This window comes from Carya illinoinensis, chromosome 1 (genome assembly GCF_018687715.1).
Source record: "Carya illinoinensis cultivar Pawnee chromosome 1, C.illinoinensisPawnee_v1, whole genome shotgun sequence".
NCBI lineage: Eukaryota > Viridiplantae > Streptophyta > Magnoliopsida > Fagales > Juglandaceae > Carya > Carya illinoinensis.
This window is the reverse complement of record NC_056752.1, coordinates 38699847-38771935: the sequence shown is the minus strand read 5'-3', so window position 1 is coordinate 38771935 and position 72089 is coordinate 38699847. Positions and strand designations below refer to the sequence as shown.

General features: G+C 34.9%; 5 protein-coding genes and 1 pseudogene across 8 annotated transcripts in view; 5 read left to right on the top strand and 1 right to left on the bottom strand.

Annotated features, from left to right (window-relative positions):
* LOC122318005 (universal stress protein PHOS32) overlaps positions 1-700 on the bottom strand; it is a 2183-nt gene extending 1483 nt beyond the window's left edge. The window contains exon 1 of the mRNA XM_043135127.1: positions 424-700. Coding sequence (XP_042991061.1) covers positions 424-601 — 178 coding nt within the window. The 5' untranslated portion in view covers positions 602-700. The remainder of the gene's footprint in view (positions 1-423) is intronic.
* A 6791-nt stretch (positions 701-7491) lies between these two features.
* Positions 7492-10009, top strand: LOC122302620 (probable N-acetyltransferase HLS1). Its single transcript, XM_043113960.1, has 3 exons — positions 7492-7779; positions 7973-8106; positions 8663-10009. Exons 1-3 carry the CDS (start codon positions 7588-7590, stop codon positions 9579-9581), a joined length of 1245 nt encoding a protein of 414 aa, XP_042969894.1. The 5' UTR covers positions 7492-7587; the 3' UTR covers positions 9582-10009.
* Positions 10010-22811: 12802 nt separating this feature from the next.
* On the top strand, positions 22812-24917 carry LOC122317997 (protein TAPETUM DETERMINANT 1-like). Its single transcript, XM_043135116.1, has 3 exons — positions 22812-23216; positions 23340-23453; positions 23624-24917. Exons 1-3 carry the CDS (start codon positions 23138-23140, stop codon positions 23923-23925), a joined length of 495 nt encoding a protein of 164 aa, XP_042991050.1. The 5' UTR covers positions 22812-23137; the 3' UTR covers positions 23926-24917.
* Positions 24918-39289: 14372 nt separating this feature from the next.
* LOC122303861 lies at positions 39290-39830 on the top strand (annotated as a pseudogene).
* Positions 39831-45877: 6047 nt separating this feature from the next.
* Positions 45878-49734, top strand: LOC122317991. The gene is made up of 13 exons (XM_043135105.1): positions 45878-45997; positions 46076-46221; positions 46352-46400; positions 46499-46645; positions 47211-47347; positions 47445-47514; positions 47719-47809; positions 48183-48252; positions 48369-48464; positions 48794-48893; positions 48989-49075; positions 49173-49264; positions 49367-49734. The coding sequence occupies exons 1-13, from the start codon at positions 45949-45951 to the stop codon at positions 49490-49492; spliced, it is 1260 nt and encodes a 419-aa protein (XP_042991039.1). The 5' UTR covers positions 45878-45948; the 3' UTR covers positions 49493-49734.
* Positions 49735-56107: 6373 nt separating this feature from the next.
* Positions 56108-62311, top strand: LOC122317968 (ATP-citrate synthase beta chain protein 1). Of its 4 annotated transcripts, none has more exons than XM_043135069.1 (17): positions 56108-56264; positions 57078-57196; positions 57334-57436; positions 57988-58053; positions 58142-58265; positions 58353-58487; positions 59013-59073; positions 59178-59254; positions 59548-59703; positions 59828-59956; positions 60109-60241; positions 60323-60450; positions 60595-60700; positions 60820-60896; positions 60991-61061; positions 61197-61481; positions 61989-62311. In XM_043135069.1, exons 2-17 carry the CDS (start codon positions 57097-57099, stop codon positions 62062-62064), a joined length of 1827 nt encoding a protein of 608 aa, XP_042991003.1. In that variant the 5' UTR covers positions 56108-56264; positions 57078-57096; the 3' UTR covers positions 62065-62311. The 4 variants fall into 4 exon arrangements, with proteins under 4 accessions (XP_042991003.1, XP_042991010.1, XP_042991020.1 ...); XM_043135076.1 differs by having other exon boundaries at positions 56114-56264; positions 57075-57196; XM_043135086.1 differs by lacking the exon at positions 56108-56264 and adding an exon at positions 56302-56694.
* Positions 62312-72089: the final 9778 nt, after the last annotated feature.

The following is a 72089-nucleotide window of genomic DNA, read 5'->3' as shown; positions in this document are numbered from 1 at the left end:
TCAAGCATTTCTAAGAACAAAAATAGAACAGAATTTCTAAGAACAAAAATAGAACAGAACTGTTACTGCACCACCTTTATGCAAATCTTAACTCGTGTGGATTTAGCGCATTTACTTCATAACAACCACTAAGTAATGACCCAGGATCTCACCATAAACTAAACTAAATCCTGAGATCATAAGGCCCAAGGCAGCCCACATTAACGAATAAGAAAAGATCAAATTAATTATAACCAACAAACACAAGCCCTTCATTGCTTCTGTATCACGAAAATTAACGAGGAGTTCCTCATCCTTCTACTTTTCAACAATTCTATAAATCCGAGTTCTTACTTTACCGACTGGAAAAAAATAAAAGAGAATATAAAAAGGAAATTTCTTAGGAAACAAACAGAGAGAGAGAGAGAGAAAGAGGATAAATACGGGAACCCGTGGCTGCCCAGAGCTGTATCTCGCCATCCTCGTAGTTCCCTTCGGGGCGTACGTTGACGAGGATAAGGTGATCCCCGTCCCGTACGACGTTGTCCACAGCCCATTTCAGCGCTTTCTTGCTGCAAGGAGAAAAGTCCACCGCCACCCCAACTCTCCGATCACACTCCATCCTCGATCTCAACCAGTGCTTGTCCGAAAGACACAACCCGCAACTTAAGAGAATAAGAAGCCGAGAAAGCAGCAGTGGCGGGCGTTAGTTTAGTTATAGGCTGTAGCTTTAGGAGACTGGTTCAAGCTATTTTAAACCGTTCGATTATATTAAAATATTGAGACAATAATAATGCGTCAATTATTTAATCTAATTAAAATATTATTATTTTTTCTTTTTTAAACTTATGTCAACGACCACCTGTCGTTAAAATTATGTATAAAAACGAAAAATATAATTATAAGTATAATTATGTATTAATTTATGTATTAATATGATATGATTGATTAAAAAATAAATTTTATTAAAAATAATATTAATTTAAATTTTAAGTATGAATGAATCAATATTGATATACAGATTAGTATACGAATGTGCTTGTATATAACAAAATTCTTATAGAAATCCAATAATGTGATTTATTTAAAAAAATAAAATAACTATAAATACAAATTGAAAAAAAAAATTAAAGTTTTAATTTTTAAAAATTCTATATATAGTCACTTTTTCTGATTTTTGTATACTAGACTAATATGATTAGCAGCATTATTTTTTAATATAAATTAATTATTTTGACAAATTACATCAATAAAATGTATAAAAATATATAAAAATAATTATATGTAATAGAACTCTTTAATTTTTTTTAAACTCATTTTTATTGTGAACATGGTTTATTAGTATTATTATTATTATTATTTTTCAAAGAAAGTTATGAGCCATAAATTTGAGATGGCCTAATAGCGTACTCTTATTTATAATATATTTTAAATTATATTTAATAAAAAAAAGTCTTTGATAATATTTATTATTTTCTTAGAAGACAAAATACTTTCAACTTTTAAACTAGAAAAGACTCTATTATTTCCTTACAAAATACTTGCTAAAAGTAAAGTCAACATCAAAGCTGAAAGGCAAAGAGGATTGTTTATTTATTTAAGTTAAGTTAATTATTTGAGGCATCTCTATTATGCCACCTAGCGGTAACGCTGGGCGTGCCATCTCTTGAAAAAAAAAAATTATATTATTTTAATATATTTAAATATTTTAAAAAAATAAAAAATACATCAATATACTTAAAATTATTATCTTAATTACTAAATAAAAAATATGATCAGTGGTATACTGTAGCAGTCAACTACAGACAGCATACAAGCTTTACTCTTATTATTTGTTTTTATTTATAATAGATTTTGTTTGATAGGAAAATAATAGATATTTTACAAAGGATGAATGAAAATCATTGGGATTATCAAATAGTAAACTGTTCTGGCAACATCATACTTTAATTTAATATATATTCTGAAAGAAAAGAAAAGAAAATAAGTACTTTTTTTTTAATTTGTAGTATTGCTACATCTATAATATATATATACATAAATAATTTTATAAATTGATATAATTTTATTTAATCTGTTATATTTATTTTATAATTAAAATAAATTTATAATACGATATCATGTCATCTGATATTAATTTATAAAATTATTTTTTCATAAGCTCTTTTTTCCAAGAAAAACAGGCTGTAGCCATCAAATCAATGGTTGGCTAAGTGGACTTTAGCATTTGTTCTCTGTATAGTAAGATTTACGATTTGGACCCTTTGATTTATTTATGGTGAAACCACGTGATTGATTTTTAAAATGGTGAGGGAATACTAATGCACTGGCTTCCCTTGATTTATGCTAAAAAAATGAGAAAAATAAAATTAGTCAAGGATGAATCGTGAATGAATAATATATTTGATCATTTTCCCCACCCATTTGCTTTTTCTTAATGTTCTTAGCTTCCAGAAAAAGACGACGTTGTTTGTCCTTACTTGACAAATTTGAAGTTCAGACTTTGAGCGGGTCATGATCATCAGTTCACTCACAAGAAGAATGGCTTTAAAATCAGATAAAAAAACAAATTGTACTTTTTTTTTATAACTTTTTAATAAATTAATCAACGTGAGAGGTTAGGATAGTAAATTAAGTATGCCTTTAGATATTGAGGTAAGTTGAATTGAGCTGAATTCTTTATAAATAATAATGAGTTGAGTAGATAGAGTGACTTATATAGAGTTCATTTAAAGTGAATTCAAATGTATTTAGATATTAAAATGACTTTAATAATATTTATAAAAAATTAAAAAATGTTGTAAGTTCCACGTATAATTATAGAGATTTTGAGTTATATGAGTTTAGTAATTTCAGAATTAAGTATTTAAATATTAAACTGAATTGAGTTGATCTCAAATGAATCTTGTAACTAAACATGACCTTAAGATGATATGAATGGAGAGTTGAATAAAGAAGTATGGTTATAATATAATTTTTTTTTTTAAAATTTAAAAAAATTGAAATGTTTATTATATTTTATTTAAAAATTTTAAAAAAATTATAATAATTATATAAAATTAACCGAAATGAGTTAAAATAATTTTTTAATCCAAATAAGAACTTAATTATATTCTGACTGCTTAGGGTCAGTAGGATTTTTTGACGGTCTGAATCCTAGAGCATCTTTAATGACTATTTAATATTTTCTTTTCTTTTTTTATGTTGAGAAATACTATTTCTACACAAAAAGTATTTCTGAAGAATGTGTCCCCATTTTTTTTTTTTTTACTTAGTGATTAATGAAAAACTTTTTAAATAATGTTGTGATTTTTTTTTAAATGATTATGATGATTAAAAAATGTATAAAAAAAGAAAAAGAAATTAAAAAAATGAAGAAATGCATGGTTCGAAATCTTTTTGGGGATATCCTTCTTTGACTATAAAATGACTCTTTTATGTTTTCAGACACTATTTTGTTATATATATATATATATATATATATATATTATCTTTGTAATTAATCAGAGGGCACAATGTAGTGGTACCAGGTCAATAGAATAAAGTGAATGGTATAATTAAGACGGCATAATAGCATTACTCTTGAAGAAATAATGCCAAATTCCCATCTGATCTGGCTATTCTTCTGATGGACTATATAAAAACCACCTCTTATTTTCAATTCACGCCTCCATTTAATAAGTTTTATCTTTTCTAAGAAAACTCATCCATATTGGTTAAAAGAATGGCAACAGATTCGGATCAGAAGGTCCTAATTACCATCAACAGGAATACATCTAACCTAATCAGACAGGGTTGGACTTAGAAGTCTAGGGCAAAATCTTAACTTGGGCCCTAGGCCCAATAATAGATATTAGCCCAAAGGCCCAAACATACATTATACGCCTCATCATGTAGAAAATGACCCAAACTATGGGCTTGACCGTTCTATTTTCTCCCATTCAATGCCGAGTCAAAGAGATATAAAAGGACAAAAATTCTTGGGCACGGGGTCCGTTACAGGGCCCATGTGTATGTAGTAAAACTCTTTTGCACCAAATTACACGTGTCAGATGCTATGATCCTAGTCCTATAGTTTGATAAATGTATTAGGATGTTTTTTTTTATTTGATTCTAGCTTATCAATACACGATGAGTTTGTTTCCTAATTGAGAGAGCAGACAGAAAAGCTCATCTTACTTGCTGATGTTTTTTTCTCGATGTTGTAGCCAATAATATATGCATGGGTGCATAACCCACGGCTAGCTTGGCTTGATGCGACGGTGGTGTGATGCTTGAATTTTACGTGCCATGTATCGAGCTGTCCACTTTACATGTTCATAGAAACATATGCAGTTCATCAACATGGGGCTGCATGCCCATTTTACGCACGCATGAATATGTATAAAAGAATCTTGTTGCCATGAATAGCTAGCTAGGTAACCATAACATGTGAATTCATGTTACCATATGCTAGGTAACCATAGACGTTGTAGCTAATCCCAGTACTGAAGAGAAGATGAATTCACATGACATCTCTCTCTCTCTCTCTCTCTCTCTCTCTCTCTCTCTCTCTCTCTCTCTCTCTCTCTCTCTCTCTCTCTCATGCAAAGAAAAAGCAGTACTTTATTTTTCTCCTTTTCGGCAACTTGATGCAGAGAACAGTTTTTGAGTTTCAGGAGTCAGTTGTTGAAGTCCTCTATGGCATAAATACATGGGACCACCTGTGCGCAGCCAATACCGGTCAATGTGCCAAAGATCCTCACGGACCAAAACTCTTTTTATGACGGAAAGAAAAAGAAATTAAAGACTGATCCAGCACCATCATAATGCTGGAGAATGGTGTAAGATCTTCATTCCATAAGCTCAGTATAAGAAAAATGATCTTTTAACGATCAATTTATAGCAACAAAAAGACTATTAGCAATCAAAATTGATTGCTAATAGTCTTTTCGTTGCTATAAATTGATCGTTAAAAGATCATTTTTCTTGTAGTGGCTGGTGTCTACACACCCTATACTTCTAATGGATTTATACTAGTTCAAATTAAATCACTTAATTAATGAGTTATAATAGGACACAAATATGTCTAGAATTTCTGTAATAGCTAGAAAATCTATTTAAAGTATTGACAGAGACAAAGATTCTCATCTATTACATAATTGTGCATTTAGCCATTAAGAAACACTTCTAATGGGTTTATACTCAAATTAAATCACTTAATTGATGAGTTATATAGGACACAAATACTTTTAGCTACGGTTTCCATGATGGTTAAAAAATCCATTTAGAGTACGGACAAGGTCAAGAATTCTCACTTAAAACATAATTATGCCTCTAAGGGTCAAGTTAGAAAACATGATACCTCACCTACCATGTAATCAGATGATCCTTTTTATCAAATCACCCGAAGAGATGTTTTCTAACTTGTATTATTATATTCAATATCGTGGATCATATAAGATCGAAAGTCATAATATTAATGTTTCATTTTAAAAAATTTAACAAATGGACGATAATACTTAATTCCAGTTTAGTGGATGAGTTGATCATCTAATTGAGAATATTCATGATTTTGAGTACCCATAATTTTTGGCATAATCCTAGTTAATTAGTCTACAATGTTTGGACTACTGCATGTGCTCTATGATCTCCAAGTTCAACAAATACATGAAACTTGTTCGTCTTTTGGATACTACACTAGATTCATGAGTTTGTTCACGTCTCCTAGTATTGCTTCTTTTACCTCAATCGATTTTCATTATGTTTTTGACGTTTCATATGAATCAAACTTATAAACAAGTAAAGCACGCATCCTTAAATATAATAAATTAGACAGCTATAGTAATACTAATATTGCTACTATACCTCTAAATATTTAAATAACTCATAAAGTAGTGCCACGTGTATCAAAAAATAAAGTAGTGTCACGTAATTTATTAAAAATAAAAAAAAAAATTAGATTAATCTCATTCTCTGTGTTAGAGAAATCTTAATTACCAATATGATAAAAAAGATAAATTCTTCGCAAATATTGTACTGGTGATTCATTGGTAAGTGCAGAACATGCATGCATATATATATATATAAATAGAGAGAGAGAGAGAGAGAGAGAGAGAGAGAGAGAGAGAGAGAGAGAGAGAGAGAGAGAGAGAGAGAGAGAGAGAGAGAGAGAGAGAGAGAGAGAGAGAGAGAGTTGATAGGATGAATATATAAAGAATCTTGTAGAGGATGGAAGTGATTAAAAGGGTGTAGACTATGCAAATGATCGTATATATGAATCACATGGCGAGATTATGAATGTTGCAGTTCTCTGGTGCAACGCGTGAAGGTTAATGAGTGCTACGAATATTATGAGTACTTATAATTGTACTCCAAATGAGAAATTGCCAGCTTTTACCCTTAGTAGGTACGCGGTTAAACTCATGAACATTTTACTCCATTTGTACATCATGCAGAAATATGGTAAATAAATTATAACTCTATATATGGAATAAGATATTGCAGATCAGTCCTGCAGGCTAGCTGCTCATGTCAGAGATAAAATCCGGGTTATAAGTTTGGAGGAGACAGATATATATATTTTTTAGTCTAAAATATATAATTGAATTAAAAAACAAATTTTAAATCCCTTTTAATAAATTTATAAAAAAAATGAAAGAAAGAAAAAATAAATTTCAAATTTACATTCTTCCATGAATACCAGTAATTTTACATTTAGGTTTATTTATTTTTTATATGTTGCAATTAAGAGAAGAGGTTGAACTATAGAAACGATCTATATAGGAATTATAAAAATAAAAAATAATATATATATATGAAAAGAAAAATTTTATACACTATACTATTATTCCACTTGTATCTTACTAAGTAAGATGTGACATATTTATAACTATTGAATGATCATTTATTACATATTTATTTATCATTAAATGATGATAAATGCACCACATCATATATAGTGGGATGGTGGTGTACTGGTGTGTCGCATTACTCAAAAGTTTTTAAGCAATATAATTGCATAGCCAGCTATCCAATAGAAGTGAGGTTTTTGTTAAATATGTCTCACCCATATAATTACAAATTTTAAAAGAAAAATAACATAATGTGAATATTATATTCTAATTTAATTTCTTAAAGTAAAACAAGAGGTAAATAAAATGTAATTAACATAAAATTTAAGATGAGAACAAATCCTAATTTGATTATATATAATAAATATCTATTAAAAATTTATTGACAATTTGCAAGGCACCTGGCCTTAAGATTGGTCATCAAAAGGCATTTGCCAGTGCCAATTATAAATTGTGGATAAGAATAGGAACAAATTAAAAGTATAAAAAATTAAGGGAAACATACAAATTAGACAAGATTGATATATATATATATATATATATGATATTAATATAAATTTATATGATTTTTTTTTTTTTTAATTTGGGGTCAGAGCCTTGTGGGGCCAAGGGCTTCCCCTTGCCTCCCCCGGCCTAGTCCCTGGGGGCAGCCAGGTCCATTATTCAAAGAAGAGTTCATATCTATCTTCGAGTATATTTCCTTTTCGATGCAGTAGTACTACTACACCTGAGAATTGGTAACCAACTCGATCGCTTGCTTTAGCCCAGTAAGAACATGGTTGACAACATAGAGAAGAAAGTTCTTATAAGGGAATTCGATGAAGACAGAGATATTGAAGTGGTGGGGAAGCTTGAAAGGATTTGTGAGATGGGGTCTAAAACGGGGGTCTCCATTTTCACTAACACGATAGCTATAAGCTGTGACCCTTTATGTAGGATTAGGTTCTACCCCCTTCATGTCATTCTGGTGGGTAACGTCATTATCACTTTTTCCCCCCTTGTATCTTTCCAAATCATGCATTCATTACATCCTTTTATCTCCCCATCTGCTTGCAGATAAGATTTTATTACAGATGTCTATCCCTTACTACTTTTTATCTATTTGTCCTTCTCAAGACCTTATATGTGAATATAAGAATGTTATTGAAAGTGGCCTACAGGTAGCTGAGCTGCTTCAAAATGGGGAGCTTGTCGGCGTGGTTCGAGGATGCATTAAGGATGTCGGGACTGTTCATGGGGAAGCACATGTGAAGATGGGTTGCATTCTAGGCCTTCGAGTCTCTCCTACTCACCGGTAGGTACCCATGCATTTGATTTCCCTTTTGTCAAGTGATCAAGAAGTACTACACATGAAGGATCGATATTGCATATATAGTTAATGATGTGATGATTTGGATTTTTGGGGTGATTAATAATATACATTCATTCATTACATGATTGCCGGGATTGAACCCTTGAAAGTAATTGGGTAGAGAAATTAGGCAAATTTGTCAATTGATCTTGATGGATCCAGCTTACTATTTCTAGGACTATATGTCTGAATAGTAAGGCATAGCAAAAAAACTTGGTTGCTTACTTGGTTTTTGTACAATTGATAGAAATAATTAACATATGGATGGGATTTTATGTCAACAAGCTTGACAGAATTCACTTTATCCGATAGATCTATGTGGCGTTTGAGAATTAATTTAGTTAAAATATAGTAATTCCCAGCTTGTTGACTTTTAACGAGGCAATTAAGATGGATAATCTTAAGCATAAATAACTCGAAAGCAAAATGGGGTTCGCATTAGATATTTATGGTTATTAATAACTTTTTCATGTTGTGTGACTTTTGATGTCTAATGTAGACGGAAGGGAATCGGATTGAAACTTGTGAACTCAGTGGAACAATGGCTACTGAGAAATGGAGCAGAGTACACATTCTTAGCAACTGAAAAGAACAATACTGCCTCTAGGAACCTCTTCACTCTCAAATGCGATTATGTGAACCTTGGTTCGTTAGTCATATTTGTTCAGACAATTGGTTTACCTGCAAAGAATCTCTCCCAAGATATAAAGATAGAGAAGTTACCCATAGACCAGGCAATTTCCCTGTACGAAAAGAGGCTTAGAGACAAACAGGTCTATCCAACTGACATTGACACGATTTTGAAGGAAAAGCTAAGCCTCGGCACGTGGGTATGCTATTATGAAAAAGAGGGTTGGAATATCAGCAAGCTGGAAAGAACAAGTAGTGATCAAGAAACCAGCGCCTCATCATGTATAAAATCCACAAGCTCTTGGATGATTTTTAGCATGTGGAATACTCGTGAAGCTTACAAACTTCAGGTAGGAAAGCCCCATCCACTGTCGACGTTTCTTCATGCAACAAGACTGAGCCATGCAATTACAGAGAAAATCTGCCCTTGCCTAAGAAGGCCAATGAGTAGTAGTAGTAGTAGTGGTGGTCACTCGTTTCAAAGACCAGTTGGGTTTCTCTTTCTTTATGGGCTTCTAGGAGAAGGAGAGAAGCTCGGGGAGCTCATGAAATCGGCATGGAGCTTTGCATCAAATGTGGGTCAAAATGTGAAGGACTGTAAGGTGCTAATCATAACCGAGCTGGGGGTCACTGATCCTCTCATAAAGCATATTCCTCAGGAACCCTCTATGTCACGCATCCATGATCTCTGGTATGCGAAAAGATTGATTCACAACGAGGATATAGATGCATCAATTCTGGCCAAGGGACCAGTTGGGAATGTCTTTGTTGATCCAAGAGACTTTTAGCTAGCTAGCTAGGGTTAGTAGTAGTACTGATCTAGCTAGCTAGCCATATATATATATAGAACTTATGTGCCATGCTGATTGCACACAGCCCCAGGTCGATCAATACCGTTTCAATTAGGAGCTAGCATGTCCCTTAAAAAACCCCAAGTGTTCCACATTTTACATCAATGATTGGTGTCTGTTGTAGTTGTACGTATAAGATGAAGACCTCAATGAAGATCATAAGGGCAACAAGACCAACGATTGTTTTAGTGCCATGCACGATTAATCGAACAAACCCTAGAGATAACATTCATGAACATCATATAAGGAATTAATTATTACTATGATCTGATAGTTATCTGCATATATCTTGTATTTCTTGTAGTTGGACTTTGTACAAATTAACAATTAGTTAGTTGATCAGTTTAAAGTGGGCTTCATAGTTACTTCTCTTCATCTCTCTCTCTCTCTCTCTCTCTCTCTAGAATTATTCATAAGATGCATTTTGAATAGTGAGATGAAATGAGATGGTTTTAGATAAAAGTTAAATAAAATGTTGTTAGAATATTATTTTTTAATATTATTATTATTTTGAGATTTGAAAAAGTTAAATTGTTTATTATTTTTTATGTGAGAATTTGAAAAAATTGTAATGATGAAATGAAATACTTTTACTATCAAAACGGTTTTCAGCTTTGAGAATTTAAAGCATATAATAAGTTCATATAATTTTTTCCTATCCTTTATAAACTTTTAGAAGAAAGGTAGAAGTTGAATTGGGATCAGTATAAAGAAGATAACTTGAATTGAATTGAATTCAAGTTTATTTTATAATAAAAGAATATTATAATTAATATTTTATATTATATTAAATTGTGTTAATTTAAAATATTATCATGTTTTTTATAAAATGAAATAAGTTCTATAACATATATATATATATATATAGAGTGTTTATAAGTGCTACCCAAAGAATGCACGTATATAACAATGATCAATGATATAGGACTTATTTTAGAATAATACTACATGTAGTCGTTGAGTGCGCAAACATCGTGAAATCAAGTCTACAATAAAACTGCTTATTTGTGTTCAATTATTTTCTGCGAAAATGATTATAATTTCATAAAAAAAATGAGTCTACTTTCATCGTAAATAGTCATTATGTTACAAATAATTCGTCACAAATGCTCGTTTTCTTATAGTGCACTTTGAAAAAGAGTAGGCCGGTTTACCACTATTAAAAAATTAATTTGTTTTCATGCAGATCATGTATTTATTCACTTTTTTTAAAATGATTACACGACATTTGTGTATTCAAAACTACAACTATCAGTTCTCTGTATTTTATGTATATTTTTCTCTCCCACATTAGGACTAGAATTCTAGTAGATCTCGTGTTTGGACTCGTAGTATTAATGTAGTAACTCTATTTAAGAGCTACGATAAATTGTAGAGTATAGAACTTGCACTCTAAAAACTTTTTTGTTATCATGTTAAGACGTGTTTGCTCCAACACATGATTAATTCAAAACGAAACTTTTGGGATTTAAAATCTCCGAAATTTTCGATTTTTAGGGCTTAAACACGAATTTACTTATAAAACAATAATTCAGCATTTAATTATATGTGATAAATTTATTTAAATAATTATAAATATTTTAAGGATCACAGTCTTATCAGATCAGATATTTTCAATAAAATTATAAGGGTTTTCAACCTCAACCTTTGTGCTATTGAAGAGGAAAGTTGGTTTGGACTGTACTGAGTTAGGCCCAGAAATCTAGCCCTTATTGGCAAGTTAAATTGGAGACTCAAATCAAAATCTCAACAGGGTATGGCCCAAATCCTCATTTTATTAAAAGGAAATAGAAAAGATAAAAAAAAAGTGTATCACCCCGGCCCATACCAATTCCACAAGGAAGGTCATAATTAAGATAAATTCTAAATATAAGACTACACATCACTCACTATTCTTTTTATATTTATTTTTTTATTTTACCAAATATTTAGAATATGGATAAAAAGTTGAAGAATTCAATTAGTTTAAGAAAAATAAATTTTAAAAAATAAAAAATAAAAAAAAATGTGATGTGTACTGTGTGGAAATGATAAGTAGAAAAACTCTATAATTAAACATGGGTGAGAGATTTTTAGGTACTCTCAGGTCAATTGAATAAAGAGTATGGATATACACAATATTTATAATAATAATAATAATAATAATAATAATAATAATAAAAAAGTAAGAAAAAATATATTTACAAGTTTGTGATCTATTCACACACCAAATACACTATTAATATAAAATTTTACAACATCAGTTACCATAAGAAAGATGCATTTTAACTTTTTTATAACAATAATAAATCTCACAATCAATGACATGTTTTTGTACGAGCTTATAAGTTTGATTTATGATCATACGTAAGAGTAGGACTGTTCAACCAACCCGGCCCAAATATCATTATTTTCGACCCAATATCTTAAACTCATAGCTGAACGCATTTAAGATATGTTGGACACCATTATGAATGGTAAAAGAGTAAGGTTGTGTACTGTCACTTTTCTGTATTTTTTACATATTCTATGATATAATTGGTTGCATTAATTATTTTTTAATATGCAGTTAATTACATCACTGAAGTATATAAAAGAATACATAAAAGTAATTGTATATAGAATTTTTAATAGTAAAAATAGACGATCCTACTAAAATGCCATTTGTAGTTACACATTTGACATTAAATGATCTTTCAAATTGAACTTTGTTTTAGTGCAAAGCTCCACTCACATAGCTGGTTACAACCACAGAATCAGATCAACTAGCACTAAATCGTTTCCTGGTACAATTAAAGAAAAAGGCAATCTACAAAGCAGCGGACTTAAATTCATGCGATTCATACAATCTAAGATCCAATAAATGGAATTCATTGTTATGCAGTAAAGAAAGAATGACACAGCTGCATGCTTAAACCAAGAGGGTGATCATGAAGAACTAAGGGAGCAAATTAATATGACATGTTCAAAGACTTTCTATTCTGAATCTGTAAATGAAGAATGTGAAAAAGTATATATAATTAGAAGCCAAGTACGTACTCCTTCTAAGTAGGCCAAAAGACAAACCTATACTCATAATCAATATCTTTCTACACAAGAAGTTTGCACCCATTTCTATCAAAACATCAGAAAATGACAACATATGCTATAACTCCCAACACTTACCTAAAACACTTAACCAAAAGTGTTGTGAAAACGATGACGATGAATTGAGAGATAATAACGAACGAGAAAAATAATCACACACGACACAAGATGTACGTGGTTCGGCAAATTGCCTACGTCCACGGGAGCTGCAGAGGATTTTATTATTGAGGAATATCACACTACAAAATGGATCTTAACACTGTTCGTCTACAGTGTTTTTCGTGTCTACAGTACCCAGAGCTAAGAGTCAAAAATTATATATATAGTTCAAAAGGCGGAATCCCTAAAATCGTATGTTCGCTCGAGCGGCGTGTCAAGCACGCGTCGAGCGAACTTCCCTTCTGCGTCCTGCTCGAGCAGCCAATGCCTCCGCTCGAGCGAACTTCTCCCGCTCGAGCTCACTGTCGAGCTGACGTCGAGCGTTCGACTCTGCCTGACTTCGCTCGAGCGGCTAATGCCTCCGCTTGAGCGGTGTGGACCAGACTCCACAGTACTCAACAATTCTCCCACTTGGAGACTGGTACACTCGCTGTATCGCCGTCTTCCTCAAACATGATATCCTCCACCTCTGCAACTCACTGCTCCTGTCTTCATTCTAGAAGACCAACTGAAGTTGCGCACAACTTCAGTTTCTCAAGCGTAACACCCTTTGTCAACATATCAGCAGGGTTCTTGCTTCCACAAATCTTCTCAAGTAACAACTGTCTGTCATCTAACAATGACCGTATGAAGTGATACCTGATCTGAATGTGCTTGGTCCTGGAATGGAATGCTGGATTCTTGGCAAGGAATATGGCACTCTGACTGTCACTGTAGAGAGTGCCTTTCTGATTCTTCTTACCCAATTCTTCCAAGAAGCCTTGTAGCCATACCATCTCCTTTGCAGCCTCTGACACTGCAATATACTCAGCTTCTGTTGTAGATAAAGAAACTGTTTTCTGTAGATTAGAACCCCATGACACTGCAGTACCACCAAGTGTATAAATAAAGCCCGTGGTACTCTTTCTGCTGTCAATATCTCCAGCTAAATCAGCATCAACATAGCCCTGCACCTCCAATCTCTCTCCAGAGAAACATAAACAGGTTTCTGAAGAACCCTTTAGGTACCTCAAAATCCACTTCACTGCTTCCCAATGTTGCTTTCCTGGGTTACTCATGTATCTACTCACAACTCCCACTGCATGGGCAATATGCGGTCTTGTGCAAACCATAGCATACATAAGTGAACCAATGGCTGAGGCAGAAGGAACCTTACTCATGTAATCTCGTTCCTCCTCTGACTCTGGTGACTGATTCTTGCTGAGTCTGAAGTGACTTTCCAAGGGTGTGCCAACTGGTTTGGCCTTGTCCATATTGAACCTGCTGAGTACCTTTTTCACATACTCAGCCTGTGAGAGTCTCAACGTACCTCTGACTCTGTCTCTGACAATTCTCATGCCAAGGATTTGCTTTGCAGCTCCCAAATCCTTCATTGCAAAGTGCTCTGACATCTGCTTCTTCAGATTATTGATCTCATCAATACTAGCCCCTACAATAAGCATGTCATCCACATACAACAGCAAAATAATGTAAGAATTGTCAAAATGCCTGACATAGCAACAGTGATCTGCCTGACATCTAATATACCCTGCACTGTGCATGAAGTTGTCAAATTTCTTGTACCACTGTCTAGGAGCTTGCTTCAGGCCATACAAGCTCTTCTTCAGTCTGCAAACTGAACCTTCCTTTCCCTGTACCACAAACCCCTCAGGCTGGTGCATGTAGATGTCTTCTTCAAGGTCTCCATGAAGAAAAGCTGTCTTCACATCTAACTGCTCAAGAAATAGATCTTCAGTGGCAACCATAGCCAGTACCATCCTGATAGTTGTGATATTTACCACAGGAGAAAAGATCTCAGAGTAATCAATACCCTGCTTTTGCTGAAAGCCTTTTACAACAAGTCTAGCCTTGTACCTCTTACTGCCGTCATACTCAGTTTTCACCCGGTACACCCACTTGTTGTGTAATGCCTTCTTCCCTGATGGAAGTTCTGTCAACTCCCATGTCTGATTCCCTAGTAGGGAATCCATCTCGTCTTTCATGGCCAGCTCTCACTTGCTAGAATTCTCATCTTGCAAGGTTTCTTCATAACTCTGCGGTTCTCCACCATCTGTCAACAAAATGTAATTCAAAGTAGGTGAGAAACGTTGTGGAGGACGTATAGTCCTAACTGACCTGCGAACTGAAACTGTAGGAGTAGACGGTTCTGAAACTGCCTGCGGAATAATAGGAATGGGTGCACTAGACCCACTCTCCCCGTCACTCACATCTCTACATTACACTGTGACCTCTGGTAGGTCATCCAATCCTACAAACTCGGACTCCTGAGGAGCTACTGCAAAAGCTGTGCTCGACTTATCCTTGTACATCATTTTCTCATTGAAAATCACATTCCTGCTTCTTATGATTTTCCGACCCTGATCATCCCAGAAACGATAGCCAAATGCCTCGTCTCCATAGCCAATGAAATAGCATTTCTTTGACTTAGCCTCAAGCTTACTACGAGTATCAGAATCAACAAGCACATAAGAAAGACAACCAAAGGTTTTAAGGTGAGAAAACTTAACCTCTTTCTCGCTCCAAACCTCCTCAGGCAATCCACAATCCAGTGGAACTGATGGACCTCTGTTTATCAAATAAACGGCAGTGCTGACTGCATCTGCCCAGAAAGTGGGTGGTAGTCCAGCGTGCAACCTCATGCTTCTAGCACGCTCATTAATAGTCCTGTTCATATGCTCAGCAACTCCATTTTGCTGTGGTGTCCCAGGAATGGTCTTCTCCATTCTGATACCCAGAGCTGCACAATACTCCTTGAACCCGCCATCAACATACTCACCACCATTGTCAGACCTCAAACACTTCAGTTTCAAGCTTAGCTCTGTCTCAACCATGGCTTTCCAAATTTTGAAAACATTAAATACTTCAGATTTATGTTTCAAAAAATAAATCCATACCTTCCTACTATGGTCATTAATGAACGTAACATAGTAGCGAGAACCTCCAAGAGAAGCAACTGGGGAAGGACCCCACACATCTGTGTGCACAAGATCAAGTCTTCCTGTCTTTGGCGTCCTGCCACTTTTCTAGAAGCTGACCTTCTTTTGTTTCCCCATAACACAACTCTCACACATACCGAGATTAACTGTCTTCAGTTCTGGTAGCTTGCCTCTAGACAGAAGTTCCGTCATGCCCTTCTGACTCATATGGCCAAGCCTACAATGCCACAAATCTGCTGTGCTCTCTGCAACAATTGTAGCAATAGTGTCAATTAAACCAGTAATCATATGTAGTGTACCAGTTTTCTTATCCCGAGCTAGTACCAATGCCCCTTTTGTGACCTTCCAGGTGCTATCTGAGAACACCACTGAATGACCACACTCATCAAGCTGCCCAACAGAAATGAGGTTCTTCTTCAACTCAGGAATGTGCCTGACCTTTTGCAAGGTCCATTTGTTCTTGCCAGGGAGTGCAATGTCAATGTCTCACATCCCCACTACGTTCAAAGCGTCACCATCAGCCAAATATACCTTCCCAAAATCACCTGCAACATAATTCCGCATTAGTTCCCTGTGGGAAGATGTATGGAAGGAAGCCCCTGAATCCAGTATCCAGTCATCAACTGAACTGCAAGCAATAGTGCATCCTGTACTTCTTCAGTTACCACATTAGCACTATCATTCTCCATCTTCTTGGGGTTTTTGCAATTTTTCTTTATGTGGCCAGCTTTGCCACAATTCCAGCAAGTTGCCTGCTGACCAGGCCTCGACTTGCTCTTGCCCCTGTACTTTGATTTTGATCTTCCTCTGTTTGAGTTTCTGTCATGTGATCTCCCTCGAGAATCAACATTTAGGGCTGAACTCAAACCTGAGGTCTCGCCTGAATCTTTCCTGCGCACCTCCTCAGCCAAAATCAAATCACGAATATCATCATATTTCAGTTTAGTTTTACCAGCAGAATTACTAACAGCCATTCTCATGGCTTCCCAACTATTTGGCAATGAAGCCAATAGTATCAGTGCATGTATCTCATCATCAAATTCAATTTCAACAGACGACAATTGATTTGTGATAGTATTAAAATCATTCAGATGTTGTGCAACAGACGTACTATCTGTCATTTTCAAATTGAATAACTTTTTCATCAGATGTACCTTGTTATTCGCTGGCGGCTTTTCATACATACCTGACAAAGCCGCCATGAGATCCGCAGTCGTCTTCTCCTTGATGACATTGTGTGCAACGTATCTCGACAGGGTTAATCGAATAACTCCCAGAACCTGTCAATCCAACAGGTTCCAACTAGCATCATCCATCTTTTCCGGTTGCTGCCCCAATAGTGGAAGATGAAGTTTCTTCCCATAGAGGTAGTCCTCTATCTGCATCCTCCAGTATCCAAAATCCGTGTCATCAAACTTCTCGATCCCCGATACCTTCAATTCATCTCCAGCCATCGTTTCTCCTCAGACCCGAACCTTGGCTCTTGATACCAATTGTTGTGAAAATGATGACGATGAATTGAGAGATAATAACGAACGAGAAAAACAATCACACACGCACTCACACACGACACAAGATGTACGTGGTTCGGCAAATTGCCTACGTCTACGGGAGCTGCAGAGAATTTTATTATTGAGGAATATCACACTACAAGATGGATCTCAACACTGTTCGTCTACAATATTTTTCGTGTCTACAGTACCTAGACATAAGAGTCAAAAATTATATATATAGTTCAAACGGCAAAATCCCTAAAATCGTATGTTCGCTCGAGCGGCGTGTCGAGCGCGCGTCGAGCGAACTTCCCTTCCGCGTCCCGCTCGAGCTCACTGTCGAGCTGACGTCGAGTGTTCGACTCTGCCTGACTTCGCTCGAGCGGCCAATGCCTCCGCTCGAGCGGTGTGGACCAGACTCCACAGTACTCAACAAAAAGTACCTATAAACTCCTTTCCACTATGTTGATACCCACTTTCCAACCAAAAAAAAAATCAATATGATTCATTCACAATTTGAATGAGCATTTGAGATCAAGCAACACCACCTAAATCATCAAAAACTCCATTTTTCTCAGTCCCACAAACTTCACAGTAATAAAAAACTGCCCAATATTATCAAAACAGAGAGAATCAAACTCTCTTTGGTCGAAGGGAATATCACCAAATAGATCTCCAATGAGACCCAAGTGGCTAGGCAACTGCAGCGCAGCCAAATTAGCATCAGAAGGCCAAAAACTGCAGAAAAACAACCAAATCACCGTGAAGACGGCAATGGACTTGTACTTGAAACTAAACTTTTGGATATCACAAGAGAAGTGGAAAGTCGGTAGAATTTCATTATATATAATGAATACAAACCCCAATTCGTATTATTTCTACATGAAGAAAAAAATTATGTTCAAAATATAATTATTAAAAAAAACCACGTGAAGATATACCATATCTCAAAAATTGTACCAAAATCCATTAGGATTCAGTAAAACCAAGACATAATATTTTCTTTCCCAAACAGAAGACAGGCATACATCGGACCGGAGGTCGGTGGCCATAGAAGAACTCGACATATAAACAGGTGCAGTTAATAGTAATGTTGGGGAGAAGTAGACAATGTTGGGACGTCGAAGTACTTGGTGGTCGGAATTTTCACACTTTAAGGGCAAGCACGGAGCATGGCTCCGCATGCGCATCAGAGTCAACCAGGCACTGAAACCGGCTCATATTGCAGCTACGTTGGAGTCGTACGCACCAGTAATAGTCCCCAGGTGGCTATGAATGGGCCAGGATATGTAGGTTGGCCCTCATGCACGTGAGTACACATTAGTGAGAAAAGACTAGGGTATGACATCGCTACCGAGTTCCAGAGTCCAGCTGACACCGAAAAATCGTGCTTTTTTTTGTTCCTGGTCTTTTGGGAGTTTCTTTGATGCTTTTTAATTAAGAAACCCTCTAGGATAGTAGGATGGTATATGGCACTTCAATATATATATATATATATAATAGATAAGAATTTTTTAATATTTTAAAATAAAAATAAGATTTCATTTAATCTTTAATTTTTATTTCATTTTAACTCAACAAATGTTTCCTAAATAATTGCCTACAAAACTAGCTAGAGGGCATAAGACAAATGGTGATAATATTGATACACCCACCGTGTAATTCGAAAGATTCTCTCAATAAAGTTATTTGTTCTTTCCCATAAATCATTAAAAATTATTTACTTAATTATTAAGTTTAAAAAAATTGAATGAAAAAAATGTTTCGGACCACTTCGGCCCGAAGCATTTTCCATAGGTGCTAGCTGTTTTTGCGGGCTGAAAAATACCTTTCCGGATCATGCTAGTTAGCGTACCGATAGTTTTAATTTTTTCTTTTTCTTTTGATTTCTTTTAAGTATTTTTTATTATTTTTAATTTTTTTAAAAAAATACAATTTTATAAATAGTCAACTCTTTAACTATTAAATAAAAATTAAAAATTAAAATCGGTGAGGTGATAGCCGGTAAGTTTGAGCGAGTACCTAGCATTTCCTATCTTTCTAGTTCAGCGGCTGTGATATGAAATATTTGCAATTCATAAATCCAACTCACATGGCTCCATAAACAACGTACTGGAGGGGATCTGTAGCTGATTGCTAAAAATATAGGTGCATATATGTTGCTCAATCATAAAGGTTTTGCATCGATTTGTGCCTGAAAGTTGATATTTGTGAATGTGAATGCGAAACTGCGTACCCTATGTTCACACGTCAACTAGACCATCTATCCGCCTCCAAATAAAAATAAATAAATTAAGAGTTTTGTTACCTACAAACACAGTCACTTACTAATCTGTGTATTAATACTGATTTATTTATACTTAAAATTTAAATTAATAATGTTTTCAATAAAATTTACTTTTTAGTCAATCACATCACATTGATACACAAATTAGTGCACAATTGTGTTTGCAATTATATTTTTCCATAAATTAAAGCCTCCTTTGGTCATTAGAAATTAGATTAACATATATATAAGTAAATAGATTAAATTGCAGTGAAATAATTTGTAAATAATAATAAAATAGTTTGAGTTAAGATATTTTATGAAATTTTAAAAAATGAGAGAAAAAATTGAATATAAATATTATAAAATTAAAATATTGTTAAAATGTAATTTTTATTTTAAGATATGAAAAAATTAAATTATTTTTTGTGTTTTGTTAAAAATTTGGTACAACTATAATGATTAGATAATGATTAGATAAAAAAAATAAAATTTAAAATTGAAAAGTATTTAAATTTAAATAATATTTTGATGTTGAGATAAAATGATATGAAATGAAATAATATAAAATAGATTGAGAATATTTGCAAAATCAAATGGCTCCTCAATCTACCGGCACCATTTTACAAAAGAAAAGAAAAAAAAAAAAAAAACTAAGAACACTTGCAATAATATAGGCAAACACCAATGTAAACTAATATTTAACTAATAATTAAGAAGAGCCCAATGCAAATCTTTTGCTTAGAAGTTAGAGGTTACAGTGTATCTACATATTTGGATAAGTACCATTCACCATCTATTGGTTATTTTATCAATACTTATTTCTCTCTCTCTCTCTCTCTCACATCAGAAGGCAAAACAATATTTTAATTAAAAAATAAACACAAGATATGAAAATTTTACCTTTTCTCATTTTCTGTCCCTTACTTGCATATAAAGTAATGACTTGTTCTAGATCTTCTTCTTTTTCGTTTCTTGAAATGTCTCTATCTACTGCATTCTATTTCTAAGTTCTAATTACCACTCACGCACGGCCAATATCTAAGCTGCCTATGAATTTCACGTTGTTGCAAATTATTAAATCAAGCCTCCAAAACCCTACACGCTTAAGTACACCAACTGTACTTAATTACTATGATTTTGAGTTCTTAAACATCAAAAAGAGAAGAATATTTATACAAGGGTAAAACAACGTGGTTTTGATATATCTTGATGTTCCTTCAGTAGGAAAACTGTGGCTAGCTAGCTTTGTTGGTAGGGCATTGTAACATATGACTGGTGACCTTTTTTGCTTTTAGTTCTGATGAAGGCAGCAGGCAGGAAGCCTTGAAAGGATTTTGATTCTAAAGAAAGAGACTTGGGGTTGCTTTCACACTGTTTCTCGGATTTGTTATATATCTTCAGTTCTCACCAGCTCACATCCAGTGAAAATCTTCCTCCGGTAAGCACGGACGACCCTCCCTCTCACACGTGTGCGCCATAAAATTTTGTCAACACAAACAGAGAGAAAAAATGCTATATATTTTATGTGTTTTAACATAATAAAAACATAGCCAATGAGACTTAATTTCCAGTGACATGGGACAATGTCTATATAGGAATAAATCATCATCTCTCCGTTTACTCCATTTTATTTTCCTTTCTTAATATTCCTCTCGTTAATTATATTTATATATATATATATATACAGAGATGAATGTATGTATGATGCTTTGTTTTTCCTTTCTGAGATTGCATGAATGAATATATATATATATATATGCATGTTCAGTACTTACTACAGCGGGTTTTACTTTTTTGTTGTAAAAATTGGAAACAAGTCTATAAACATAGGCTTAGGCAAATACAGAAAAATTTTCATTATTTTTCATAGATACAGAAGGCTATAGCCTATACCTCCACGTTTCTGAAAGAGTGCAGGTTCTTCGGGCCATTGGGGTAGCTACCAATGCGCCCCTGCAGCTTTCTTATTACAGCTCATGAGTCAATGGCCATTTTCCTTTTCTCTAGATTCTAGATGCTGGTTGGTTCCATCTGGCGCCTTGAGAAGACAGGGAAACAGTTTGCTCAGAGCTGGGAGGAACGATGGAGAGGGGTAAATGGATTTCACTTCGAATTATAAGTTAGGAATTAATTGCTCTAGATTTTGCTTTTTTTACCCTAAAAAATGGCTTCACTTCCTTGGATTTATTTTTTTATTTTTTGTCTAATCCACTTTCTTGGATGAATAATACTAGATCCCCCACCGCTCCCAGCTTTTTATTTTTTTATTTTTTTTATTTTTTTTAGTGATTAAGAAAAAATTATTTAATATTATTGTAAATTTTTTAAATATTTAAAAATATTAAAAAAATGATGTAAAAAAAAAAACAAAAAAAGAAGAATTTGTTTTTGACCTAACGGAACCCAGCGGTGGCCGTAGCAGCGTTATTCTTGGATTTCAGCTGTGCAAAGAGACTCATACTTTAGTGTATGATGTAACAAGACACCTTTTATGCCTTCCTGATGAATATTTTCATATGAATATTATATTAATTGACTAAAAATAAAAAGAACAGAAAAGACAGCTCCCACCCAGTTTGATATGGTTGCAATCTCATTTAAAATTGTTGTTGGAATCAATTTCTGAAATATTTGGACTTTTGGGTGCAATCTCACTCAGAATTCACATGTATATATTGTCAATTTTCTCTTCAAGTTTCTGCAAAAGATACCCACATTAAACTGGATCGTACGTATTGCAATACTCTATAGCCACACGCACAACCAGGGTACTTCAATGTATTCGCCTTATGAATTCATCAATCAAATTGGGCAATGCTGAACTTGACTCATCATCCAGCGTGGGAGTTAATTGGACTCGATTTGTGATAAAAACTAATGTAAACACGTGGGTATCGTGTACTCCCCCCCCCTGATCTGTCGCTAGATTCATCAGAGCAGCGATCGTTACTGCTGAGGTTGCTTGTTAAGATGGCCAACCATAGAAAAAAAAAAAAATAGTGACTTCATGTGTATTAGAGCAATGGCTTAAGCCAATAAGAAGAAAGTAAATCTTATTATTTATATTATATTCTCTTAAGACTCTTTCTTAATTGGAGTAGGTATGTGAGTAGAGATATGTTAGCATGGTAATTCTCAGTTTCAGGGACAGGAGAAAAGTAATTTTCAATTGTCGGATGATCTGAAAATCACTTTTACCATTCTACATTAAATGGCTCCTGTCTTTTGTCATGGAAAGAATTAAAGCAGTGGAACTGGATGAACGAGACTCTTAGCTAGGAATCTAGGATGAAACTGAGATGGTGGTCCTCACTCTCCCTAGCCTGCGTTTGCAGTTCTTTTGTTAAGAAGCTGGACCTTTGCACGCTTCATGTACTTATACCACTCTAGGGGTCAATTACCACATAGAATTTCATTCTCACCCACTTCTCAACATTTTTCTTCATTGTTGTCCGAGTGATTGAAATTTGATTTTCTTCAAGCAAGATGACATGAGAAGCAAGGGTATCTCACGAGCAGCCAAACTGCCAATATCTAAGAACTAGAACATTGTGCAACTCAAGAACTATCATGCTCTCCTATCATGCCTCCTTCCTCTACTTGATGATGCTTGTCATTGCATTGATCTGCAATCTTGGACTGCATTCAGGTACTAAAGAAAGTTCTCTGCTATCTTTCTAGCTAGTTTCTCTTTTAACCTTCTTTTCGGGCCAATCTGTTTTGTTAAATCTAAATCCGAGGACAAGGTTCCATGATTCTATAATCTTTGCAGCAACTTCTAGTACGGAGTTTAAACATTCATTCCGTGGAGATAACAACCATTCAAGAAAGGTACATGTAAAGTCAGAAAAGGCATACCCAGGCTACAGAGAGCTTATGGTGCATGGTAAAAATTCAATTTCTGTCACCTTTTTGGGCTAAATATAGCTTGCTCTCGACTTTAATACCCACGAAGAAACCATTTTCCTTTTTGTCAAATGTTGTATTGACTCGTATGGTTTGTCCATTCACCCCAACTCCATATGTTGATGTTTTGTTTTGTTTTATCTCCATAAGGCGGTTGCACGAATAGAGATATAAGCATCTCACAAAGTAGAGATTCCACATCTGGAATCCCAAGGTATATAGTCCAGATAGTCAACACCTGTGTTTCCGGATGCGCTCCTTCAAATATTCGTCTGCACTGTGGTTGGTTTGCCTCTGCAAGAATTATAAATCCAAGAACCTTCAAGAGGCTCTCCTATGATGATTGCTTGGTTAATGGAGGAAAACCTTTGAAGAGCAGCCAAATCATCAGCTTTACTTACTCAAACTCCTTTATGTACCCACTTGCATTCAAGTCTGCTAAGTTCTGCTGAACAGAAAACAAGTCCAACGGGCATGAAGTAATTGAAACATTCTGCAAAATGGTTAAAATACCAAACCAAAGCAAAAAAAATCCCTCAACCCCAAATTTTCAAAACCCGAAATTCAGGACTCCCTCGAGGAAAACCCCATCACAATAGCATGCTTTTAAAACCTAACATTTATAGCCGAGACTGCCCAGTGAATCTTCTCTCTTTCAAAACCCTTTGAGTTTTTGTTGGGTTCCTTTTCACTTCTGTCTTATTTTAGACTTCCCGATCGAGTCAAAAGCTACTGTTACATGCGTGGCTGGTGCATGGAAGGTCTGAAACATGATGCTTCTTTAACAGTCCGTGTGCTCTCAGTTTGATCTCACTTCCTCACAGTTGTTTTATTTTTTCCACTTAGAAGAGATGGAGAGATAGAAGTTTTCTCATACTAGATCTGAAAACGTTGGGTCTTCTTTCTAAGGATGATTGGAGCAATACGGAGTGTCAGCAGTGGCTGGTTGGGATGGAATAACTTACAAAATATTGAAGGAAAAAACAGTAGCACGGGATTCTCTCTCTCTCTCTCTCTCTCTCTCGCTCTCAGTTGCCAAAATAGGTTGGATGTTGGGGTAAACGCTCACTGCTCAAGAACAGAAACTGAGGTAAAACAACAGAAGCCCGGTCGTATGCAACTGTGTTGGGCGTTGTCGAGGTGAATTTATGTACGTATGTACGTATGTATGTATATATTTAGGTATATATATAGTGAGTAATGAGAAAACCCACTAGCTAGGTCTTTATCTTTATGGTTGTTTGCATGGTGCCTTGATTGTCTCTAACTACTGAGATGAGACCTCCAGTGGCTGTGTTGTCATTTTATGCATGATCTATTGGCATTAAAGAGCACATGGCCGGCGCTGTAAGGACTAAAAAAATTTCGAGATTAGAGTCTCGAAAATAAGGTTGATATTTTTGCACTGATGTACAATCTATAAATACCATTGACTTTGAGAACCCTCCCACTGTCTACAAACAATGCCAGTCTTTTCATCAATGCTTGAAAACTGGCATACCTGCTTAAAAAATACGTGGGCCGCACATTTTTAATAGATTGATCAATAATGGTAACACTATCATAATTATATGCAGTAGAGTTTGTCGCTTTATCTTCCCATTGCACGTCTTCATGACAGGGTCATGCACCGCCCGGGGGGGGGGGGGGGGGGGGGGGGGGGGGAGAGGTGGCATTAACTAAAAGAAAACGCCTATATATATTCATGTCACGGCCGGGTCATGCATTGATAGAATGTTTGGATTGGTCAATAATCTATCTGCAAAGAAATTAATGAAAGAGGCTTGCACAAACAATCTCAAGAAAAGTTCCCGGCCGTATCATTGGCTTCATCTTCCTTTTAGTTCTAGAATTCACTACTAGCTGTGCGAAAACTTCATCAGTACGTACTAGCTAGTGCTTCAAGTCATTCATTTCCTAACTTGCTTTGCTCTTCTCCTCGAGGCTTGTCACGGCATTATGCATGGCATACGCGTCCTTTGCCTTCTCCTGTGCAAATCCCTGTTGCTAGCTCCATCTGGATTTTCCCACAACAGGAGTGCGAACTCAGAGTTCCATATCCATATCACATTAGCCATCGATGGCCGATAAAGGACCTAATCAGTCAAACACTACTCTCGATCCGCTATTTCAGTAAACTTCTTCAAGCACAGATTAATTCCTTCACATGTGGATCAACAATATCCTAAAGAATTTCATTTTTCTGGCAGCGTCAATCTGCAAGACTAACTTGACCCTCGCAGCTCCAATAAATATTTCTAACCTCCCTTTCCACGATAAAGGAGGTCATAAAGGGATTTGAGAAACTGTGTCTCACGATGAGCACATAGGAGAATGTATATAATTTAAATAGAGTTGGTACAAGTTGACTTTACAAGAGGCAGGAAATCTACAAGGAAAATGTGTGTTGTACATGACAAAAATACAAAGATTACGTGAGGTTCTGAGGTGTGTACTGTCGGATGCCATCGTCTTTAGGAACATGGCTAATAGACTCTAAGGGAGCACCTTAAAGAGAACAACAGAGTTGAAATCACTCCAGAATAATCTCTCCTCTTCCTCACAGGACCTACTCAAAGATAACGACGGCTTCTCAACTTTGAATGCATTTCAATTATTGGCTGAAATTCATGAGACCTTTCTTTCGAAAAGGAGTTTGATCTTTTGATAGCAACTCGAGTCCGTCCATCGCTAATACCTCTGTAAACCTATCCAAAATCCTCCATCCTCAATAGCCTGAGATTTATCAAGGTTCTTTGTTCCATGCTTAATCTCCATCAAGGAGAAATGCATACATAGACCTGCTGCAGGTTTTCTGGAGATAGTTGATTGGCTTTTCGTTGTTTGGGAACCTCCTTGGGTGGCAACCAATTACTTGTTCCACACTCTCCATTCTATGAACATCCTTACTCTTTCTGTAGTATACAACGAAGCAAGTCGTAGCACCGTCAACAAAACCAGCCGCACCTGCAGCAATCCCACCATTATTTAGACTATGGATAGTCAAATCGTGTGGAACTAATTACCTGTGAAAAACCAAAATCGTGACCAATCTAGGAAGGACGACTCAGCTCTCATTTGGTAACATTCTTTTAGCCTTAAAGGCCAGCCTTAATCACTCCTTAACTCCGGGCATAATGCCTGGAGTTATGCCAAGCATTACGGCCTGGCATCCCAAAAGTAGAGGACGAGGGGCATGCCCACTAAGGGCACCCCTCTTTTTTCTTACATCTCTCACTTGCAAGTAGTAGACATGTCCTAGGCATGTATTTTTCAATATGTTTCTTGTTCATAAAAGCAAATGATCTATACAACCACAGAGCACACATGAAAAAATCATGTGTATGAAAGTACTATATCAAATCTCTCTTAGAGAAGATCAGTATAGCAACATTTCTAAAGTGTCTCATATGCCTTAGGCTTATTCAATCGCATCTAATCAAGTATATTCAATCACTCTTGATTTTTTTTTTTAAAATTCGAAGTTATGCTTGATTACTTCTAAATCATTGTGATGAGTTCACAAATTTTGTCCTTGCTACATTGTAGTGCCAAAGTTTGATATCGGCAAAGGATGATGCGTTGTTGAATAGCCTTCATTTTGACTTCATGTCACTCAACTTTTGTCCAACAACTTTCCTAACAATATTTCTTTAGACTATATCAATCATAGTCATAGGCGACGTGCTAGAATAGCAAACATTAGAATCTCCATCTTATGACATAGTCAAAGGTCAAGAAAGGCACTCAAAAGTAAGAATATGACTCAAATAGTAAAAAAAATGAGGAACCATTCACACACTTCCACATCTAGTCGGATAAGCACATCTAGTATGAAATACATACTATAGTGCATCTCTCTTTTTCAAAAAGCTTATGTCAATATCAAAACCGTACAGATTTTAATCTACAAAACCATTTTTGCATCTGACCTAAGTCTCTCTATTTGCTCGCCTCCAAGGCGTCAAAGAGGGTCTCGCATATGACTAACAACAGGCTACATAGAGTGTGGAGTGTCATTGTAAGGTCCTCTTAAATATGATAAACCACATCTAAACTCTGACTAAGATACCATATTTTTTGTGTCATGCAACTTATCTATTTATAAATAAGTATCGAGTGACACAATATCTCATCTTTGCTTCATACATCTTTGTAGTGTTAAAGGAAATCACTTGTGTGAGTGAGCCAAACTAAACCTACTGACATAGCCTATGTGTATGCACAAGTCATACCATATGATAAAGACCAATTCAAAATAAATTTCATATTGCATTAATATCTCAAAGGAAAGTTTACATTATTTTGTCAACTGAAAAATAAATTATAATTATAGTCTACACAATTCTAAACTCTTAACATGAGTTGTAAAAGTTTTTTTTCGCTATGGGCTTTGTTAGGGATCAGCAACCATGCGCCTCGTATAAAGATATTTCAGAACGGCTTCATTTTGTGCCACAATGTCTCTGATGCAGTGGTATAGGATGTCAATGTGTTTGGTTCTTCGTAATACTTTGGGTTCTTAGCATATGCGAGAGTAGTCATACTATAACAAAAAATCGTCATTGGATTATAAATATTGGCGTTGACATCTAAGTGTTGAACAATCCTCAACCAAATAGCCTTTAAACTACTGCTAAACATACTATGTGCTACTACTCCATGGTAGATAATGATATACGCATTTGTTTCTTGATATTCCATATAATGGTGCCATTATTCAGCAAGAAAACATACCTAGTTGTTGATTTGGACTCATCTTGGTGAATGGCCCAATCAGGATCGCTGTAACTTTTCAGCTACAAATTTGAACGTTGATAGCGCAAGAAATAGTCTGCAATTTCTTTGAGATATCTCAAAATCTTTTTGACTACTTTCCAATAAGCTAGTTTGGAGTTAGATTGGAATCTACTAATCAAATTAATTACATAACATATGTCGAGTCGAGTACACATCATTACATACATCAGGTTACCAATGGTGCTAGCATAGGAAATACGGGCCATCTTCTCTATTTCTCTTGGAATCTTAAGACACATTTCTTGGCATAAGCTCTCAACTTTAGCAATATGGGTGTCAATGGGTTTACAAGCATTCATTTGAAAGCGTTTAAGAACCTTTTTTATGTAAGTATGTTAAAATAAACACAGAAGCCTCTTTGAACAATCTCTATAGATCTTAATCCCAAAATGTATTATGCCACGCCCATATCCTTCATTTCAAAGTTAAGGGACAGTCACTCCTAAATGGTAATAATCATCCCCATATCATTTCTAGCCAGTATAATATCATCAACGTAATGACAATAGTATGAAAATCTTTATATATTGTCTTACATAGATGTAATGGTCTTCTGTGATTATCATAAACTCATTTAAGAGAATGTCTCGATGGAGTCTGATATACCAAGTTCTAGATGATTGATTTAAGCCATATATAGATAATTTGAACTTGTACAGTTTGTGCTCTTGACCTTTGACCACAAAGTCCTTGAGTTGATTCGTATAGATTTCTTCATCTAGTTTGCCATTGAGAAAAGTCTTCTTAACACCATTTTGATAGAGTTCCAGATCCAAATATGCTACTATGGCTAGAATTAGATAAATTGAGACAAACATTATTACTGGCAAAAATATTTCCTTATAATTTGCACCTTTTTATTGAATATATCTTTTCGCCACGAGGTGAGCTTTCTACCTCTCTATCAACGCCCCCTACCCCACGTTGCTCTACGTTTGACCTTTAGAATCCTATATGTTCCCAATGGCAGCAGTAGGTCTACCAGATTCCAGACCTGATTAATCCTTATAGACTTCATTTAATTATTTAGTACTTTCATCCACTTATCTTTATTAGAAGATGAAAGAGCCTCTGGTATAGTGCTAAGCTCATCATAATCTTATAGAGCCACCATGAAAGTTTTCCATTTAATTTCAAATCAATGACAGGGAACATTTTCACTTGAGCTTTTATGTGGTTAAGGTTGTTGTGGATGACTAAAAAATGGCGTGATGCCACTTTGAGCCAATTCACTCCCACTATTTTTAGGAGCTGGAGAAATTCTCTCGTTCTCAACTAGGATGCTTTGAGTCTCTTCCTTTTCATCTATAACTTCTTGAAGTCTAAACTCCTATCAACCTAACCTTAATTGAAAATTCATAATCGATAAAATTCACATCTCGTGAATTAATTTCAGACACATTTCCTTCAAGTTGTTCACTAATCAATACATATCTCTTAGAGTGGGCAAGGACCTTATAAAGAAATAATTCTTCCCTCTAGGCCAAACTTCCCATATTTATGAGAAGAATCATGAATGAAGCCTACTAAACCTAATTGATGCAAGTTATTTAAGTTGGGTTTCTCACCTGTCCAAAGTTCATATGGAGTATAAGGTACTGACTTTGAGGACACTGTGTTAAAGATATAGGCTATAGTTAAAAGTATATCCCCTCAATATAATAACATTAGTAGGTTTATTTGCACCATCATTTAAATTTGGTTTTAATTTAATTTTGGTGAGACCACATCTTTTGATATAGATAATCTATAAAAATTATAGAAGAATTTAGGACTATAAAAAAAATTGGATAGAAACATTTTTAGGTATATTAAAATTTTAGAAAATTTTAGAGAGCATATGAGGATTATAAATTTTTTTGGGAGCCAATGCCCTCTTAAGCACAATGGGGATCCGCCATTGATGCCATGTATATTAATCTAAATTATAATACACAATATCAGTACAAAGACCTTTCTTGGATATTATGCCTGTAGACCTCATAGCAACTTTGAATTTCTCCAATTTAGCAGAAGAATATCTCACAAATCTCACAACAATTCCAACCCTGACAATCAATTCATCAAGATCTTTCAAACCATCAGTGATAATTAGATTCAAAATATGTGCAGCACATCTCACATGCAAACACACACCACTCAAGATTGTCTTATGTGCTCTTTAAGATAGGTCTTCAGATGTCCCAATTCAATATCATTAGATGAGGTATTATCAGCTACGTTAGAACTCGTGCCAATCCCTACTCCTTTATTGTGGCCTCCAAGGCCTTCCCAACCATCTCACCCTTTTGATAAAAAATTTGACAAAATTTGAAATTTTTTTGTATAATGTCTAATCACATTCAATAAAATACAAAGTCAAAGACATATAATTAAAATTTCAGACAGATGTTCAAGTATGGGTGGTGAGGCAAACTATTTGACCTGTCAATTGGCCCATCAACAACTCTTTTCTGACATATAATATTTTGTTATATCCTTTTCCACCATATGGCTAGAAGGAAGATTAAACTTAGGTTCCAAGTTAGAATATGCTTGGAATCTTTTCCCTTCCACAAACTAAAAAGTTAGCTCATCCATGATGACCATAAGAGTTAGGTGTCTCTTATACTCTTTGGGACTATACTTGGTATACCCCTTTAACGTTGTACCCTACTACTCCTATCTGCCATTTTTTTAAGTCCAAACTCTAGTCTAGATTAAGTCTTCTCTTGTAGAGATTTTAATATTGAAAGCCCAAAACATATCATCGTTTCATATCGTAATCTGGTTTCATATCAAAACCCTAAAACAGATCATGGTTTCATATCGAAACCCCAAACATAATTAAGGGTTTCAGATTGAATCCCCTAAATTAATTTAAGAGTTTCAAAATTGAAACTCCTAACATAATTCAGGGTTTCGGATTGAAATCCTAAACTAATTTATGGTTTCAATCCGTAATCCTAAAGAATTTCAAATTCACTATTTAAAAATTACAAACATCAAAACACATGCACAATTCAATCCCTCACAACACACAATTCACAATCTTATCCTCAAACTCCTCAATTTAATCTCATCCTCAATAACTAAAAAAAAATAATAATAATAATAATCAGTGCGCCAGTCTGCAATGAGAACTTTCCTTCGGCGACAAACTAGGAATGCAACAAACAAATAGTGATGGAGAATGGCTTGCGACATACAATGGACAAAACTAGAGAGAGAGAGAGACTCAATCATCAAAACGACATCGTTTTGTACTCTCTCTTTTTTTTATATACAAAAGAGATGAGGATCATCTGTCCAAGAGTGACCCCATCCCAATTTTATTAAAAACTCCTCATTCATGGTGAAGGAAAACGGTGGTTACAAACCGACACCTGGGGTTACAAAATAAGCGAAAAAACCCAAAACCAGGTGTCAAAAAAACCTAGGAGCCTCTAACCAGAAAGAAACAAAACAACGAGGACAAAACAAAACGCACAAAAGGAGAGAAAAACCACACCTTCAAAAAAACATTAGCACAAGAGAAAACAAAACAATAAATTAAGAAACTTACCAAGCCAGTACGACAAACAGAATTCCAAAATAGAGATGATGCTAATTGCAGCGCAAAGAAGGGAAGCCCATTTTGTCCAAGCGAATTAAGGCTCGAGGAATCCGAGGCATATCCTCAATAATATTCCAATTTGTGTGTAGGCTAGCCGCACCACTCCTAACCAACCAGTCAGCAACTTTATTACCCTCTCTATAGACATGTCGAAACACACAAACCATTGAGTTGGTAAGTACAAGAATATCTTCCTAGAAATCTTCCAAATACCACACACCACATCTCCTCCTATTCCACCACGAGATCACCACTTGAGAATCTAATTCAATTTCCACCAAGTTAATCCCCAAATGTTTACAGGCTTTGAGACCCTGCAAGAGCTCTATTATTCAACCCAAAACCGATATGAGAAGTAAAAGCATGAACCAGATGACCACAATCATTTCTAATAATCCCACCCACCCCTGAAGGACCTGGGTTACCAAGATTATTGCCATCTGTATTCAACTTGAACCACCCTTAAGCGGGTTTTTGCCGAGTCAGAAGCTAAAAATGCTGTCTAATGGGAGCCAAAGTTGGAATGTGCAAGGCCTACAAAATTTTCAAATCTTGCATGGAACAATTTTTAACCTTGTTCATATCTTGACACACATAAACCATCCAAAACTTAATAGCATGCCAAACCAAATTAAAAGACTCAAAACGCCCCTCCATATGGGCCGAACATCTTCTGCGCCAAAGCTGCCAAGTAATAATAGAGGGAATAAACCCCACCATACGCCTCACTTAAGAAGAAGAAGAAGCACGTCGAAACCAAGTTGTCACTATCTTCATCCAAGTACGACCAAGAGGAAGACCAAAGATAGCTCCACAATAATGCCATACCTTTGCAGCAAAACTCCCTTCAAACAGTACATGGTTTTGATCTTCATAATTATCTTCATCACAGCAATCGCAACGAGAAACTATTGGAATTCCAATACGTCGAAGACGATCATCAACGCTCAAAGCCATATTCCAAGCTTTCCACATAGCAACCTTTTAAGAGGAAGTGACTTATGCCACATGCAAGAATGTCATTCCATGCTTGAACCTCGTATACGGATACAATCCTAGGCTGATTTAGTATTGAAACTGCCACTCTCATGCTTCGTCCAAATCAACATATCAGAACCCCTTTTACAATTAACCAAAGCCTCAATAATGTCATCCACATTATCTTGACCTACTAAAGTAGTCAACAACTCCACATCCCAACTATTAGACAGCTTACAGTCCTTAATTTTAAGCAATGGGTTTCCCACAAGGTGGAAATCATCAATTAACAGCCCCTTATACCTCCATTTATCATACGAAAATAAAATGTTCACATCCCTAACACGCCACTTGGAATTATTAAGGATACTAGGGATACTTTTAACAATCATTTTTCAAAACCTCGTACCTTTTTTCTTGTCAATGAGAGACTAAGGGGAAGACCCCACATATTTTTCCTTAAAGAATCTAGTCCATAAGGACTTACCTTGAATTAAATTCTAAGCAAATTGCATGTGCAAGGCTTTTTGCATATCATCCAAGTTACACAACCCCAGACCACCTTCCTCAATTGGCTTACAAATATTGTCCAAAGCCACCATTTTTTTTTTCCTTTACCATTCACCTCACCCCCAAAAAAAGTGCTCATCAATCGATTTAAAACTTTGATAATAGATTGGGGAACCTGCAAAACAGCAAACAGGTGTAAAGCCATGCTAGAAAGCACATGCCAAAGAAGAATCAAATGTCCACTTGAGGAGAGGATCTTCATTTTCCAACCACTTATTTTTTTTTTCAGACTTTATTCACCATCTCCTCCAAATGCACATGCTTGAGACACCCCAAAACAATCGGAACCTCTATATACGTAAAGGGGAAAGAACCTTCCAAGAACCCTGTCAGCCTTTTGAGGGCTCTCTTACGGATTGGAGAGATTTTTTGAGAAAAAAACATGGAAGTTTTATCTTTATTGATCATCTGACTTGACCAAGTTACATACTTCTCAAAACCCGTAAAAGTTTCCTAATAGAGTTCTAACTACCATTCAGAAAAATCACAATGTCTTCGGCGTACATAAGATGAGAAATTTGTGGAGTTCCTCGAGCTTGGAAAAATTGTCCAATCTTGTTTTCCGCCACACTATGCTTCAAAAGTCTAGAAAGAACCTCTTGAAGAATAATAAAAAGATAAAGAGAGAGGGGATCCCCTTGCCAAAGCCCATGACCACCTTGAAAAAAACCTTTCGTCGTACCATTAAGCATCACAGAATACCAAATATTAGAAATGCAAGCATGAATTAAATCACAAAAATGGGGGGTGGGGGGGAGCCAAAACAACGAAGCACCTCCAACAAAAAATTACAATCCACTTAATCGTACGCTTTGGCAATGTTGAATTTAAGCATGATATTGTCACCATGAGACGACTTATTAAGATAATGAACCATTTCCTGAGTAAGATTGATATTTTCAAATATGCTCCGCCCAGGGAAATCATTTTGGTAAGAAGACCTGTAAGACAATTAACAATCATTTTGGAACAAATTTTTATAGAAAACCGAGCAAAGGCTGATCGGCTTAAATTTGTCAAATCTCGAAGGCACATCCATCTTCGGAATGAGCACAATAAAAGAAGCCGAATAAAGCCTCATAAGATTTTTAGTGAGAAAAAAATCCGAGATAGTAGCCAAGACATTCATCTTCACCACCTTCCAGCAACTTTTAAAGAAGCCTGCACCAAAACCATCCAGTCCCAGGGAACTATTTATAGGAATAGAAGAAAGAGTCTCGTGAACTTCATCTAGTGAAGGAGTACAACAGTTACAAACACCATCCGCTTCATCAATAACCGACGAGATTAAATAAGATAAGTCCAGAAGATCTCGTGACTGATTGGTATTTTGAAGAAAACCAAAAAAATAATTCACGACACCTTGATGAATGTCTTCCGGAGAAGTAAACTCAATCCCATCCAAGGTTCTCATCTCTTGAATTCTTTTACACCTTTTGTTATCTAAACAAACATGGAAGAATCTAGTATTAAGGTCTCCTTCCATTTTCCACTTAAACTTAGCCATTTGAGCCAACCCAATGTCTTCCCTACGCCTCCAAGAGGACAACTCAACCGAGGACGATACAAGCTCTCTATCGACATCTTCATTCCAATCACTTTGTAGACGACATTTGAGTCTCTCAACTTTCACTTCAAGAGTAGCAATCTGATCATTGGTCCGCCCAAACACTCGCTTATTCCAATCACGAAGGACCACCTTAAGCTTCTCAAGTTTACTAGCAAGTTTGACTAGCCCCGTACCAACAACAGGTTCAGACCAAACATGCTAAACAAAATCCATAAAATCAGGGTGATCAACCCACATTTGCTGAAACCAAAACAAACAGGGGCCATAGGAAAAGAGGATCCTTGCGAAGCTCTATGAACATAGGACAATGATCCGAAGTCGTCCTCAACAAATACGAACAATTCGCATTAGGAAAATTAGTAAGTAAATTAGCATCAAGGAGCACTCGGTCTAGTTTAGCCCAACTTCTGGATAAGCCACGCTGACCATTACACCAAGAGAACTTACTACCTTAAGATTTCATATCAATCAACCAACTCTGGTGAACCCAACTGTTGAACTCATCCATAGTAATATGAGGTCGTGGTCTACCACCCTTCCTTTCCAACTCCGAGCGAATAATATTGAATTCTCCAGCAAATAAGCAAGGCTCTGCACCCATACTACTCAAACTAAACTCCTCCCATAATTGCCATCTAACAATCATATTGCACTTGGCGTAGATAAAGTTACCCAAAAAATGAAAAGAACCCTCCGCTATATGAAAGATATAAGCTACAAACCCATTCGGACAACCTGCACATCCATGTCACTCATCCAGAAAACCCAGATTTTCCCACCAACTTCCTCATTCGAAATAACATTATCAAAACGAAAGACCCGCATATACCTTTGAGCTTTATCAAAATTCTGAAACAGTTCCATCAAAACAACCATCTTCGGCTTGAACTTAACCAGTAAATGTTTTAAACAACATTTCGACGTACCGATCCCTCTGATATTCCAAAAAAATATGGGACCTATCAAAGAGAAAACTTTGTGGCTCGAGTGAGAACCCGAGTGGAGCTTCTAACTTTCTCAAAATGTCTTTTAGTGTATTTCCTTTTCACAGCGTCACCTTCTATTTTCGTTTGGTATTCTTTGTCCTGCAGAAATTTTTTTGCATGTAGTTCAGGTTCCAAATCCGACATCAACCCCTCTTCCAAGTAGAAAACATCTTCCTGAAAGTGAACATCATTCCTTTACTCTATGTGATTTTCGTTAACAAGTACATCTTCATTGCTCGAACTGTCTTTGGCCACCTCAGCCCCCCTCAACCGGGGAGACATACCCATTATCACATCATCCTTCTCTAAAGGAACCTTATTCTTCATCTTCTCTATAAAGCACTCAGTTATCGGAACCTCACCTTGGTCCTTACTCGCTTCTAACTCTTCAATCAGCATGGGCGAAGACGATTCCCCTGTAACTAGATTTTCTATAAGTGCCATGATCTCTACAACAGTTGTCTCTGCAATAACGAAAGGGATATAAGTATCTTTCGGTTCTTCAATAACAGGTTCTTTCGAACCCAAACTTTGTTTTCAGACTTCTTTTTTCCAGAACGACAGGTCCGCACGTTATGCCCTTGTATTTTGCACATAGAACAGAACGCTGGCAAAGTTTCGTAGATAATATCTTGGTTATGGCTAGACACCATCCTTGGGATCACCTTGTCCACATCCATCTCCACACAAATACGAGCACTATCGGTATGAGTTGCACACCAAGTGGGGTTATCACGCCTAATGAATCTCCCTATTGGGACTGTGAAGATTTTTAGAAAAGATTCATGAAAAAAATTTGGGGGCAAACCTGGAAAGACGATCTAGACCGGAACATTAAAGATTCTTCATCTTCTTTAAATTCTGGTGTCCAGTGAAATACACGGTATGGAATCTCATCAATATTGCAAGCTTCACGTGACAGAGCCTTCAAGAAATCTTCCTCCAAAGACATGCGTATAAAAACATTCCTTGGACACCTTATAGTAGAGACAACCAGAGTGCCATCAAGACTCCAGCGATTACGAATGAACGCCCGAATCACATCTAAGGAGGGACGTTGCCGCAGAAACTTTAGAACAATAGAGAACCTAAAAGGTTCTGCAGAACGGTATATTTCCTCCTTTGAAAACTAAAAAAATAATTCTCCATCCTTACTTTTCGGCACTCAGTGAGACACAGATAACTCTGGAAGAGGCTCGCTGAGACAAGATCCACAAAGCGTCAACCTGTGTTTTCAGTGGCTGCCATGCAACCTTACGTGAAACAGAAAGCAAAACCCTAGCAGAGAAAAAAGGGCAAAAAAGGAAATTGTAAAATAGTAGTTAATTTGTTAGTTTTGTACATATTATATATATATATATATATTTATTATTTATATATATAGATGTGAGGGCTGGGCAACAATGGCCCAACTTGCCCCCGCCCCCACTAGGGGCACTAGATGCGAATGAGGCCATCCACCCCTTGCATTTGGCAGACAAGGGTCCACCCCGCCCATGAGTGGGTGGGGCGGACGAGTACGAGCAGCGAGGCTCTGTTGCCCACCTCTAGAATACACAAATAAAATATTAACGTGTGAGAATAAACAATTATGTCAAAAAAAATGAAAATTAGTTTTTTTTTGGCACAATTAATAACAACTAAAATAAAACAAGTAAAATCTATAAAAACTCCTACAGCCAGTCCAGACAAACAAGTTGCAGCACACACTGTCTCACTGTGACTTTTAGTTATAGTTTAATAGTCTAGTTATTAGACTATTCAAAAATCGCTTCGAGCAACTTCCCCTTAATGGGAAATGAGTAGGAGCCAAACTTTGGCTCCACATTCCTCTTTTTATTTTCATTGATGTTGCGTTTTGTTTGTTTTGATATGATTGTCTCTGACTCTCACCCTATTGAAACTTGTATCATATAATCTTTAGTTTTATTTATAAAACTACTTGCTTAGGAAAATAAAAAAGTAAAATCCATGGAAGACATTTCTGTTTTTTCCTCTTGTTTCAAAACAATTAGGTCTCACAGCCCACGGGTTGGGCCAAAAATGGGTCCAAGCCTGGACAATGGCCCTCATGGGTTGGGCCACTTAAAACAGTTATAAAAGCCTCTCGGATTGAGCCCAAAAAAAAGCCCAAACCCCTTCTTTAATAAAAAAAAATAGTTATAGGTGGTATATTTTATTTAAACTGCCCTATTACCCATTTTGAATGGATGACTAGGTTTGGTTACTGTTCATATAGACAATAATGGAAATAGAAAAGAAAACGTCAGTGCCAAGAAACACTGCAACGACCGTGAGCCGCCCCATATATATTGATGTTGCACCATGTTGAAGGAACACTCATTGGTGCATGCAACACTATCGTAAGTCCGTGTAAGTGAAAGTAGATCTATGTTTCATTATATTTAAGGACTATGAGCTGTTGAGGCCTAAGGGGATGATTTATATTCTTCAAAATCAGAGTTTGAAAAGGCTGGATTTGAATTTGAAGAATTTCAATCTCCAATATCACCTCGTGAGACTGTTGGGGAGCTATGAACGAAAAGATATAAAGGTTTATAGTTGCGATAGTAACAGTAGTAAAAGAAAAATGAGAAGATGGTATTGGTAGATAGAGGTGGTGGAGTGGGTAGGGATGCAAGATAAAAGAAAAGAGTGGTAGGTGGGAGGAGAAGAGTACAAAAAGGCAAACAAAACAAAAAAAAAAAAAAAAAAAAAAAAAAGAAGAAAGAAAGAGAGAAAAACATCTTTTAACTAAGAGGAGAGGGAGAAAGGGGTAGTCTTTCTCTTTCTAGACACAGAAAGATAGAAGAATTAAATGGGACTGGTTTTGAAAGGTGGATGGAACATAAGGTGTGAGTTTCTTTCTCATAGATTTCAAAGGCTGAAGAATTAGATGAGATTGGTCTTGAAAGTACAGTACCACCAACTTTGGCACGTGTCTTGTGTAAACCTGCTTCAGTGCTTCTTCTCTAGAAAATTGCGGCTTGTTTCCTGTCCCATTGGACTTAAAGATGCAAGTTCCAAGACAACAATACAGAGGGAAATTGAAATCCAATCCTGAAAGTATAAAAATATTATCATTTCGTGTTCAAGCCATGATGAATTCCTACCAAATTATCGCTAGAAAACACAAAATAAATATATAGAAAATTGATTCATGAAGTATGAAGATTAAGATAAAGCCTAGTTTTGCCCCCACCACTTGTCATTTTCCTCTCAAAATTATTGCAACATGCCGGCAAGGCATCTTTACCTAGAGCATTTTAGCACCAAACCTAACCTTCCCGCTCCAAACCACACACAACCCAAAAGCCATGTCCAATCCCCTCAGCCTAACTCCCAACTTCTTCATAATCTTCACCTTAACCATCCTCTATGTTAGCTACACCTTCCCAAGGCTCCAACCCAAGCAAACCAACCTAGTCTTCTACGTGCATGACTACTTTACTGGTCATGACACCGCAACAATCACAATTTTCCGGCAAAAGTGGACCCACCTCCAACATCCTACAGTTTGGCACCCTGGTAGCCGTCGATGATCAGGTGACTGACGGCCCCAGCATCGAGTCAAAGCAAATAGGTAGGACTCAGGGATTGTACATCAACTCTCAGTTGGATGGCAAAGGCTTGCACTTGGTTTTCTCTGCGATCTTCACTGATGGAGAATTCAAAGGAAGTACTTTGGAAATTCAAGGAGCAGATATCTTTGGCATGAAGGAGAGAGAGTTCGGAATTGTATCGGGAACGGGTTATTTTTGGTTTGTAAAGGGGTATGGTATCATGGAGATTGAGTTCATGGACATTGCTAATCTTAGAGCTATTCTTAAGCTCAATGTAACAGTTAAGCACTACTAAATGATAATATATATATATATATATATATATATATATATATATATATATATATAATGTTATTAATCTGTTATATATCTTTGGAATCTAGAAAGTTTTAGCTCCTCATGTTTTGCCTAGTAAACCAAAGTTTTTACTTATGTATTTATTTTGCTGGTTTTTACCCATTATAAAGGTGATGGTCATAGTTGATGTAAAAAATTACCTGAAATTAAAAGGTCAACTCATACAGAATATACAACCCAAATTTATGCATGCCATTTCAAGAATATAATCATCATATTTATGAAGTACTCGATAATGAGTATTAATGATACCCTTATACTTTTTTTTTACTACTGTTTAAATACTTAGTTTCTTTTTTTCTTTTTTCTTTTTTTTTTTACTATTTGAATTTAGACTAAAAATCTCATAATATAGCATTCTTGCAAAATCTCGACAATAGTATATAGTCCTCACAAATTTAAAGATGTTTGATTTGATTTTGAAAATTATTTTTAAAAATTTTGAAAAAATCTTTTGAAAATGGGGAAATTATGTTATGAAAATTCTCTATTTAGCAAATTGATTGTTTTACAACTGCTATACATATTATAGAAATTTAATTTGAATAACAACTTCGTAACTGATAATTAAGAAGTCGTGAAGCTAGCACAGTCACATGCTATTTTAATCTTATTATAGAATATTATGTTATTAAAAATTATTCTTTTTATCTAAATAAATTTTATATTATACTATTTTAAAATAGACGAAAATATCACATCTTTCATATTTTAACAATTATTAAACTCTTTAAAATATCAAAATTCAAGGAGAGAAATTCTTTTATAAGACTGAGGTGAGGTTGGATAGTAAGTTGAGATGAGATGAACTGAGATAAAAGTTGAAAGCTGAATAAAATATTATTAGAATATTATTTGTTAATATTATTATTATTTTGATATTTTAAATTTTTAAATTTTTTTATTATATTTTATGTGAGAATTTAAAAAAAATTATAATGAAAAGATAAAATGAGATGAATTAGAAATCTTTTTGAATTCAAATCGGGCCCGAGTTTGCAACCCAATATAGAAAGAAGCCCACAATCTATGGCAAAGCAGCAAAGCCCAATTGACTGACTGCCAAATTCGCTAAAAATAAATATGTTAGAGCATTAGCATTAGCTGGGCCAAATGTATCTTCAAATTTAGCCAATATCAACTTGAATATACATTTGCCCATTCCATCTAAATTCAATCCCCACATTGGATTAGCCATTTATTCTCTATATAATAATAAAATATTATTAAATAAATATTTTTTTAAAAAAATTATTTTTTATCACATTTTATAATTCTATCAATTTAATATTAAGCAATATTATATTATAATTAAATTAATATTTAAAAAAATTCAAAGCTCATTTAATCCTAACAAAATTCTATCAACTAATTTTTTTACTAAATATCTTAACCAAATATCTAGCAACATATGAGAAATCATGCAAAAAAAAAAAAAAAACTGCACTTGCATAAATCAATATCAAGAAAACACCTTAATTACAAAACACATACATAAACACCCTAATCAAGAAAACATCTTAATTACAACACTTCTATATAAACAGAATTAGGAAATCTGCACTGATAGTTGTCATCTTAATTACAAAACATATACATAAACAACCTCAGGAAATCTACACTTCCTCCACCATCTTAATTACAAAACACCTACATAAACACCTAGAGGAAATCAAATATTCCAACACCATCTTAATTACAAAAGGAACTTACATAAACACCTAGAAGAAATATATAAATCTGCACTTAGTTACCATGTACAGCAGTACAAAAATAAACTCCTAGATTACACATAACAGCAGTTACAAGTGATCAATATACATCCAAAAAATCAGTTAGTGGGTTCTAATCTTGTATGAAGTTCCAAAAAGTAGTCTTCCATCCAAAAAATAGTTTTCCATTCCATAAATCAGTACCAACTACAAAACAGAGAGATAGAACAATATTAATCTGTGTTTTTTTTTTTTACCAAAAATAGCAATTAGTAATTGTTTTCGGGTGTGCAAAACCATCAGCAAATAAGTTTATTAACCAAAAACAGTAGCTACCAAATATTTTTACAATGAACATGGTATTACCAGGTGTGCAAAACAGCAACTCCAGTGCACTTCTCCCTCCTCCAGCTACTACATCTCATTCAATTCAGTCCTATGTTTCTCTAGGATCTCAATTTGAATTGACTTGAAATATTCTCGCTGCACTGCATTCATGTTATCAACATTCAGCATCATGACTTCCATCTCCATCTTCTTCTTCTTAAGTAAGATTATCTCAGCCATGTCCCTATCAGCCTTCATTGTCGCCTCCCGTCGCTCAATCATCATTATCGTGATATTGGCATAAGAAATGGTATCCAGCATCAGGGTCAATGCTTTCTCTAGTTGTTAAATGTAAAGGTTCAAGGCCATTCTTATGATACAGTGTCTGTCTTTCAGGTATACAACTTAGACTGATTACTTGTAGATTATAGTTATATCTGATTTCAATGATGTATAATATTAACCCTCTAGTTTTTACTATTATGCTTTCTCATTTTCTACCTTCTATGAAGTCTTTCTCACGTTGAACTAACAAAGAATTGAAATATGCTCAAGCCTTTCCCCCACATTTTTTATGACCTAAGAATGATAATAATTAGTCTTACCATTTTTAAATCAAATAATCAGTTTTCCCTTCTACTTTGCCAAGTTTTTCTTTGGAGCCAAACAAATTTTGGGATTTTTATCAGATTATCATAAGACAAGCCTACCAACCAAACAAAGTTTCAGAGTGCCCAAGAGAAAACCATCTTGGAAACCAAATAGAAAACCATCTCGGAAACCAAACAGAAAATCATCTTACTTCGTCTTCAATTACTCAGTTCTTGGAAACCAAATAGAACTACACTTGTGATTTGTGCTCAATGAAAAACCCTAACTGTCAATCCCACTTCTAAATCCATTTCTCAGTATGATAAAAAATCGATAGACAATCCATAGTGTAAGAAATACAAAGAATAGAAATTTTTCACTAAAAAACCGACAGCCTAAAAAGAAAAAATGAAAGGAAACTTACAGATTGGGATCATCCGCGAGAGAGAGAGAGTGGCGGGCCCAGTTGTGGGAGTGGACATGCGCAGCCGTGGGAGTCGACGGGCGCAGCCGTGGGTCGTGGACCCTTTCCGTGTATGCGAATCAAGAGAGACAAAGAAAGAGTTTAGGGAGAAAGGGAGTTTAGTACCGAAATGGAGGGAGTGACTTTTTCCTTCTCGCCTCTATGCTTCTGACTTCAGCTTCCTCGATTCAAGTGATAAAATAATTGTTTATTATTTGGCTAACGAAAACCATCTTTCATATTTGGCCTTGGACTGTAACAGAAGTCCAAAATATTTTACATTTGCCCAATTCAATGTGATGAATTTTTGGGTCAAATTACTCTAAATTTAGCCAAACACCTCATTTGGCCAAGCCAATGAGGATGCTCTTAGAGCATTGGCAATGGCCAGCTATTGCCAAGTCTAAATTATGACTAGAATTTGATATTTTTGCTATAGCCAAAACTTTTGGAGAGGGTGATCCACATTGGACTACCTATCTTAAAGTCAAAATAATAATATAATATTATATATTTTAATAATTTATTTTATTATTTTTTATATTTTTTAAAATCTCTATAATATAATATGCAACTAGCAGTCATGTTTTATACCTCATCCTTGTAGTCACACAAGTTTTAGAACAAATAAAACCTATAGTATATATATGTTCAGTGTGTATAGATCTCCACATATTTAATCATCATTGAACCATGTAAAACCTCCATAACTGGCACCGGCATAAGCATTGAGAAGCTATTCTTTTTGCATAAACATCAAAGAATGAAAACTTAGAATTTGTCCTTTCTTGAGTACTCAAAATGGAAGCACAATCTTGGCACAAAGAAAATGTTGATAAAGAACAAAACATATAAAAATATTCAAAAGGGACATAATACATATGTTCTTTTGTTGCAAGATTACATTGAACTCATCTACTTACACTCTTAAAACTGTCAAAGTGACTTAATGTGATCATTAATTTCTCAAAATAAGTTAAAAAAGTCATTTAAAACTTTCTTCCTCATCTAAGACCGAAAACTCATGCCCCATATTTCTACATCGCAATTCACATAGATAATAATAATAACAATAAAGCAAGACTTTGCATCAGTTGAAATGGCATCACCCATTCCGTCCCAAGAAGTTGGAAAATTGTTGTCCCCAAGACCTTAGCAACTTTACAGTGAAGCAACAAGTATAGAATGCAGTGTACTCTTTAATGTGAATAAGTTGAGACAACCAATTCAACATGACAGCAAGAACATGTGAGCGGATTAAAGAAATTCAACATGGACAATAAAATTAAACTAATAACTCTTTCACATTTCAATATCAAACCAGTACAAACTAGGTCATAAACCAACAAGTTTCTACCTAACTCATAAACCAAGTCATGCCACATTTTTGTAGATTCACTGCTGATTTAGTCAATTACATTTCAGTATCAACGTTTCAATAAACTACCAACTCATAAACAAGCAGTAGATTCACATTACATTTCAGTATCAACATTTCATAAGAGTGCACTAGAACTCTATTTGCACTAAAAACAGTACAAACCAGTACATTCTTAGTGAAGACACCATGATTTAATTTTCAATACTAACTATCACGACTCACACTGGCATATATATATATATATATATAAATAATGTGTCAACTTGGTTGTGAATGTACGGAACAAAACAAAAATGAAGCAACTTGAAGAAAAAAACAAGGAGCTTTGTAGCTCTGTTCTTGAAGGCTCATCAACAACTCTAATGTCATCTTTAAGACTTCTACTCTGTCTATAATTTGCTTATAACTTAGTGATTTGATATTTTAATTGTAAATAGCTCGGTGCTTTATTTTTGCAAATTATTTGGGTGGTACTTCGTGTTCATGGATTAATTGGTCTGGTAAAATTGTCGTGGATGTATGATTATTTGGTTCAATCTGAATATTCCATTCAATATATAAGCCAAGATGACACAACACAATTATCCTAGATTTAATGACAGATCTTTAAGCTTTGAAACAATACTTGAATATAGCCAAAGTCAAAACCAAAACTGAAAAAAGTAAAGTATAGAACAGCAAGCAAAACAGAGAGGAGAGCATGATGTATAGAAATAAATTAATCAATTGCAATGAGTAATGATATCCTTATACTTTTTTTACTACTGTTTAATTACTCGGGGGGTTTTTTTTTTGGCAATTTGAATTTAGACTAAAAATCTCAAAATATAGCCTTCTTGTATAATCTTGACAATAGTATATAGTCCTCACAAATTTAAAGATGTTTGATTTGATTTTAAAAATTTTGAAAAATCTTTCGAAAATGGGGAAACTAAACATGGCCATTATGCCTTAAAACCTTTGAGAGTGTTGTTTTATTTATGTTTTAAAAATTCCCTATTTAGCAAATTGCTTGTTTTATTACTGTTATAGATATTATAAAAATTTAATTTGAATAACAACTTCGTAACTGATAATTAAGAAGTCTTGAAGCTAGCACGCTCACACGCTATTTTAATCTCATTATAGAATATTATGTTATTAAAAATTATTTTTTATCTAAATAAATTTTATATTATACTATTTTAAAATAGACAAAAATATCACATCTTTCATATTTTAAAGATTATTAAAATCTTTAAAATATCAAAATTCAAGGAGAGAGATTTTCTTTATAAGACTGAGATGAGATTTGGACAGTGAGTTGAGATAAAATATTATTATATTCTGTGCAAGAATTTAAAAAAATTGTAATAGAAAGATAAAATGATATGAATTGAGATAAGTTAGAGGTCTTTTTGTATCTAAATCGGGCCTGAGTTTGCAGCCCAATGTAGAAAGAAGCCCACAATCTATGGCAGAGCAGCAAAGCCCAATTGACTGACCGCCGAATTCGCTAAAAAAAAAAAATCCGTTAATCGGATAAAAATATCCTACTCTTGCCTACTCTTGCGTCTCTCGAGTTTTCATAGATAACTTTACGATGGCTTTGAGCTTTTCCTGCAGTTTTACAAGCTTCCCTCGACATCAGGGTCTCTTCTCCTTTTTCGCTCTTCGTGTTCATTGTTTCATTCATTCTGTGTCTAACATCTCTTTGTTTTGAATTTTAGTGAGAGCGAATCCTAAAAGCAACAAATGCCTTGATAATGTTAGAAGCCTTGTCAGAACGGTTGCTATTCCTTCTGTTACGTCCTCTCCGCTTGAATCTCTCCAAAAGGGCAACTGGGTCAAGCTCATATGTGGTGCAAGTTTCGAGGTACTTATCTACACAACCCCCAAACCCCGTGTGTGTGTGCGGGCGCGCATGCACGCTTCAAATTGGTAACTTTTTTGCATTTGTAGGCAAATAAAAACAATGAATGTAACCAAGTTTCCCCTCTCTATAGGATGTTGTTGATATCAGGAATCTATCCCTGGTTTACACTCTTGCTGGAGGTGAAAGCTCTCCAAAACTAGAATCTTGCTTTGAGCATGCCCCGCAACTATTCGTCTGTTTGCGCTTGCCTATCAAACAGTAAATTTGAATTTTGCAGTTGACTGCATTGACTGTGCTGCTGATGAGGCGGTGGTGAGTGCGGTGAATGATGGAATTGAGGCGGCTAAAGAGATCGTGGGCCTTAGAAGGCCTTGGGTGATGGTCAGTGTCAATGACGACGAAGATCTTCACTTCCGAAAGGCTGGTATACATTCCTCCTTGCTTTGGTTTGATTAGCACTTAGTTTTATCAGCATCACCCAATCCAGAACCCCATACGATATAATTTGATTAGTATATAGAGTGCTATCTCTCGTTAATTGTTATTCGATAACATTTGCATGTGTTTTTTACAAGGTATTCCCAATCATCGTCATCATCAATTTAAACAATCAGAAGTGGCTTGATACGTATTTATGACTATTGGATTAGCAGATTTGTTGAGAATGAGTTAATTCTAATCAGCTGAATCACAATATGAAGAAAATTCTCTTCTTGATTTTGTTTTCCTTAACGAGCAAAACATCGGGCTAATGAACCTTTGAAAATGTACAGATAAGAGGGAACTCATATAATTTAGTTTGTGAATACAGTTTGGATTAAGGCAACCCTAATCCATGAGGTTCAACCCAAGTGTTAAAGGGTTGGGATAAATTAGGGTGGCTCTTGCTCGGTGGCCCGGTGGGTTTAAATCTTACCAATATGTATAAAGGCCAATTCTATGATTTCTTTTGCAACTTTCCTGAAGCTGACCCCTGGCCATCCTAACAGAGTTTGATCCAGAGGACTGTCCGCTTGACTGTTCTAGGCCTTGTGAGGTTGTTTGTCCAGCTAGTGCAATAGCACTCAAAGAAGGAAACTCATCAGCAGAAGTTTCCCTTGGTAACAGTACATCTGGAGTTTTAAAGGTATGTTTACTCGATTTTCTTTCATTAGTTTGTAACCACACATCCTATTGTTCATCATGGATCATATTTGGCATTTCTAATCAACAAAAATGTTCAGGGTGGAGTTATCACTGAACGCTGTTATGGCTGCGGCCGTTGCTTTCCAGTTTGCCCCTATGATAAAATAAGTGGGTGTTATATTACCTTGTTATAGTTCTTCTTTTCCTCTATGATATATTTTCTCTCTCAATCATGTTCTTTTTGAAGCCTCGGTGAATCCCCCAAGCCTAATTCCATTTCAAATCTTAAATGCATACATGCTCCATCTTCTATGGTATTTAAAGTCAGATCTCCTTGTATCATTTCACATTCAGTCTAATACATGTGTGTAGGGGCGGTCGCATATAAAAGAGATACTACTGCAACTGCGGAGCTTATTACAAGAAATGATGTTGATGCTTTGGAGATACATACAAGTGGAAGGTACTGTTTCATGATTATACTACAGAATTATAGTACAAAGAGAAATAAAATCTGATTTCGTGATCAAGAATGGGATGGACTCTTTTTTGTTTCTTAATACTCTTGGCCCCAATCTGTATTCTTTTTACTGGCTCGGCAAAATAATGGAATATTACCCTCTCAACTGTAGCCACTGCAGAAACTAAAACTATACATGCAATGTATTTGCCTCATCTCATATGCTTTGGGAAATAAATATTCTGCCTTGTGCAGCACAAGAACTTTTTCCCCCTCCACGTCTTGTGCAGTATCCAAATGTGTCTATTTCTAACTGAATTTTATTCAAAATCCAGGCATTAACACCATCCTTGAACTAACTCCTGTTTCCCCGCAGGCAGACTTCTCTCTTTAAGGAACTTTGGGATGGCTTGGGAGATTCAATTTCATATCTTAGACTAGTGGCAGTAAGCAAGGGACCTGTCCGCTGTTGTGTTCAGTTATATAAATGTTAGATACTGAGCTGTAAAGCAGTTCGGGTTGAGTGTCGTGAGGATTGTGATACAATACTTTCTGGGTCCAGGTTAGCTTACCTAATACTGGGGATTCAACTATATCATCAATGAACACAATGTACTCTATTATGCAACCGAAGCTTCGTTGCTTCAATTTATGGCAGGTGCGCTCTCTTGTTACCCAAAATCCATTTGAACTGCTTAAATAATTTTGACTGATAAAAAAATATATATATCCAAAATTTAGCAGTGCAGCTAGGTCTTTAGAACTTTCTATTTTGGTTATCATGGGAATAAGGACATTTTCTTCCTTGTCTGGTTAAATGTTTTTTTCTTCCCCAAAAAAATATATTCACTGCACTTATGTTTCTATCCTCTGCTGGTTGAACCTCCTAGTAATTGGAGTTTTACTTAAAAAGGAAAACAAAATCCAATTTATAGTTTCTCGTTTAATCAGTCCATCTAAATATCTAATATGGTTCATGAACTGAAGCTGGATGGTCGCCCCATGAGTGGCGATATTGGAAGAGGTGCAACAAGGGAATCAATTGCTTTTGCAGTCCAACTGGCTGCCGTGAAAGATAAGCCTCCTGGTTTGTAAAAGAAATGTCTCTGTTGCTAGAGAATGTGTAAAGTTTGTATTTGACCACCAGAATGACGATACCTCTTTACCCTTTTCAAATGGTAGGTTTTCTTCAATTGGCGGGTGGCACCAATGTTCACACAGTTGATGGGTTGAAGAAAATGGGACTTTTTCGGATGACATCCATTACTAGTAATCTTATCATTCTATGTCATATATACTTTTGTCTGGTTGGAGATCTGTTACTTGTTTCCCTTTCTTTATTTTAACCATATTATTCTAATCCTAGATAATTCAAATGATGAAAGAATGACAGCCACTTCACCTAGCTCACTGCATGCCTTAGTCGGTGGCATAGCTTATGGTGGATATGCAAGGAAGGTCGGTCAATATATACACAGAAATATCATCTCTTTATTTCAATCCATTTTCTAAGTTTTCTCATAAGCTTCTTCTCAATCATTGTTTCATATCATCATTCAGATTGTTGGGAGGGTCTTGAGATCCTTGCAATCACAGCATGGTGTTGCTCGTATTGAGGATTATCCGGATCATCTCTTGGAAGCACTTAGAGAAGCCCTTGCTTTAGTTGGAACTGCCAAATGTTAGGATCCACTTCTAATGACGTTGTAGTACTACTAATTTTTCATGTTATTCTTAAATCTTAACCACAGATGCCCTGGTCCTCTCTGTTGCTGTGTTTGGTTATCTGCAAACTCATGAGGTTGAGAAAGGTACCATTTTGAATTGTTTCAAAAACAGTTCTAATATAGTAGCCCCCACTGGGGAGCCCAGGGACAAGGGACGATCTGAGTTCAAGAAAATACAGAATAAAAGGCGAAAATTTTCTACCTTGAATGTTATTTTAATCTTTTACCCAGATGTGAAATATGAAAGGGACTCTTATAATATGATATGTTGGGACTGATGGATACACGCCACAAAATGTTGAATTAGGGGATAAAAATGGTCTACTATGGCAAGCAGTAGACCAAACTTCTCCCAGAATATATAATGCAATAGTATTTTGTCTTTAGTCTACTTGATGCCATTCAAATTATAGGCGCAGTCTTGAGTTGAAAAATGAGAATCTCACTCCCACCAGCAACACTTGGGTGGACAAACCTGTTAAGCGTACTGAATAAACCGAGTGAAAAAGTTGACATCAGTGATGGATTGAAGCATGGCAGCCATATACCGGCGTCAGCATTCACAAGGGTCAAATGATGATAATTTTGACTAAGTCAGAAACTCGACCTGTATGAGATAGTCTTCAATTACACTGAAAAAACGATTTTAGAGTGCCTTGTGGAATTGACATTTTGGAGTGCAACTCTGTGCATATTTCTGACAAGCTTTCTTTCCCCCTATACATACACTTTCAGAAGTTTTCGTTTCTCCTTAAACAAAGTGCCAATCGTAAGAGAATGCTTGATCGGTTCATTAACATGAACAAATACGTATCGTGCAAGCAACCCGGTGGTTGTCTTACCCTCCACGCCGCCCCCCAAAAACCAACATGGTTAAAACTGATGTGTCGTTCTATGTAAGATTGCGTGATCTATTTCACATAATCCATCCGAGATATGGTTGTAGAATGTCATGTCCTAGCTGTTGGTTCTCAGAAATGAAGAAAACATAATTTCTTTTGGTGTATTGAGTATAAAGTGTAGTTATATGATATAGACCAGTGTTTTTTTATCTTAAATTTTATCATCTTCAATCACATTTTCTGATGCAACATATTTATATTTACAGTTATTTTATATTTATTATTTTAATAAAAAATTATTTAAAATATGTCACATCAATTACAATTAAAATGTGAAAAACAAGATTTCTAAGTATATTTACAACCCCACTCAATTAATGCAATTCCAATCGATTGGAATTGATTTGAGATGTGAGTAATGAGCATGAGCTTCCTTGACGACCTGTTGATGTGGACCCTGACCAGCCAACTCACAATCTGTTAATTAAACTCCAGATTTTGAGATGATTCCATTAAAACTTTTGTTTATGAGTTTTGTTACATACAAATAAAGTCACGTACTAATTTACGTATTAATGTTAATTTTTTCATACTTAAAATTTAAATTAACACTATTTTTAATAAAATTTATTTTTTGATCAATCACAATAAATTAATACACATATTAGTATATAAGTGTGTTAACGAGACTTTTTATTTGTTTATTTAAATTAGGTCATTTTCCAACCCATTTTCACAAGCACCAACAAGCCAAGTCCATGACAAAGCTTTCTTTCATATACCCTGAAAATTTTCAATAATGAAGATGGATTTTACCACATCTTTCTTCTCTTTTTCCTTACCATATCGAGATGACCTTCTGCGGCTCCAATTTTACCAAACTACTATTTGCTTTAATGAAAAAGAAGGAACAACACCAAGTGATTTTTTTCTTTTTGGTATCAATTTGATAATCAGTTTGAATTCAGAAAGCATTTCATCTCATGTCATCTTATCATTATAATTTTTTTTAAATTTTCATATAAAATATAATAAACAATTCATTTTTTTAAAAATCTCAATTTAATTTTATTCTAATAATATTTTATTCAATTTTTATCTAAAATATCTCATCTAATCTCATTTTTTTAATCTAAATCTGAGTTTAGGTTTTGTATTTTTAGAAAATATAATAAAATGAGAAATTCTTTACACGTGGCCAGTCCTAATTCACTGACTACATAGGCCCAAAAAATACAGTCAATTCTGAGGGGCTCCAAGAAAAAAATATTGTACACGAGAAGTGGTAGACTTAGGTTGCAGATGTGAAGTGTTTGAATACTTTGTGCCAAGTGACTTGGCGTATAGGCGTGGGTTCAATGATTTCACTTTCTCGAGAAAACTTCAAAGCTTCGACCGACGAGATTGATTTCCTTAATTCTCAATGTTAGCCGTTTACATCCTAAATAAAATATTAACAATTGGTTCAAGTTGTCAAGATTTGATGGCCTAGAGTATTTATTGCTATTTTATAATTTTGGGTGGGAACAAATAAATAAATAATGGTACTTTGTGGATACAAAACGTCATTTTTTTGGTAAAATTTATTATATGTGCATTAAAAATAGGATTTATTTAAATGTACTTTAAGGTTTAAAACATTGGAACAAAAAATTTCTTGCGTTATTTTATATTCAAGTTGATGTACAAAATACATCATTTACATTATTTAATTTATTTTTTTAAATTAAATTATGGCACAATTGTGTGGCATATAGATATTAAAATAGGCAATACTCAAACCTCTTTTCAACTCTAAAATTTGACATTTTTAGGAGAAAATTTAAGAAAAATTTTATTTATCATCTTCACAAATTACATCATACACCACACATAAATTTTTAATTTTTTTATTAAATATCATGTAATTTATAAATAATGAGTAGAAAAATTTAATTAATTTAATAAAAATAAAATTTTAAAATTTTAAAAATATAAAAGAGCATATATATGCCGTCCTCAAATAGAAACTACAAATAAAATTTCTTTATAATGTATAGTGTCTAGACTTACGTGTTTGGTACGTACGATGCCCCTATAAGGTGAGTTAGCGCGGAATCAGTCCAATATGACCTTAGACTTGAGACAATAACGACAGGAAAATGTGAACAATAAACGGTGAATTAAATTTTAATGGACGCCATGACCTTTACGTATTTGTCTTCTCTTTTTTTTCCGTACTTTTCTTTCAAATTTTCCTGATTAGTTCTTACACATCACCTGCTTGTACTTTCAATTAGCACGTGTTTGCAGCCTCTTTTAATTTTATATTTATTTTTATCTCATTTTATCTTTTTATTATAATTTTCTAAATTTTTATATAAAATAAATAAATAAATTTTTAAAAAATGTTAAAATATAAATAATATTAAAAAAATAATTTTAATAATATTTTATTTAATTTTTAATTTTTATTTTAATTCATTCCACCTTATGCAAAAACAACGACATTACAATTTTTGAAACACCTACTTACCAACTAGTTTTACTAATATGTTTGGATATTGACCAGTTTGTCGGATATTGACCAGTTTTTTTAATCTATACCACGATCATTTCTTAAGTCTCATGCGATTTTTTTCTTTTTTTTTTCTTTTCTAAATTTTTATGATTGTTTTATTGGGAATCCACCCGTTCCACTTTTGTTTATTTTGAAGCAGCAATAATACGATCTTGTTAAATAAATAAATGAACAAATCGATCCCATCCATTCATTTTTTTTTTTATATATCTTTTTAAAGAAGGTCGTGTACAACTATGTGCAACAAATCTACCAACTTGACATGTTTGTTTATACAGCTGAATATAATGAGATATTTTATTAAAAATTAAATAAAATAATTTTTTAATATTAATTTTATTTTAAAATTTAAAAAAATTGAATTATTTATTATATTTTATATAAAAATTTAAAAAAATTATAATGATTATATAAAATAAGATGTAATAATTTAGTTTTATTTAACCAACCAACCAACCAATAATTGAAAATAAAAAAAAAAATCGGAAAAAGAAATTTAAAAGACGATATGCACACTTGGACGTGATGAAAACGGGGAATTTTGGGCGTCGTTTCACACGTTTCAACTTTCGAGTCTTGACCGTTTTTCCAGGGTCGTAGAAATTGCGCGAGTCTTTGAGAAATCTTTTGCTACCTTTTGAATTTTACATGAGAATAAAAAAAAATACTTCAGATATTACAAGGTTATAAATTTCTTTTCTTTTTTTCTAACTATTAGACCTATTTAGATATTTAGAATATCTCAGTATATCTGTTAATAATATTGAAATAAAATCTCAATATATCTGTTAATAATATCTCAGTATATCGGTATTATTTTTTATATTTTATTTAAATGTTTGAAAAAAAATATAATAATTAAATAAAAAAAATTAAAAATTTTAAACTAAAACATATTTTATATTTGAGTAATATTTGATAACAATTATGATGACAAAGCGACTCTTAAGAGTTAATATCTCCTGTTTCTATTTATTTATTGGCTTAAAAAGCCTAACAACAATATAAAGAAAGGATGATAAAACCTAAAAAATAAAATAAAATAAAAATAGTTTTGGTGTTTTGTTGAATGCTAGCTGTAGCAGTCGAGTCAAAGTAATATGGTCTAGTTGCAGCACATCATTTTCTTCTTCTATTTTTTGGTGGAGAAATGTGTATGAACAGGCCACTTACCTTGACTTGGCTCTACCAACAAACAATATCAACGTGTATGCACTTTGCTCTGTTCAATTTACCGATATTTTTGCAATGACAAAGACTTTCAATTTCAACCACGTCATAATGCATTAACCAGCATGATTTGTATATTCCACGACAATTGATAAGGATAGATGATGTATGGCTCAGATAATATTTTAATTATATTATTAATTAGGCTCTGGTCTCTATTAGAATGTTATAAACGATAATAAGAATTTGTCTAAATTAGAAATATAGAATTTGAGTTTTAACAGATATAATGACCTGACATGACGAAGAGGTTAGATCTCATTAGAATTTAAATTATATAATTGATTAATCAATTTAGAATATAGGCCCATATATGACTTCGATCTCCATTAAGGTACTGTGTGATTATATTCAAATTTCTTGACAATTTAGTAAATTATTCAGATATTGTTATTTTTTTTTTTAAAGAATCGATGAAGTGAAATTCTCTTAATTTGAGTTGTTATTATTCTTAATTGCAAATTAAAGAGTAAAATTGTACGTAAAGAACAACATAAACTTAACAGAAGAGTGGCCCTCACCCATAGCATAGCAGCTAGCGCTGTTCCTAAAAACTATTCACATTCCATGGACCACATAAGGAAGTTGTTACTCAATATTACATCTGTTGTATGAATGATACAATTATCTTGTAATGAAACTTCACTATATTCAGGTTTTATTTCACTAATCGTACCAATTTGAGGCGCAACGGACTTTGTATTAAAAACGAAACATTTATAAATGGATGGCTCTACGGCCCCGTTGACAGCTCCCACTAGTCGCTTTTATGTTTGTTATTGAACTTTTTCTATATGTATTTTTTAACATTTTAAAATATTTTTAAAATAAAAAAAAATTCATAATATTATTAAAAAATATTTATTTAATCATTAAATAAAAATAAAAAATAAAAAAATAAAAATTCATAATATTAATTCTCAATAGAAGCCACCCACGAAAAGGGTAGCAATTTCCTTTATAAATAGATATAGAAGTAGAAATGTCAAGTGAGTTAAACGTTTAAAATTATGTAGTGTATGTACGGTGTACGAAATTAGGAACATTTAATACAAGAGTAGATGACGTAGTTTAATAAGAACAAAATTTCCACTTCGGAGTTTTTCTATGATATTGGCTTTTTTTTTTTTTTTTGAAATTTTTTATATTTTTTTAAGTATAACTATGTTTTAATTTTATGAATCAAATTATATCACGTGGTTAGCATGTAATATAAATATTTTATAATAACATTATTTTTTTCTAATAAAGTTTAAAAAATACTGTTCTTTCTGTCGATGCCTCCTGTTAGAATTTTTTATTTTTTATTTAATAATTAACTAAGTATTTTTTAATTAATAATGTGAACTTTTTTTAAAATATTTAAGAATATTAAAAAAATACTTATATAAAATAAAAATAAAAACACAAAAGCAATTAGCGGAGTTTTTAGGAAAAGAATTAGAGATGTAAAGACTATCATAAAAGATTTCTAAAATAATAAAAATACAATGAAGTTAGATATGCATGGGGGAGGCCATTTTTTAGTTGACCAACATTGTTAAGTGGATGTGCCGATGTGGGGTTTTATTTATTTATTTTGTATTTATCAATTTCTTTTAAAATCTTTGTGTCTGGATCAAGTCAGCCTCTGGATCCAACTACCACCAAACTGAACAGACCAGCCAACCCATTTCTTCTCTGTTTCTCACTGCCAGATCTTAAAAAAAAAAACCAACTAATTTGTAGATTTTATGTATAATATTCAAATTATTATTAATAATATTATAATTTTTAAAAAAATAGTGTTTTCACTGTTTTGTGTATAATATATTAATAATAATAATAATAATTATTAATAATATTAGAATTTTGAATAAAGTGTTTTGTGTTAGAAGTAAATATCAATCATAGCCATGAGCTAACTACCAAGTGCCACGTGCGCAGCTCACCCCCTTCCCCTGTGAATCTCGTGGGTAGCTCTGCTCCATTGTGTTCTTATATAAACCAACCTACCCATTCCCCCCATTTTTCATCAGCATTCCATTTTCCGTTCTCCTTTCGTCATTTCACCGTTCTTTCTATCTTGGCGGCTCCGTGAGATCCTTCTCCGCTCACAGGTAGATTCCATTTCCCATCTTTTGCAACTCTCTCGCTCTCTCTCTTTCTCTCTCGTTCACCGTTGACTGATCTTTTCTGAGTCCCTATCTACTTGAATCACGAGGATCTTGGATCTGGAATTTGTTATCTTTCTTTCTGTTGGGATTCGAATTCCTGTCCGGGTCTTTATTCCGCTGGCTTGTCGAATGCTACGGTTTGTCGATGTCTCCGAGGTGGAGCGAAATGCTCTGTTTTGTTAGTTAGTGAGCTGATTTGGAGCTTTCGGATGTACTGAGATACATATAAAAGTCGTGAGAGACCTGCTTCTTATTAATGATTCTTAGCAAGCCCTGCTTGATCGGAATTAAGGCTGTCGGATACCTCGCATTCCGTTGTATTTTCGGTTTAGCTTTTTGAATCGAAATGAGATCTGGTAGACTGTAGATTCAGGTTAGGTGCACTTTGGTACAACTTTATCCTTCTTTATTCTAATGTTTGGTGCAACAAATTCTTCCCTACCCGGGTGGATCTGCCTTGTAAATTCTATTATTCATTTTAATTACAAAACTTGTTGGAATCTGCTTGCTGGCCTTTATTCGAGAACTTAACGGTTTAGAGTTGGATCATAAGGTGCCAGCCCGGCAGCATCTTAGAACCGTTTAGATAGAGTTTCATTCACCAACGGAAAGTTTCACTGATAATAGGTGTTTCATGCGATTCCAGATATTATGGAAGTACCGATTAAAAAAACACATATTTTGAAACTTGTAATATTTCTTCTATATTCAAGTAGACCTTCCTAAAGTTTTATCTTGTTCTTATATGTGTAGCAGGTCGCTTTGAGTCGTCACCATGGCCACCGGACAACTATTCTCGCGCACTACACAAGCCTTATTTTACAACTACAAACAACTCCCTATTCAGCGGATGCTTGATTTTGACTTCCTTTGCGGTGGGTATCAAATCCCTCCTTTACTTATTTCAAGAGCGATGTAGTGATATTGTATTATAATGTGCTAAATTGGATGAGAAGTTTTTGCCTTTGTTATATTGCTGTTTACGGGGTTATGTTCATACGTGTATCTGTAGGGAGGGAAACACCGTCAGTTGCCGGAATCATTAACCCTGGTGGCGATGGATTTCAGAAACTCTTTTTCGGTCAAGAAGAGATTGCCATCCCTGTGCACTCAGCGTATGTCATGTGTCTCGTTTTTAATATATATATATTATATTCGTATATTTATGATTTAAATTTGGACGAAGGATAGGAAAATCTTATGTGGCCAGACCATGGATAACTTTGATTGGTTTGACTGTTACCCCTTTGTAGTATTATTTTTCTAAAAATATAATTCCTTAAAATACATAATTTTGCTATCATTCAACAGTGACTGCTTATGATTTGTTTTATTTTCTCCCATAAACTGGTTGATCTAAGGAACCTCTTGGTCTTGAAAAAATTTATTCATAGACGAATTATGGCTTGTTATAAATAGTGGAATACAGTTTTACGTACACATATGTGACACAGACAGTTTTTATTCATTACAAGTCCTGAATATTGAAGTTGAATTGCTCTATGCTCACTAAACAATAGTAAAAACATACATCTTATGCTGTTTATATCCATTACATCAACAGTACATGTTAGAAAACACAAAAGAAGCTTACTTGTGGATTCCGAACAATGGACTTGAATTTCTTAGTAAAATTTTCTGACTTTCATGTCAATTTATTTTGCAGCATTGAGGCAGCTTGTGCTGCCCATCCTACTGCTGACGTCTTTATCAACTTTGCGTCATTTAGAAGGTCTTGAACTCATCAAACTAACTGTATCTTGAATTTCTGTACTTCATTAGTGTATATTTGTAATTAATTATATTTTGATAACACGCAGTGCTGCTGCTTCATCCATGGCTGCTCTGAAGCAACCAACCATTCGAGTTGTTGCTATTATTGCTGAAGGTGTTCCAGAGTCAGACGCAAAGCAATTGATTGCATATGCTCGGGCAAATAATAAGGTAATAGAAAGGCCGCATACTTGTTTAAAGTGACTTAACCAGGCAAGAGACTAACCAAGTGGTGCTGATTTATTAATGATGCTATAGGTTGTTATTGGCCCAGCTACCGTTGGAGGCATTCAAGCTGGGGCTTTCAAGATCGGTGACACTGCTGGAACTATTGATAATATAATTCATTGCAAGCTATACAGGCCTGGATCTGTTGGTTTTGTCTCCAAATCTGTATGTAGTTACTCCAGCGATTTTTGTCTCTTCATTGCATCTATTTTTCTCAATAAGTAGAATTTTGGCTTATAAGAGATCTAGAATATTATCATAATGTGCTATATATGTTAAACCAACTGCATCATGCATGAAATCATTAACAACATTTACACTGCATATCCTCTTAATACGGAAGCAACTACTGAGTCAAAAAATAGACTAATGCAAGGATTCTGTAGAAAGTATAGGAGTGAGCCGTTTTTATCTAAAACTTCAAAAGTGCAAACAGTTCTAAGCTTGTCAAGCGCAAGTTGCCACCCCTAGTTTGGCTGGTGGACGTGTGTAATCTTTAAGTTAATTCAGGAGTCAAATCTAACATCTTTTAGGAGGACTTGCCTAAATTTGGGCCTCTGCCTCAATGATACGACTGGACCTTCCTTCAGGACTTGGCTTAATTTGTTTTCTAGCTTTTAACATTATCGTCTTTGGTAAGAATGTTGAATGTGTTGATGGTTAAAAAAAAAAAACTTTTTACGATTGCAGGGTGGGATGTCTAATGAATTATACAATACGATTGCCCGTGTTACCGACGGAATTTATGAAGGTACCACATTCTGGCGGCATTGCTTCGTTTTATCTTCATGGTAGCCTTATTTGAATGGATTTAGGTTATAATTAAATTTTGATGTGTTTTTGGAATGGCTTTAGGTATTGCAATTGGAGGAGACGTTTTCCCTGGATCCACTCTTTCTGATCATGTTTTGCGGTTTAACAACATCCCACAGGTACATTATTATTGCTTTGATTTGCTCTTTTAAGGTGACAAAGCCCTGTCTGCATCATCTTACTTTTAAATTTCTGTCCGAGCAAGTCCCAATTTCTGCGAGGACCCAAAAAAGATGTTCTTAATACATACCTGCACATTTTTGGGGCGTTAAGTTGCAGAGCTCCTATACTTTGAAAAGCATGAAATCTAACATTTTTTATAAAACGTTCACTGAGCATTCTTGTGTTGGACTCTATGCATTTGTTGTTTACAGTCAATTCAGAGTTTTTTGTTTTTTTCTTAAATCCTCAGGTTAAAATGATTGTTGTACTTGGGGAACTTGGTGGGCGAGATGAGTATTCGCTAGTGGAAGCCCTGAAGCAGGGCAAAGTAACCAAACCAGTGGTTGCTTGGGTTAGTGGAACCTGTGCACGACTCTTCAAATCTGAAGTACAGTTTGGACATGCTGTAAGCAACCACCTCAATTGCTTTTACTGTTCCATTTATAATTCTTTTTTTTTTTTGGTAGCGATATATTACAAAAGGCGCCGCATTCGTGAATAATAAATATATCTTGGTATTGTCTAATCAGGGGGCTAAAAGTGGGGGTGAGATGGAGTCTGCTCAAGCCAAAAATCAAGCACTAAGAGAAGCTGGAGCTGTTGTACCCACATCATATGAAGCCTTAGAAGTTGCAATTAAGGAAGCTTTTGAGAAACTGGTTAGTTCTGTGTATCATGAACATTTATCAGCCTATAAATAACCTCCTCCACACCCCCACCAAACCCACAAAAAAAAAAAAAAAATCAGTCAGTTCCCTTAGGCTCTGCATTTGGATATAATTATATATTTCGTATTTTAATTTACTGTTAGGTTGAAGAGGGAAAGACTACACCGGTAAAGGAAGTTCATCCTCCACAAATACCCGAGGATCTTAACACTGCCATCAAGAGTGGAAAAGTTCGCGCTCCTACTCATATTATTTCCACCATCTCTGATGACAGGGGTACCTTTCGAACCCATAGAATTTTAATTTAGTATTCATGTAATTTATGGGTTAATATCATTTGCCTTAATTGCTTTGTAGGTGAGGAGCCATGCTATGCTGGTGTACCAATGTCTTCCATTGTTGAGTCGGGTTATGGTGTTGGTGATGTTATTTCTCTTTTGTGGTTCAAACGCAGCCTTCCACGTTACTGCACACAATTTATTGAGGTAGGTTGCTCATGACTGTAGAGTTTGGTCATGCTTAAAAGTCTCGCTTGATTTAGCTTATTGTCCTGTTTGTTTTCCCTTAAACTCCTGATTCTGAAAGCAAACTTGTATTCATGTCCTGCACTAATAAATAACATTGATCAGATATGTATCATGTTGTGTGCCGACCATGGTCCTTGTGTCTCTGGTGCTCACAACACTATAGTAACAGCAAGAGCTGGAAAGGACCTTGTTTCCAGTCTAGTCTCAGGTAAAGAGTTGCCTCTCAATTTTTTCTCGTTCAGAATTTATTACTTCAAATTGCTGAGAGGAGTGGCTTCTGTGAGCTGATTTTGTAATGGAAGGGTGAATGATAGACTTCTTTTACAGGTTTGCTTACAATTGGTCCCCGATTTGGTGGTGCCATCGATGATGCTGCTCGATACTTCAAGGATGCTTATGACCGGGTGAGACTGGATGGGCGTTACCGGAGAAACTTAGTTAGTTCGTGTCCACTGGTCTAAACATTTTAACAGCCAATCTCTTTCCTATGTTTTTCAGGGTTTGACACCGTATGAGTTTGTTGAAAGCATGAAAAAGAAGGGCATCCGTGTACCAGGAATTGGGCACAGGTATACAGAGTTTTCAACCTTCACCATCTTTCAAATTACTAGGGGCTAAAAACCATGAAATTTAAAAATCATGCTTCTAGAGACTGTGCCACAAATCTGAATACCTGAAATTCTTGTTTCTTTGCTGTGGAAAAGGATCAAGAGAGGCGACAACAGAGACAAGAGAGTGGAGCTGCTTCAACGCTTTGCACGCACGCATTTCCCCTCTGTAAAGTACATGGAATATGCCGTGCAAGTTGAAACCTACACCCTCTCAAAGGCAAATAACCTGGTGCTCAATGTGGATGGAGCAATTGGGTCCCTTTTCTTGGATCTCCTTGCTGGCAGTGGAATGTTCACCAAGCAAGAGATTGATGAAATTGTTGAGATTGGTTATCTGAATGGACTCTTCGTGCTGGCCCGCTCCATTGGTCTGATTGGGTAAGTTAAATTACTCTAAAACTTTGCTTCTCCCGATTTTCAGCTTATATTTTGCCTTGGTTATTAAGGTAAAATTTTGAATTAAATCCTTGTTATTGATACCTTAGTGGTTTGAGTTGTGAACATATAAAGCCTTCTTTTTCTCAAGGATGATACAGTAGAAATCTATGGTCCTCTTTAACTGATTAGATGCTCCCATGTTAACTGACACGGATTACGATCATACTCTCTTGGATAATCTACTTAGGTGGATTTCTCTAAATTCTAACCATTGCTTTCAAGTTTAAAAAATTTCAGATATGACTGACTGATACAACTTGTTAGTGACAAATGTTTGTACTTCTATAAGCATGGATATCTTGTTTACATTACATATCACCTGGGTGTACTAGGACGACAAGAAACGATGAGAAGAAAACAATGATACGAACTATAGTGATCGTTATGCTCATTTTCAGTGAAATCTCATACTTAAATCTTAACCGAGTTCTCCTTATTGAAAAACAGGCACACCTTTGACCAGAAGAGATTGAAGCAGCCACTATACCGCCACCCATGGGAAGACGTTCTTTACACCAAGTGAGGCATTTCAGTTTATGGGGGGACTAGCAGCATTGACCTGCTTTCAACTAGCATTTTTCTTTCCAAGTTTCTGCATTCTCCTGAAATCATTCTCCGGTTGTTAGACTAGTGTTGGTACTTCTAATGTCAAGTTGAGTATCTTCATTTTGTAATCTGTATCAAAATCCATAAGAGTGAACGCTCACATAAATTGTTAAACAAAGTTACGTTTTAATTAAATATTATATCCTCCTGATTTGCGTCTGGTACCAAGTTATAAAACACCTCTACTGTTTGATAATATTTCTCAGTAACGTACTCACTTCGAGGGGAGTAATCCTCCAGAAGAGAGAGAGAGAGAGAGAGAGAGAGAGAGAGATAATTGTTTGGATTATGACTATGCATGCCTTTCCCATCACACGGTTCCACTACATGTTGTGCCACTAACAGCAACTCTACTTCATAGGCCAGAGGCCACTACAGACGTCTATTACAAACATAAAGGCTAAATCAAAATGGGCTAAATGGATTGAGGTCTGACTCAACAAATAAATGGGCTAAATGGGTTGAGGCCCAACTCAACACTAATAACATAAAATAGGGCAATAGGCCAAGAGACTAAGGCTGAGACAAGCCCAACCTTATTACCAACTGAGCCCATGCCTGTATAACTAACTAGGTTGACTTCAAAGTAACTCCCTACTTCAATTTTGTCTTCTACTTCTAGATGCTTCATTCCCTTTACCCCGCCGTCATGCTTGACCAAACCCTACAACCATTGACCAGCGTGTTACACTCCCCCCTCCATCAAAACACCTTGCCCGCAAGGTGTGAAAAGTTGTCTTTCAAGTATGAATAACCCTCCCCCTCCCACGTAGCTTCTTCTAAATCACGACCTTGCCAACGAATTAAAAGTTTGAAATTGGCTCAATTTCCAGCCTTAACCATTCTCCTATCAAGAATCTCCTCGAGTTCAAGTCGTAGGATCCATGCTCATTGACTAGTGGGAGAATTGGGAGGGCTGTGAATTTGGAGCCTAACTTTTTCTTCAACTATGAGACGTGCACCGTGGGGTGGATGCGGCAGTAAGTGGCAGATCCAAAGTGTAGGCAACACTCCCCACCCTCCCCAAGATTTGAAACGAAGCATAGTACTTGGGGGATGGTTTTAAGTCTCGTCATTGGCTCACTGAGGTTTGCCTGTAAGGTTGCAAGTGTAGGTATACCCACTCTTCCCTTTCAAAATCATGTTCTTTCCTCTTGATATCTGCATACTTTTTCATTCAGTGTTGGGCTCGTTGTAAGTTGTGGCTTAGTATATCTAAAATCTGGTCTTTGGATCTAAGTGTCTAGTCAACTTCCTTGAGTCTAGTGGTGCCAAGGATGCAATATAATAATCTTGGGGTGGGTACCTATAAAGTGCCTTGAATGAGGTCATCTTTGTAGAGGCGTAGGGGGTGGTGTTGTATGACCACTCTGTTAAAGCTACCCACTTTGACTAGCTTGTAGGTCTGTCGTTTGAAAAGCACCTTAAGTATCCCTCTAGTGTTTTGTTAACTACCTATATTTGACCATTCGTTTGAGGATGGTAGGAGGAACTAAGGTTCAAGTACACTCCTAGTAGAGAGAATAACTCCTACCAGAATTGACTAGTAAATGTTCTATCATGATCAGACACTATTGACTGTGGTAACTCATGAAGTTTTGAGGATGTTTCTAAGGATTAGTTTAGCAATACTTTTAATCATGTAGGGATGTTTCGGGGGGGTAAAGTGGTTGTATTTTGTGAATTTGTCTACCCCTACCTAAAGGCAATTGAAGCTTTTAGAGATCGGAAGGCCCTCAATAACATCCATAGAGATGTGGACCCACAACTTAGAGGGTATGGGTAAGGGTTGGAGAAGACCACTAGGGTGAGTGTTTTCTACCTTCATTCTTTGACACACATCACACTTTCTAATGAATGTTTTGACATCCCACTTTAGCCTAGGCCAATAAAAGTCCATTCTGGCCCTTTGTATCACTTATCATATCTTGAATGCCGACCCCAAGGGCCATTGTAAGTCAACTCTAGGAACTTCTTTCTAAACTCCTCACTTTGTAGAATGTATAATCTTTGCTTGTACAGTAACAACCATTCCTTTGTAGTGTAATCTTGGTTAAGTTTTTGGTCTTGAAACTGTTGCACCAAGCCCTGATTGTGGTCATCCTGTGTACAAACAACCTTTAGTTCCTCCACCCACCCAATGGAAGGAAAAGTCAATAGCATGAGTCTCCCTTCCATCTCTATATCCTTTCTCGAGAGGGCATCAACAGCCTTATTTTCAGACCCTTTTTTGTATTCTACTAAGAAATCATATCCCAGCAACTTGATAACCCATCTTTCCCGTATGGGGGGTCCCTACTTTATGGTCCAGCAGATACTTAAGACTACGTTGGTCAGTCTTCACCACAAAAGCCCTACCCAGCAAGTATGGCCTCCACTTTTGAATAGCTGAGACCAGAACAAATAACTCTTTTTCGTATGTAGATAGAAGTAAAGCCCTTCCCTTAAATGCCTGGCTATGGAAGGCTATTGGTCTCCCCATTTTCATCAAAACCGCCCCAATAGCAGTCCCAGATGCATCACACTCTATAATAAAAGGTTGTGTGAAGTTTGGGAGAGCTAATACAGGGGGCTATGTGACAACATCTTTTAACTTGTGAAAGACCCGTTTGGACTCTTCACTCAACTGAAACTGGTCCTTCTTTAGCATTCTAGTCAATGGCCCTACAATCACACCATAACCCTTGATAAACCTGCGATAGTATCCTATCAGCCCAAGAAAGGCTTTTAGGGCCTTGATAGAGTTAGGTAGACGCCAGTTTTTCATGGATTGTAACTTCTTAGAATTTGCCTTTACACCTTGTCCATAAATTAGATGGCCCAAGTAGGAGATCTCCCTACACCCAAAATGACATTTTGACCGCTTGGCATAGAGTTGGTTCTTTCTCAAAATTTCTAAAGTCATCTTCAAGTGTTGCACATGCTCCTCTTCTATTTTGTTATATGCCAAAATGTTGTAAAAAAATACTAGTATAATTTTTCACAAATACAAATGAAATATCTTGTTCATGAGGCTTTGGAAAGTAGATGGAGCATTAGTTAAGCCAAATGGCATTACTGGAAATTTGTAATGTCCTTTATGTGTCCTAAATGCTGTTTTAGGCACATCAAATGGCTTAACTCTGATCTGGTGGTATCTAGATCAAAGACCCAGCTTAAAAAAAGTCACAGCATCGTGCAATTCATCCATTAGTTCCTCCATCACTAGTATTGGAAACTTGTCCTTCACGTCACACTATTTAAGCCCCTGCAGTCAACACAAAACCTCCAAGACCCATCTGCCTTTTTCACCAGCAAGACAGGTGAAGAATATGGTTTGACTAGGTTGGATAACCCCGAATTTCAACAACTCCTACACTATGCGTTCAATTTCATCCTATTGATAATAAGGATATCTGTAGGGTCGAATGGAAACTAGCTTGGTTCATGGTATCAAATTAATACCATGGTCATGGGATCGTTGCCGGGGGGGGGGGGGGGGGGGGGGGGGAGGGGGAGGGGGAGTCCCTTGAACTCCTAAAAAATATCCACAAACTTTCTTGAATTCCCTTGGGAATTTATGCCTTCTAAGTATAATTATAATTTTTTTTAGCTTCTATCACTTGCAACAATATTCCTCTCATCTCTAATTTACTCATTGTGTCTAAGAATCCCTCCTCTATGAGTTGGGATGGGGCCAAGCCTTGAAACTAAAGAGTCTTATCTTCAAGGCTAAATTACATAGAAAGACTTTTAAAATTTCAAGAAATAGTCCCCAAATCCCTCAACCACTGGATGCCAAGCACCATATCACTTCCTGCCAATACCAATACATGGACATCAAATATAATTAACACTCCTTGGATTTTTAGTTTAACTCACATTCATCTTCCCTCATTGGATAGTAGCTCTCCATTAGCCATCTTCAACTTAACTTTCTCAATACAATCAACAACTAACCTTCCCCTTTCCACCACAACAGGGTCCAAAAAATTATGGGTGGAGCCAGTGTTGAGCAAAATAGTTAGCCACTGGTTCTCTATTTTGCCTTTAAGCCTCATTATTTTTGGGTTTTGGGATCCAGTGAGTGCATGCAAGGATATTTTTGGATTGTCTGTTTGGTTGGCTAACTTTAACACTTCCACAGCGCACTCCCCTTCCTTTCTTCAGTCACTACCTCCCTGCCCTCCTTTCCTACTGGAACTTCTTCCCAAAGGTATAGTTTAGTGTTGAACCCAAGGTTTCAAGTTTTGTGTAATTATATATCTACACATGAATTTTGATGATAACAAATGAATTCAAAGAATAAAGAAGTCTCAAACTCAAGTTGTCTACACAATGGAGTCAAACACATCAAGGAAACAAGCACGAGCAAGAAGGGAACAAGTTCACATTAAAGTTATAGAGTAATATTGTAAATCTCTTCAAAATTTGAAATTAGGATTAATGCTCAAAATTAATATTTTATCATAAAGCATTAAAATACATTTTCCACATGTGCATAATATTTTTGAAAATTAAATTTAAAAATTTTGAAAGATGATTGATTGTCATCTTTTACATGTGCATGCCTTGATTAAAGGGTTGAACTTTGAAAATATTAAAGATGATTAATTGTCATCTTTCACATGTGCATGTTTTATTTGAATATTTTCAAAAGTGATTGATGCTTTTTTAGACTTATACAAAAGGTAGATGATTTTGTTTGAAAAATTTGAAAAGTAAAGTGTAATCCTTTTGTCATATACAAAAAGTAAAAGATTAGGTTTGAATTTTTTAAAAAAGAAAGTGTGCTGCTTTTGTCATATGCAAAAAGTAAAAAATTGGGTTTGAATTTTTTGAAAAGGAAAGTGTGCTCCTTTTGTCATATGCCAAAAGTAAAATATTAGATTTGATTTTTTTTAAAAAGTGAATGATGTTGTCTTTGACATGTGAATCTTTTTAAATTTGAATATGAAGTCTCATATGCCTATAAATAGATCATTTGAGAGTTTCACATTTACAACATGCAGAGCATACAACATTCATTCAAAACTTTCATTCTATCTTCTCTAAGCATTGAGTTTTAATCCTTATTCATTTTGAGAGATATAGTTTGCGCTGTATTGTTCTTATTTCACTCATTGAGGAGTGTTTTCTGATAACCTACCCACTATCAATTTTTGTATCAGAAAAAGGGTGTGTATAACCCTTGTGCGTGTAGAAAGTATTCTATACAGGAAATAGTTGAATCATCATGTATAAGGTGATTGGAAGTGTAGAGGGTGTTCTACACGGATCCTTTGTAGCGGTGTTGTTCAAAGGTGTAATAGGTTTCTATCTCCACCTGAAAGAGGTTGAATAGTGAATTTGGGAATCCTCAAGGGGTAACTTGAGGCGAGAACGTAGGCAGTGGGACCGAACCTCGTTAACATACTGAGTTTGTTTCTCTCTTACCCTTACTCTTTATATTTATTGTTATTTCATATTTTGTTTATATTTTATATTATATATTTGATTTATAATTGTTATTTTTTTAATACAACTCAATTCACCACCCCTATTGTGTTAGTCATCTGGGCAACAATTGGTATCAAAGCTAAGAACTCTATTACAAGATTAACTATCTTTTGAGTTAAGATTTTATGGCTAACATTTCAGTTTCATTTGGTGAAAGTCAATCTAGTAGTCGGCCTCCACTCTTTTGTGGTGATAATTACTCATTTTGGAAAATTAGAATGAGAATATTCTTTCAGGCTCAAGGTCGAGAAATCTGAAAATGTATTGTAAATGGACCTTATATTCCAACAAAAGTGGTTGATGGAGTAAATGTCAAAAAGGAAGAAGAAGAGTTTGATCGTGAAGACGATAGACTTTATACTTTGAATTTAACTGCTATGAATTTATTATTTAATGCTCTCAATGGAAATGAGTTTAATAGAATAATGACTTGTGCTACGGCAAAATAAATTTGGGATAACTTGGAAGTTACTTATGAAGGAACTTTGCAAGTCAAGGAATCAAAAATTTATATTCTTACTCATGAATATGAAATGTTTAAGATGAATGATGATGAATCTATTTCTAGTATGCACACTCGTTTTACTAACATCATAAACAGCTTGACAGCTCTTGGCAAAGTTTATTCCAAGGTGGAGATAGTAAGAAAAATTCTCAACTCTCTACCAAAACGCTGGGAATCAAAAGTGACAGCGATTCTTGAAGCTAGAGATCTCAAGAAGCTCGAAGTGAATGAACTCATCGGGTCACTTATCACCCATGAGTACACATTGAAAAGAGGAGAAGAAGAAGGAAAGCCAAAGAAGAGCTTGGCACTTAAAGCTGTTCCTCATGAAAGTGAAAGTGATGAAGATGAGGAAAATGAAGACAAAGATGAAGAAGTTGCGATGATAATAAGAAGAATTCAGAGGTTCTTAAAGAAAAATAAAACTCCTCCGAGGAAATCCTTCAAAAAGTTTTCCAAAAAAGATTCAGGTAAAAATGACACTTTAATTTGTTATAAATGCAATAAACCTGGTCATATCAAGCCAGATTGTCCTCTGCTAAAGAAAGATCGAAACAAGGGCAAGAAATCAATGAAAGCTACATGGGATGATAATTCAAGTAGCTCAGATAGTGAAACAAGCAATGAAAAATCAGCAAATCTTTGTCTTATGGTTAAAGAAGACATTGAGGTAACAAATCTTGATAATATTGAAGATCTTTCATATGAAGAATTGCAAAATATTTTAGAAGAGGTTTATGAGGAATTTGAAAAATTGGGTATCAAATATACTGCTTTGAAAAAGAAAAAATCTTCTTTAACAAATGAAATTGATATTTTAAGAAAAAAAAGTATCATTTTGAAAGATGAAAATCTTGAATTGAATAAGAAAAAAACTGATTTAGAAAATATTGTTGAAAACTTTACGAATGGAAAAAGAAATTTTGAAAAACTTCTTGGTAGTCAAAGATGTGTTTTTGATAAAGCAGGTTTGGATATATGCCAAAACAAAAATACAAACCTTGTAAAAATTTCTTTGATAATCCTTCTACATCAAAGATCAATAATCAAAATTTTTTTCATAAAAATAATTTTGTCAAAAAAAGATATTATTATAATTATTCAAGTTCTTCATATATGTCACATACTATTTGCAATTTCTGTAATAGAAATGGTCATAATTATTATACTTGTCCTATTGGAAGAAATCATACAATGACTATTAGGGCCATATGGGTACCTAAAAATCTTGTTTTTTCTAATACTAATAAATAAAGGACCCAAAGAACTTGGGTACCAAGAAAAATCATTTTAATTATTTTTATAGGTATGCATGAAGTCATCCACAAGCAAAAACAAGTGGTTTTTATATAGTGGATGTTCAAGACACATGACGGGAGACAAGACTAAGTTCTTTGATCTTAGATCTAAAGAAGAAGGACACGTGACATTTGGAAACAACTCGAAAGGGAAGATGGTGGGAATAGGTAAAATTGGTAATGAATCTTCTCTCATAATTGAAGATGTTCTACTTGTTGAAGGTCTAAAATATAATCTTTTGAGCATAAGTCAATTATGTGATAAAGGATTTACAGTTACTTTCAAAATGGATAAATGCATTATTTTGAATGATTATGATTGTAATATTTGTTTTATTGCCTTTAGAAGTAACAATGTTTATACAATTGATTTTGAAGAAATTACCTCACAAGATGCAATTTGTTTTTCAGTTCAAAATGAAACTAGTTGGTTATGGCATAGAAGACTAGGTCATGCTAACATGGAACTTATTTCCAAACTTTCAAAAAATGATCTTGTGAGAGGTTTACCAAAAACATATTTTCTTAAAGACAAAATTTGTGATGCATGTCAATTTGGTAAATAAACAAAAACTTCTTTTAAAGCCAAGAAATATATTTCCACTACTAGACCATTGCAACTAATACACATGGATCTTTTTGGACCAAATAGAGTTGCAAGCTTAGGAGGAAAATATTATGCATTTGTTATTGTTGATGATTTCTCTAGATATACTTAGGTCATCTTTCTTGCTCATAAAGATGAGGTACATAATGTCTTTACTAAGTTATGCAAGAGAATTCAAAATGAAAAGGGTTATACTATTTCAAGTATCCGAAGTGATAGGGGAAAAAAGTTTGTTAATAAAAATATTGAAACATTTTGTGATGAAAATGGTTTTGTGCATAATTTTTCTGCTCCTTAAACTCCTCAACAAAATGGGGTAGTAGAAAGGAAAAATAGATCTCTTCAAGAGATGGCAAGAACAATGCTCAATGAGAACAACTTGCCTAGTTTTTTTTGGGCCGAAGCGGTAAGTACTGCATATTATGTTATAAATAGAGTTATGCTAAGGTCTAAATTAGATAAAACCCCCTATGAGCTTTGGAATGAGAAAAAGCCCAACATTGGTTACTTTCATGTATTTGGATGCAAATATTTTATTTTGAATGACAGAGATAATTTATGCAAGTTTGATACAAAATCTGATGAATGTATTTTTCTCGGGTATTCTACTAATAGTAAAGCTTATAGAGTATTCAATAAAAAGACTTTAACTGTACAAGAATCTATGCATGTAGTATTTGATAAATCTAATTCTCCACTCTCCAAGAAATCTATTGATGAAGAAGCAGGAGGTATAAATAACACGGAAAGTCTCAATCTTAACAAAGAGAACATAATAGAAGAAGTTCAACATAGAACCATAAGGAAAGATCATCAAAATTTAATACAAGATGCAGCCAAAAAGTAGAAATTTGTGAAAGATCATCCAGTGGAACAAATTTTGGGAGAACCTTCACGAGGTGTAAGTTCTCGATCATCTCTTAGAAATATTTGCAATCATACTGCTTTTCTATCACAGATTGAACCCAAAAATATTGATGACGCACTTCTTGATGAATCTTGGATTCTATCTATGCAAGAAGAGTTGAATTAATTTGAAAGAAATGATGTTTGGACACTTGTTCCTAGACCCAAAAATCATACTATTATTGGAACAAAATGGATTTTTAGAAACAAGAAAGATGAGTCCGGAGTCATTACTAGAAATAAGGCTCGACTTGTAGCCCAAGATTTTAATCAAGAAGAAGGAATCGATTATGATGAGACATATGCACCAGTCGCAAGATTAGAAGCTATTCGAATGCTACTTGCATATGCTTGTTATAAAGATTTCAAACTTTTTCAAATGGATGTTAAAAGTGCTTTCTTAAATGGTTTTATAAATGAAAAGGTATATGTTGAGCGACCTCCAGATTTTGAAAATCATATTTCCCCAAATCATGTTTTCAAATTCACAAAAACACTATATGGACTTAAACAAGCTCCTAGAGCTTGGTACGAGAGACTCAGTGGTTTTTTGATTGAAAAAGGTTTTTCAAGAGAAAAAATCGACACAACTCTTTTCATTAAATATGAAAATGATGATATTCTTTTGATTCAGATTTATGCTGATGATATAATATTCGGTGCTACTAATGAAAATATGTGTAAAGTCTTTGCTAAGACTATGCAGGAAGAATTTGAGATGAGCATGATGGGAGAACTTACATTCTTTCTTGGATTGCAAATTAAGCAAGCAAAAAGTGGGACATTCATCAATCAATCAAAATATATTAAGAAATTACTGAAAAAGTTTGTGATGGAAAATGCTAAGGAAATTGGAATACCAATGAGCCCATCAACTAAACTTGATAAAGATGAATCCAGTAAGCCAGTTGACTCGAAGATATATCGAGATATGATTGGTAACTTATTATATTTAACAGCCAGTAGACCAGATATTATGTTTAGGATGTGCTTATGTGCACGCTTTCAATCATCTCCAAAAGAATCACATTTAATTGCAGTTAAGCGCATTCTTAGATATCTTAGTGGTACAATTAACCTAGGGTTATGGTACCCTAAGCACACATCTTTCGATCTAATCAACTACACAGATGCAGATTATGCTGGCT

Coding starts and splice junctions, on each gene's coding strand:
- LOC122317997 (XM_043135116.1), top strand. CDS start 23,138: ATGCTCTCCTATCATGCCTCCTTCCTCTACTTGATGATGCTTGTCATT. Junction 23,217..23,339: donor CAATCTTGGACTGCATTCAG/GTACTAAAGAAA, acceptor TAATCTTTGCAG/CAACTTCTAGTACGGAGTTT. Junction 23,454..23,623: donor CAGAGAGCTTATGGTGCATG/GTAAAAATTCAA, acceptor TATCTCCATAAG/GCGGTTGCACGAATAGAGAT.
- LOC122317991 (XM_043135105.1), top strand. CDS start 45,949: ATGGCTTTGAGCTTTTCCTGCAGTTTTACAAGCTTCCCTCGACATCAG. Junction 46,646..47,210: donor TCTTCACTTCCGAAAGGCTG/GTATACATTCCT, acceptor CCATCCTAACAG/AGTTTGATCCAGAGGACTGT. Junction 47,515..47,718: donor TTGCCCCTATGATAAAATAA/GTGGGTGTTATA, acceptor ACATGTGTGTAG/GGGCGGTCGCATATAAAAGA.
- LOC122317968 (XM_043135069.1), top strand. CDS start 57,097: ATGGCCACCGGACAACTATTCTCGCGCACTACACAAGCCTTATTTTAC. Junction 58,266..58,352: donor ATGCTCGGGCAAATAATAAG/GTAATAGAAAGG, acceptor ATGATGCTATAG/GTTGTTATTGGCCCAGCTAC. Junction 60,242..60,322: donor CACCATCTCTGATGACAGGG/GTACCTTTCGAA, acceptor ATTGCTTTGTAG/GTGAGGAGCCATGCTATGCT.
- LOC122302620 (XM_043113960.1), top strand. CDS start 7,588: ATGGTTGACAACATAGAGAAGAAAGTTCTTATAAGGGAATTCGATGAA. Junction 7,780..7,972: donor ACCCCCTTCATGTCATTCTG/GTGGGTAACGTC, acceptor AGTGGCCTACAG/GTAGCTGAGCTGCTTCAAAA. Junction 8,107..8,662: donor CGAGTCTCTCCTACTCACCG/GTAGGTACCCAT, acceptor TGTCTAATGTAG/ACGGAAGGGAATCGGATTGA.